The 72089-nt window shown below is 33.7% G+C and overlaps 5 protein-coding genes, 1 long non-coding RNA gene and 1 pseudogene across 12 annotated transcripts; 5 read left to right on the forward strand and 2 right to left on the reverse strand.

The window, feature by feature from the left end:
- Positions 1 to 2849: 2849 nt before the first annotated feature.
- TRM20 (methyl-coenzyme M reductase II subunit gamma, putative (DUF3741)) lies at positions 2850 to 7730 on the forward strand. Its single transcript, XM_078310919.1, has 7 exons — positions 2850 to 2913; positions 3696 to 3751; positions 3895 to 3995; positions 4650 to 4726; positions 4834 to 6342; positions 6579 to 6741; positions 6893 to 7730. The coding sequence occupies exons 3-7, from the start codon at positions 3923 to 3925 to the stop codon at positions 7546 to 7548; spliced, it is 2478 nt and encodes an 825-aa protein (XP_078167045.1). The 5' UTR covers positions 2850 to 2913; positions 3696 to 3751; positions 3895 to 3922; the 3' UTR covers positions 7549 to 7730.
- Positions 7731 to 15936: 8206 nt separating this feature from the next.
- On the forward strand, positions 15937 to 17100 carry LOC144561845 (sialyltransferase-like protein 3). The gene has a single exon (XM_078310946.1). The coding sequence runs from the start codon at positions 15975 to 15977 to the stop codon at positions 17034 to 17036; it is 1062 nt and encodes a 353-aa protein (XP_078167072.1). The 5' UTR covers positions 15937 to 15974; the 3' UTR covers positions 17037 to 17100.
- A 4314-nt stretch (positions 17101 to 21414) lies between these two features.
- Positions 21415 to 24861, forward strand: LOC144562040 (Serinc-domain containing serine and sphingolipid biosynthesis protein). The gene is made up of 13 exons (XM_078311166.1): positions 21415 to 21443; positions 21571 to 21806; positions 22172 to 22248; positions 22368 to 22527; positions 22650 to 22674; positions 22789 to 22878; positions 22986 to 23157; positions 23262 to 23335; positions 23478 to 23547; positions 23644 to 23715; positions 23797 to 23930; positions 24123 to 24196; positions 24551 to 24861. Exons 2-13 carry the CDS (start codon positions 21572 to 21574, stop codon positions 24631 to 24633), a joined length of 1266 nt encoding a protein of 421 aa, XP_078167292.1. The 5' UTR covers positions 21415 to 21443; position 21571; the 3' UTR covers positions 24634 to 24861.
- Positions 24862 to 43271: 18410 nt separating this feature from the next.
- LOC144562470 (Leucine-rich repeat protein kinase family protein) lies at positions 43272 to 48097 on the forward strand. The gene is made up of 4 exons (XM_078311704.1): positions 43272 to 43681; positions 43795 to 43898; positions 44254 to 47146; positions 47544 to 48097. Exons 2-4 carry the CDS (start codon positions 43884 to 43886, stop codon positions 47924 to 47926), a joined length of 3291 nt encoding a protein of 1096 aa, XP_078167830.1. The 5' UTR covers positions 43272 to 43681; positions 43795 to 43883; the 3' UTR covers positions 47927 to 48097.
- A 646-nt stretch (positions 48098 to 48743) lies between these two features.
- LOC144562472 (UDP-glycosyltransferase 92A1-like) lies at positions 48744 to 52934 on the reverse strand. Its single transcript, XM_078311707.1, has 2 exons — positions 51427 to 52934; positions 48744 to 50578 (listed from the first exon to the last, which is right to left on the reverse strand). Exons 1-2 carry the CDS (start codon positions 52848 to 52850, stop codon positions 50566 to 50568), a joined length of 1437 nt encoding a protein of 478 aa, XP_078167833.1. The 5' UTR covers positions 52851 to 52934; the 3' UTR covers positions 48744 to 50565.
- A 12732-nt stretch (positions 52935 to 65666) lies between these two features.
- Positions 65667 to 67367, reverse strand: LOC144562473 (UDP-glycosyltransferase 92A1 pseudogene; annotated as a pseudogene). The gene has a single exon (XR_013514093.1). The product of XR_013514093.1 is annotated as a UDP-glycosyltransferase 92A1 pseudogene (transcript).
- Positions 67368 to 67549: 182 nt separating this feature from the next.
- Positions 67550 to 71224, forward strand: LOC144562476 (uncharacterized). 6 transcript variants are annotated; one of them, XR_013514101.1, is made up of 4 exons: positions 67550 to 68926; positions 69119 to 70515; positions 70713 to 70739; positions 70981 to 71224. It is a non-coding gene; the product is annotated as an uncharacterized LOC144562476 (long non-coding RNA). The 6 variants fall into 6 exon arrangements; XR_013514099.1 differs by having other exon boundaries at positions 69119 to 70739; XR_013514100.1 differs by having other exon boundaries at positions 70713 to 71224.
- Positions 71225 to 72089: the final 865 nt, after the last annotated feature.

Consider the following 72089-nt stretch of genomic DNA (forward strand, 5'->3'; position numbering starts at 1 on the left):
TCACCATTTTGATCACGTCACGTGGAAAAAAAAAAAGTTGATCACGTCACGTGATCAAATCAAGGTATATTTATCACATCACGTCACGACGTGTCACGTATTTTCTTCTCTACACGGGTACTAGTTTACATATACGGGATGTGTCTCTCACCTCTCATTTGATAATCTGTGGCAGTGAATTACTCAATTTACAAAGCAATACATTGATTTCATCCATTAGCTCATTTTAATAGCCCATTGCATGTTTTGTTTTGTTGTTTCTGTTACAGATAATCCTGAAGACCAAATTTAATGAAAATTACATAAATATTGGAAAGAAGATACAAAAGTCCACCGACTTTTAAGTGAATAGATAGCAGTGCAATTACACTTTTTTTACGCCTACGGGCTTCCCCTCGGAAAACAAAAATACACTTTTTTGTCTCTGTATTTTGCTGTATATGCCCCCGAGGAATGTCTATTTCCATATATAGCCTTTATGCTTCATTTTGAAAGTTTTGATACTCTCATTTAGGGGTGGCAATGAGCTGACTCGGTTTAGGTTCTAGTTCAGGTTGAAATTTTGGACCGAGCTACAGCTGGACGATATGGACTTAGGGCATCCGAACTAAAACCTAAGCATGAAATCGTGACAAGCCAGTCCGAACTAGTACCGATGCGGAGAAGAAATGACAAACTCAGATTGCCGGTCTGGTTGAATCTTGTTTAAAGAAGAAAATGAATTATACAAACTTTTTGGATAGAGCTGGACCGAGGTAGACAGTATAAAATGCACATAAATTCATAAATTAATGCATAACCGAGCTAGCTCGCGAGCAAACTAGGATGCAGCTTGAACTCGTTAATTATGGACCGAGCTAGTGGCAAGCTGGCTTGTTAACAGCTCGGTCCAGTAACGAACGAGCTGTTAGTGAACGAGTCATGTACGAGTCACAATCGAACCACGAGCTACGAGCTTTTTTGCCACTCTACTCTCATTTAGCTTGTGAAATAGTACTTATACATTTAATTACACTAGTAGAGAAAAATTATTGTTATATATATTTTTTAAAGTAAAAGTTGAAAATTAAGTAACTCAATTATTTAATATCCACAAGAAATTTCTTCATCAGATTTCGAACCGGCGATAAACTATTATTATATTCAAGACAACGAATTTCTAGAATCATTTTATAACTAATTACATTAACAAAAAATATTTCGACCTGTGTAAGAAAAACAATATTTGGTGGAAAATTTATACATGTTTAGAACTTAATTGGAGAAATTTTTGACACCACAAACTTTTCGTGCCACAATTTTTCATAATTTTTTTTAATATTTTAAATTAAAAAAAATCAAATGACAAACTCAGATCGTAGATCTTGATTCTTGGTCACAAAATATATTCTATGTTAAATTTAGTAGAATATAAATGTATATATGAGACTATAAAATTAATGCACAAAAAAAACAATCCGTGACATTAAGTTGATCTATTTTATTTGGTCATTTCTTGATCTAGTGGTAAATAAACTTGAAAATTATATAATTCTATGAAAAAAATGTCATGTAAAAAAAATAACATTTCAAAATAGATAAATTATAACTAATTATATAACCAAAATTTCATGACACTGAAAATTCAAGTCAAAACCTACAAGAAAGTTAAATTCAATAAAAAAAAAAAAATGTAAGTAACATGCCCTAGCAATATTTGAGAATTTGTTTGAAGCCCACGGGTAGAGGTGTTCATTGGGTCCGGTTTAGTCCGTTTTGAACCGAATCGAATTAGTTTGGATCAAACGGTTCGATTTTCTCAGTTAAATGGTTCGGTTCAGTTTGCTTTTTAAAACCAAATGATAATTTTGGTTCGGTTTGATTTGAAAATTTTCAAAATTAAAATAACCGAATCGACCTAACTTTTATATATTATGAATTTAGTGTGGACCGCTTCAGTTTATTTCTTAATCAATTGCTTTAAATACTTCGGTTTATTTCTTAATATCACATTTCATTTTTAATATACTTCGATTTATTATAAATCAATTGTCTTAAATGAAAAATGAATATATTTCGAATTGAACCAAACAAATTGAAATAAAACTTTGATTCAGTTCGGTTCAATTACAATGCTAAATCGGTTCGATTCTATTTTTAAAATCAAATTATAACTTTGATTTACCTAAACCGAACCGAACCGATCATCACCAGACACCAGGCCATTCCACCAAAAAAAAAAAAAAAGTTTTAGAATCCGTCCAAAAGTGTGAACAGTTCTCTTCTTAATTATAGTTTTAAGGTCGGGGTCCTTTGAGAGGACCGTTATGTAAATTTCATCGTAAAAAGACACTCGATTTTTCTTTCGTTTGTTGTTGTCCTTTTCTCCTGTGAATACCCTTTTATTACTACTGTACTCCCCACGTTCCTGTCCTTTTCTGCCCAGCAAACTCCTCCCACTAATCTTTGTTTCTCTACAGTACTCATTAAACTAATACTTTATAGCGGGTCAACTTATCGATAGTCTTTACTCGCTACACACTTTTTCATATGATAAATGAAGCTCCTTTTCTGCCCAGCAAACTCCTCCCACGAATCCCTGTTTCTCTACAGTACTCATCAAACCGATACATTATAGCGGGTCAACTTATCGATAGTCTTTACTCGCTACATGCTTCATCACATGAGAAATGATACGATAATCGAAACACATCCAGAGATCTCGAAACGGATATATGCTCCTCCCTTTTACGCCCCGTGCGATTTCTCCTCTTCTTCTCTTCTGCCTCCTTTCCTATCACTTTCTTTTCTTCTCCGGAGTGTTGTACAGCGCCTCCGCGTAACCACCGGAGTTGCGCTGTGGGTCCCACACGTAAGAGGCCGTCAGTGGTCCCACTCGCCGCCGATTGAAGCTATGTTTAGCTAATTTATTGGGTAATTAGTGCGTCTTTTAAGATCGCTAGCCTTTTCTGATCGTTTCCTGTTTCGTGCCAAGTTTTCCGAGCTTCATCGCTGCCTTTATTTACTCCATTACTACTTTTGCTTGTTTTGTCCTACTCTTTTGTTCTCTCCGTCATTCGTTTCAGCTCTTTTTCAAAACCCGATATATTCCATTTCATTTGATTCAGATGATTTCTATTTATTTTACGATGCAATTTATTTTTCTATTTTACGATTCCAGCTTTTTTTCTCTCTAGTCCTTATCTACTTGAAAGATTCCTTAGTTACGTGGCTTGATCCGTTTACTTAGCAATATACTATACAAAAATGCGACTGTTCATATCTTTTCTTCTCTTTTGTGGTGAATTTTCTCAGAGAAATGCAGCTTTCTTCTGAAAGATTCCCTTTTGTAAGAGAACAGTACGATTACCTACCGTAATTCCACTATAATTGATTCAACTTTTTGACTGAAAAGTTAGGTTTTCTGATACTGAAAATTTTGTTGTCTTTTCATCTCTGTTTTATTTATTTATTTTATGTCTTAATTTTATTCTGAAGCAAGTGGGACAAAAATTCTCTAATTTGCTGTCAAGAGTACATGTTCGAATCTTTTTTATAATCTCCTCTTTTCCAACTATCATCCCATATTTATTTTATATAGTAATATATTGCCTGAAACAGTTTTATTTTCTAAGGAAAAGTGGAAAGCATATGGCTTCTGGTACAATTTTGTACTACCAAGTTTAATTATTGATGCTTAATGTGTTTGTTTGTAGATTGATGCTCGTCACATCACAATAAATGCACATGCACTTGTTGCTACATCTAATAGGTAATCTTACTTAAAATATTGAGCAGAATTAAATTTAAAATCAAGAAAAGAGAATATGAAATTCTGTTCATCCCAGCTCTTTTCTCTTGAGTAGTCTCTGCTGTTAATTATGACTCAACTCTCTCTTTCTCTCTCACACACAGGTCTAAATGCACATAATTTGTTGAGAGAATGATAAATGTGTTTGATCTGAGTGCTGGAATGGCAGGAACTAAGCTTCTTACCGAAAAAGTTCACAGAGATGGTACTGAATCTGTTCCTTTTCTTTGATTTATTTTTCTAGCTGAAAGAAATCTCCTTGTTAGTAATTTTTTTTTTACAACATGTTATTTTCTTTAAATAAATTGTTTTTGGAAGATGAAATTTCTGGCATTTTATTTATCATCCATCTATTATTGGTCATAATGAAAATTACTTTCTTGATTTTTATGTTACTCTGTTTTGAGTCCCTCTCTAGTTAGTTGCCTTGTGCAACTTTTATTTAAAAAATATAGAATTCAATATTCTATATATGGTCTTATTTCTTTTTCTTTGCCTTTTATATTGATATGAGCTAACAGTAAAATATTTTATGATATTGACCCAACTAATCATGACAAAATTTGGGCTCTTCAGTTGCACTTTTGTTGTGTTCCTCCCCCGTGGTCCAGTTCCTTGTTGGAATGGTGCTCCAATTATTGCTTCCTGTCAATTTCTCATTTCTTTATGATTAAAAAGTGTATCAAACTATGAAAAGCACTCTTATTATTAATTTTGTAACTTGAGTAAAGCTTTGAAATATTTTTGTATTTTTTTGTCTTATTTTATTTTCCCTTTTTAATTACAGAACTGTCTCCCTGATGCAATTTCTTTTATTTTTTTATTTTACTGAGTTAAATAATGAATTCTTTTTTTCCAGATTCTCCTGTTAGAAAAATCCGTGCAGATGTGAAGAAATCTCCTGCAATAACCCCAAATCTTCCAGAAGACTGTTTAGTAAGTGTTCTTCACTGTTATCAATTTGTATGATACCAAGATTAAAACCACAACTCCGGTTATAGTTTTGAAATCTAACATGAAAGTTATCCTAATTTTCGCTTCAGGTGTTGAGTGATCTAATTCGAAATTCGCCAAAAAGGCACAAGGGCACTCCGATGAAAGCATTGTTAGACAAGGAAATGTCAAAAGAAATTGAACCAAAACGGAAACAAACTAGTGTAGTTGCCAAGTTAATGGGTCTGGAGGACCCAAATCCATCAATCCAGTGCACTGCTAACCCTTCCCCTCCTAGACGAAACTCAACTGACAATTGCACAAATACCCACAAGACCCAGGGACCAAACCGTAAAAGCCCATTGGCAAGACACGCTCGCCACTCATTTGATGAAATTCTCGAGTACAAGGATGTGTACGAGGTGCAATGCCAGGGAGTTCCTAATGGTAAAATTCTGGATAGTGGGAGAGACATTCGTATGGACTTGGTCCGCAGGAAGTTCACAGAGGCAAAACGGCTCGCAACTGACGAGCGGCTCCTACACTCTCATGAATTTCACAATGTTCTAGATGTGTTAAATTCTAACAGAGATTTATTTCTGAAATGTCTAGAAGAACCCAAGTCTCTCTTTTCCATTCCTCCACCACCTCAGACTAAACGAATCACGGTTTTAAAACCTGTCAAGTCTTTTGAAAATAGCATGACTGTGTCGAAGCAAATTAAAAGGCAGGAGCTGGTAGATCACAATCCTAACAGGAGGTTAGATAATTTCTCTCAACCAACCCGTATTGTGGTGCTCAAACCTAGTCCTAACCCTATAAGGACTGACGAGGTGGGGTCTGCAAGGAATAGCTGGCATAGGCGTGATGAGTCGTTGATCTCTTCCATATGCTCTAATGGGTATAGAGGTGATGATAGTTCTCTGTATGACCAATCTGATAATGGTTATTTAGAGGAAGATGCCACCGGAACCGGTGGTTTTAGTGAATCAGAGGCTGCAAGTCCACTTTCACACAAGTCATGGGGTTATGCTACTGGGATAAAGCTCGGTAGCCCCTTTTCAGCTTCATCTTTTAGTCAGGATATGTACTCTCCAGAATCTTCTGTGATTAAAGAAGCAAAAAAACGGCTGTCAGAGAGGTGGGCCATGGTCACGTCAGATGATGTTAATACTGTACCAGTAACAGTTCCGAGAAGCTCGAGTACTCTAGGAGAGATGCTTGCCACTCAAGAGTTGAAAAAAGAGAAAGAAATAATTGCACAAGAGAGGTCTTTGTCTATTGATAGAGAGAGAGATGATGTATCATCCACGGGTCTGTCAAGGTCCAAATCATTACCAGTTTCTTCTTCATTGTTTAAAAATTTGAATTTGAATTCGAGTTCAAAACCTATTGAGGTTGACAAAGGGAATAACAATAAGGGGAAGTCATTCTTTAAAGGAAAGGTTTCAAACTTTTTCTTTAATAGGAGTAAGAAGCCTGGGAAAGTAAAGGTGGGTACTGGTTCCGAAGTGCTGGATCATACAGATCCATTGTCGATTACAAGTACTCATACTTCTAGTGTGTCAAATGTTGAGATTGAGGAAGAATGTGGTACATCAATTGGTGCTCTATTTAAGGTGATTTCTGAATTTTCTGTAATGCATTTGGACCGGTACTGCCCCTGTAATATTTGTACTGTTACCAACCAGTATCAACTTGTAGAGGATCGACACCAACTATTAATGGAGATTACTCTTCATAATATTAATTGGCAGATCCTATACTGGTACCACTATATGCTTGTCTGCTGATGCAATTCCTAAATACTGATTTTATAACGTAAATCCCATTTTTTTTCTTTTTATTTTGTCAGCATGGTCTCTCAATCGAAAATCCTCACACAAATGAAAGCCTTGAGAAATTGTTGAGGCCAACACGAGACCAGCCAAGCCCCACATCAGTACTTGATGTAACATTTGATGAGACCAGTGGTACGGAGCCTGACTCATTTCATCCCTCAAGTACTAGCTATCAGCGTAAGTATCTAAAAAGAAACGAAAAGTATCAGGCTTATACCATCCTATTATTATTGCAATTCTTATGCTTGTTAGGAAGAATTTTGTGTAATTTTTCAGAAACTTGAAGAAACATTATGTTATTTGTTGAACATTTTGTTTTATTTCGCAGAACCACCGTTATCAAGATCTTCAGCAATTGAATCAGTAGCTCGTACATTATCATGGGACGAGAAATGCTCGACAACTCCAAATAAAGCACCGGATTTTCTCAGAACCATTTCCATAGTCAATAAGGAAGAGCAAGAACTCTATTCTTTTGTAGAGAAGCTGCTAGCAAGCTCTGGATTTGACACACCAAGAACCTACACTATTCTCTCCAGATGGCATTCCCTCGATTCGCCTCTAAATCCTACCTTGTTAGATAAGGTTTTAGACCCAAAAGAAGAAGCTGCTAAGTGTAGAGAGCGGAGGTCAAATCAGAGGCTACTATTTGATTGTGTAAACATGGCATTATTACAAATAGGCAACTATGTTTTAAAGAATTCATATCCATGGTCAAACCATCACAAAGTTTTACAGGATGGTCTTTTGATCAGTGAAGTTTGGAGGCTTGTAAGGGATTTCTTTTGTAATGAGGGAAAGTTTGTGCTAGAGGAGAGAGAAAATCCAAACCTAATAGTGGAGAGGGTAGTGAAGAAAGAAATTGGAGAAAGGAATTGGACCGAGTCTATGCAAATTGAGGTAGATGAGATCAGTAAAGAAATTGGTGGGTTTGTGTTGGATGACTTGGTTGGAGAGACATTAGCTGAATTTGCTATTTTGTAATTTTTTTTGGTGTTACTTGTTGAGAAAAATAGGTCCTTACTGCAAGGATTTGATCTATTTATCGTGTGGTATTTGGGTGAATTTATCATTTTCTGTGATTGTATAGGGAATTGTCTTTAACAACATCAATTTACAAAGCCTAATATGTTGAAATAAATGTCAACAGATTGCTGTTTTTTTTTTTTTTTTCCCATTTTGCTTTCAAGCCTTTAGGGAAAATAAAACAAATGGAAGGCCATGTGCTTCTCTCTCTCTCTCTCTCTCTAGAAGGGTACAATAATACAGTCCACCTTTCTAGTTTCCAGGTGACCATCTTTCAATAAATATTCTTCCTTTCAGTTGAATATTTCTAGTAAAATATACTATTTGCATGTGGAATGCTTAGAAACATTCTTTGGATTCAAGCATCCTCTGTTATTATTAAAATACATTTGTGTGGCTAATGTACTTTAGGTGACTTTTTAATTAAGGACTGGTTGTACCTTTCTCAGTTAATAAATTATGGTTAGGTAAATCTAGTCAGAACTTGTATTTTACCAAGTTGCAACTATGGGTGCAAACGGGTCGGATATTATTCAACTATATCCGAATCCGTATTCGAAAATTAGATACGGATATCCGATATCCGAATACTATATAGTTTAATATATATTATGAAAAAATTATGTTATTCACTATCATAAAAAGCAGATATTCGTATTCGTATTTATTTTTTGTATCCGTATCTGTCTAATATTTGATCCATAAAATAAAAACAGATACGGATATAATTTTACCACTATCCGATCCGTTTGCACCACGTAGTTGCAACTATCATAAGGGAACAATATATTGTGAGCTGTATAGACATCTATATGTCGGTGGGACAATGCTACAGAGATCTACGCTCCATAAATATAGCTTGGGTCCATAATGGTTTTGTTTTAGAATGGACCCATTTAAAATTGGACCACAGATAAAATTTGTCACGTTGCTACTTGCTTGGTAATTTGCCAACCAAGATATATTACCAATTTAGTACATTTTTGCCATCGAATCTTCGTCAACTAGGAAATTGAATAGGACGATCGATTTTAAGGGATACTGACAAGAAATTTTAAAACCCCAATTTTTTAAAAATAAATAAATTAATGGTTTGGTACATTTCATAGCACCACTCTAGATCGGTTTTAATGATTTTAAAATTAGGGAGAATTTCATATATACCACTTAAAAATAGTGAAATTTCGTATTTACCATCCAAATTTCTATCATTACTTATTTACCATCTAAAAATCTAATAACTCACATGTTTATCCAATACAACCTTAGTATATATCAAATACACCTAAAACTCAAATTAATTATATTTAATATTTTTAAAATAACAATTAATCAAGAATTAACTTAGCTCCATCTCTTTTTCTCCTTACACCCTTTGAGTTTTCATAAGCTAAAAGATCCACACTATTTTTAACTGAGCTAGTAACAAACCACATATTCTCAAACTACTTTTATAACGGGTTGCGGTATCAGCGTTGATTTCAGTACAAGTTGTTTTGTTGGAAAAAGTGTAGTAGTTTCCTTCTTTTTAGATGATCAAGCTGGAGGTGGAATACTAATCCCGAGCCTGCTATCCTTCTCTCTAAGTTTCAGCGGGAGAGATGAGATGAGGAGAGAGTTTTAGCATGAATGAGAAAGTTATGTCAAAAAATGCGAGAGGAAAATATGTGCGCAGAAGAGGAACAAGTAAAGAAGGAGAAGAGACTAAATAACTTATTAATTATATTTTATATAATATTAAACTTAATTAATCTCTTTTTTTACTAATTGGATAAATATGTGAGTTATTAATTTTTTAGATGGTAAATACATAATTATAGAAATTTGGATGGTAAATACGTAATTTCTCCCTTAAAATTAAACTCATCAATTTGTACATTTAAATATTGAAAGAAAATTCAAAATAGAAAAAAGTTTCGAATTTTTTAAAGAGAAGGGTTCAAATGCCTCCATTTTTTGTGCCTCCATCATGCCTTCATTTTTAAAAACTTTAATAACTCAAAATTTAAATCTTAAAATTCAAAATAAAACCGTTGGATATGAACTACATCATTTTATCTATGCACGTGTAGAAAATTCAGGCATTTCAACTTTGTTTTAGTTGTCATCTTGAGTTTGCAAAAATATATACTAATGTGGATAAGTTTTAGACGTTGATTTTTCATCTTATTGATTCATATAAAATTAAAATCAAAATGTGATATTTTTTTATGGACACATAGATAGAGAAAATAACATAGATCACATCTAACAGTTTTATTTTGACGTTTAAGTTTTAAACTTTGAGTTATTTAAGCTTTTAAAAATAGAGGCATGATGAAGGCACAAAAATGGAGGCATTTGAACCCTCCTCTTTTTTAAATCACACAACTTATTTTTTTTATTCTTTCAAAAGTAGACTACAAAATGGTCATTATCATGCAAGCAACGCATGTCAGGCGCATTTTCTAAATTATCAACACGCAGTGAGGAGCTCATCATTATTGTCACTTCGACTTGCCTATGCACAAATTTTCTACGAGCTTTGATCGTGGGTTTGTGGTAAATATTGAATTGCCAAACGGTGAACTTTTAAGGCATGTTCGACTGTTACTGTGTCTGTGAAAAAAAATAATAATAATTCATGTATATTGAATTTTTTTCTCACACGCATAGTGTTTCGGCTATTTAAATTGGATTCGAAATCAAGTTCATTCTCGTTCCTACATGGCAGTTGAACAGGCACTCAGTGTGTCATATCGTGTTTACGCGGGCTCAGATATGTTGTATTTCTTATGGTTTATGAGGTCCCTTTTAAAATTTGTGTCAGGTTAAGAAAACGGTATGTCCGCACTAATTCTAATGAACAGTGAATTTACAGTACCGTTGGTGATCTGAATTCAAGAAGAACACAGTGCGAGCCGTACACTGGCTACAAGCCCAAAACTGCAGCACTTTTATATATGAAGGATTAAAGCTCTCACGAGTCCGTCCCCCAGGTACCTCAGGTGCAATTGAAAAAAATGAACGATTGGATTAATCTGAGTTAGACCAAATTCAATCCTGTGCCCAAGACTGTAGGATTTGATTAGAGATTCATGCCATGTGAAATGAACGGTACGGATTTACCACTTGCATCTCAGTTACCTGAGGTGATACGGATTCAGCTCTCATAAGTTCCTACAAAAAAAAGAATGCAGCAATATTTTCTTTCAATAACAGAACTTGTACAGTTGTATGTATTGGGTTGTTTGGGCCCATAAAATTCTTTTTGGCCCAGTAAAATCCAAACTTGGTTTGTGTTCGTCATTAGTATTGGGTTGCTTCGGCCTATTTGGTTTTTCAAATCGCTTGTAATATTTTCTTTCAATAACTTCTCATTTCCCTTCGTAATGTTTTTTTTTGGGTTGCGAGGCTTGTAGGCAGCGTAGTGATAAGATATTCGAATTATATTTGGACTATATCTGAATAATTCTTTTTTAGGGTGATGCTGAACGAACGCCGAATTATTTGGTTGACCGAACTTTGACCGAATTAAACCCGAATAATTCGCGAATTTTACGAACTTTTTCCGAATTTTACAAATTATTCACGGATTTTTCTCTAATTTTTCCAAGAACAAATTTTTTTTTTGGTTTTTTTTTTGCTCCCTTGCAGGACTGAGATTTCTAATCCGGATAATTCCGAATCATTCCCGAATTATACCCGAATCACAAATTTTTGATCTCGCCGAACCGAACCCGAATAATTCATTTGTCACTATGGTAGGCAGAATGGCAGATACTTCTTTGATAGTAAAATTTAATTTTTACAAAATAAATCCTGTAAAAGTTGATCAACATAATCACATTTTTTTTTACTATACAATGAAAAAGGTATTGTATAACCAATTGATTCAAAGGTCTTCATTTTTTGTGGCTCCACTATGTCTCTATTTTTCAAAACTTTAAAAACTCAAAATTTAAAATTTAAAAGTCAACATAAAACCATTGGATATGATCTACATCATTTTATTTATTCACATGTAAAAAATTATGGCATTTCAATTTTGTTTTGGTTGTCATCAAGAGCTTGTAAAAAATGTACTAATATGAATAATTTCTAGATGTTGATTTTTCAACTTATTAATTGACATAAAAACAAAATTGAAATGTGACATTTTTTTATGAATACATAAAGAAAATATCACAGATCACATCAAATAGTTTTATTTTGACACTTAAATTTTAAATTTTGAGTTTTTAAAGTTTTGAAAAATAGAAACATAGACAAAAAAAAATAGAACATATAAACTCTCCTTTTGTTTGAATTGTTCACCGATTATTAAACATACAAATGGTGTTAATCGACATATCTTAAACTTGTTTTATTCTTCCATGCACCAATTTCAACCTCTGGATCGAGAGGATCTTTAATTGTTCCTTCCGCAATTGTAATTAGCCAATTAACTATATTTCTTTATAATTTATAGTGTGACTAGGCCAACTTGGACTTGGTTATGTCACCGTATATACTGATTTGTTGGTATGTTAGGTTATTTTAGTGCGTTTATCTTTCTTTTATCATCTCTGTACTTTAATTTTTTTTTGCTTGAAAGAAATGGAGACACGTCATGTATCGATATCATTGTTTTCAGCACACAGAAGAAAAAAAAAACATGTTACGTATCATAATTGATAACAGCAGGAAATCCATCTCCTTTTTCAAATCCAAGTCCTATTTTGTTTCGTTTTTCTAAGTAAAAATTGGAGATCAAATTATACGTTTGGATGACACAGAAATAGGAGTTAGGCTGGGGTGCTATGGATAGCATAGTGGCCTCTATGCTACGACTCAATATTCGAGTTTTCAAAATCCAAACGGTCGATCCGAACCGTTCATCTTATTCTCCATATTAATATTTGCTTGGAGACCAAATTTTATAATTTTCTGAATTTTTTTACTATTTATTAAGCCATTTTGAAAATCGCTAATCCAACGGTTTTACTGTTTTGTGCAGCCACCGTTGGATCAACAATTTTGTAAAATACTTAATAAATAGTAAAAAAATTCAGAAAAATATAAAATTTGGTCACCAAGCAGATATTAATATGGAGAATAAGATGAACGGTTCGGATCGACCGTTTGGATTTTGAAAACTCGAATATTGAGCCGTAGCATAGAGGCCACTATGCTATCCATAGCACCCCATCCTAACTCCAGAAATAGCACTAACTAGGAATAGCTGCTATTTCTACTATTTCACATTTGGGTGAAAAAAATGTTATTCTCAATACAAGGAATAGCTCGGATTAGCTGCTTTTTTTTCTTTCTTTTTTTTAAAAAAAAAGGCCTAAGCCCGGTTCCATTCTACTGAAACAGTTAAATAATACATCACAGTTTAGAAGCAAATATAACTCGTCAAAAACTAGAGACTCAACTCTGCCATACCATCTAAGACATCTAAAAAACTCAAGCTAACATCCAACAAAAGCAGTCCTTGCTATTGTGCATCACTAGACAAGCAAAATGAACTTTGAGAACAACAAAACTCAAAGTGAGTGTGTTGGAAAGTTTATCTATTACTCTTTGTCTACCACTAACGTTAGCCCTCTAGTGAGGCCTGTATCTTCACTGCTCACTCCCCTCGGCTGGCAGCTGATAAGGAACAAGCTGATCATCGTCAGGATACCAGATCCGAAGTGGAATTGCGTCAATATCGCCTGCATCAGGCATCTATTGCTCAGTTGCGCCTTCGACCTTTTTCTTCTTATCCTTCTTAGAATGACCTGTCCAATAAACAACCAATGACATAGTAAGTAAAATAAGAGTTCGAGTTGTTTTAGGTTGTGTATTTTGAAAACAAATCTCATTGCGGTGTTTTCATATAGTTCAACACGTAGCACAAAAAACTATCAAAAAGGCTGTTCTTTGTACAAGGGGTAGTGTTTTAGCAAAAATGAGTATATCTTGCATAGTTCTCCAAGATTGGAAAACTTGTTGATTTTTACCCATCCAAAACCATATTTGTTTTGCCATTGTACAATATATGAACAAATGGTTGACTGATTCCTCTCTGTCACAGAACACACATGTGAGCGAACCTGTCCACCCTTTCTTACTCAAGTTTGTCTTGGATAGTATTTTATTTTTCAAAGCAAGCCAAATGAAAATTCTGATTTTTGAGAGAATAGGAAGGGACCAAATAAGCAAAGGGTTATCTACAACAATCCCTCCAAAATTAAGAAAATTATATAAAGATTTCACAAAAAAGGTTCATGTTGACTCTCATCTCCAAGAAAGTTTGTCAGTAAAGTGAGTAAAAGAAATCTGACTGAGTATGCTGAGGATGTGATTCCATTCCTGGAGGAGTATTCCTGTAAGGATTCTACTAAAAAATACATTTTGCCCCTGTGAATTGACTACATCAGCAATAGTGATATCTTTAGAGAAACAAATTTCATAAAGTTGAGGATAACTAGATGCTAATGGGCAGGAGTTTATCCAAATGTCCTCCCAAAATCTCACTTGAGAGTTGTATCCAGGGACATATTGTACACTACATTGACCAATGGTATCTAAGGAAAGAATGTCAGACCAAAATGAAGATATAGGAGTAGAAGAGTTATAACTAGAGTAAAGGTAGGTGATCAAAGTTTTCCAACTGGAATGATAGTTGGGGTCCTTATACTTAATCCACCACAACTCGGGTTAGCTGCTATTCCGCTATTTCTATAAAATGTTGGGTTAGCAGCTATTCTGAATTTGAGATTAGCGAGCTATTCCGAGCTATTCTTTGTTTCATCCAAACACACCAATATTCACATAAAATTTTCTATTTAGATATTAAATATGTTACATCTCATATTAAAAATTAGTTTTCAATAATCTGTTGCAAAGACACATTGTTCCCATATGAAAAATTATGAGTTCAAAATTTATAAATTAGAGAAATTCTCTGTATTAATTCAAAGATATTTGAAATGTATTGGGTGGCTTGACCCTCAAACTTCAACCCATATTTCAAAATAAAAAAAATAGTTTCCATATATCTTTTCATTTTTCTGGAAAAATAAAAAGAAATGATTTTCCTGCTTTTCCATCAAATATAAGTTTTCTTGAATTCCATTTAGGTTATCTTGCATTATTAGCTAATAATAAAATAAAGGCGGCTCCTTGCTTCCAAAATGAATAGTGTCCAGAAGTAAAAGAAAGATTATCAATCATACAATATAATATTTTTTTTAAACCCTGGCAGTGGCCAGAATTTTTGAGACAGGTCTTAACTAGGGGTTAACTAACTGGACCACCCATGAATGAATGAGAACTGGATCACATGCGTCGATCCTCTGTGAACAAAAAATTTATGCCTCTAAAATCACTGACACGTGAGTTTGAAATGGATTTTAATATTTAAATATTGAATATAATTTTGTTTTAAAATTCACTCTGGATCTACGTATCAATGACTTTAGAAGCATAAATTTCCTACCCACGGAGGACATGAGATTCAGTTCCGGATGAATGCATTACAATATATAATCAACAAATAATGACCTTCTAGAAATTTTCTATCCTCGGAGAACAGGAAATTCAGTTCCGGATGGATGCATTACGATATATAATCAACAATAATGACTTTCTTTAATCCAAAAAAAAAAAACTTATCCTAGGAAGGTTTCTACAGGGGAATCCCAGCCCTCAAATTTGAAAAAAAAAAATTCCCTGGTGGAGACTTGGTGATTTAATTTTATCACCAACATCTGATAAGTAATAACATTATGCCATTTTCATTTTTTTTGTACGGTTTTCTGTGACGACTCATATTGTAATTTTTCTAAAACAATCCTACAAAACATAGTGACAAATGAATTATTCGGGTTCAGTTCAGCGAGGTTAAAAATCAGTCATTCGGGAATAATTCGAGTATAATTCGGGAATGATTCAAAATTATCCGGATCATAAATCTCAATTCTCTAAGAGAGCAACAAAAAAAAAGTTCTTGGAAAAATTCGCGAATAATTCATAAAATTCTGGAAAATTTTGTAAAATTTGCTAATTATTCGAGTTTAATTCGGTTAAAGTTCGGTCAACCGAATAATTCGGCGTTCGGTTCAGCATCACCCAAAAAATGAATTATTCAAGTATAATTCGCGAATCTTGTGACTATGCTACAAAAGCATATTTAAAGCAGTTTGGCAAGTTGCTACACATAGAGCAACATAGATACGACCACACTAGATGAGATATAGGTTTCTTTTTCAAGGTTCCACACCTAGTTTACTAATGGCGTTGTAGTCGCCACTGGACCCACTCAACTGGTGGAGGGAGATCCAAATATTCAATTAGACGCAGCCTTTATTATCCTAGAGCAATTTCTGAATCAAATGAAATTTTATTTTATTTTCAAATTAAGCAGCCTCATCATGAAACCCTTGCTAAGGCCTTCTCTCATTGTTCTCCTTTTCTTTGTCTTGTGTGTTTTGTTATCATACTCCAGCCTCCGTACCAAATGTGCGACGACATGCGTTCGTCGGGCTTTGGCTAACAATGATGACTTCAATTCAACACTCATGCAACTAGCGGCGGTTGATATCGGAGCTGCCAATGTAAGACGAGATGCAGAGCAACTAATCCAGAGCCAATTCTCAAGCGGACCGGTGAAATACCAACCGATGGCGCTCCAGTTTCTCCGTGCCTGGCTCGATAACAATTGTTTTGAACCTAGTATTATATCACAGCTTGTTAATCAAGTCAAGAAACCGATTGATCGGCATAACGGTAACACCAATTCCAAAGAACTCTACTCCAGCTGTGCTGTCGTAGGAAATAGCGGAATTCTCTTGAACTCAGATAACGGAAAGTTAATCGACAGTCACGAGTTTGTGATACGTATCAACAATGCACCGACTGATCGCTATGCTCAACATGTCGGGTCCAAGACCAGTCTTTCCTTCATAAATAGCAACGTGTTCGATCAATGCATAGTCTTTGATCAATGCTATTGCCACAAAACCGGTGGTCATGTGCCAGTCGTAATGTACATATGCCAGCCAAAACATTTCGCTGACTATGCGGTATGTAAGAACTCATCAGGAACAGTACCATTGATGATCACAGACCCTCGATTCGACATGCTTTGTGCGAGGCTTGTGAAATACTATTCCCTGAAGCAGTTTGTCGATGAAACAAGAAGAAACCCCGAAGAGTGGGGTGATTTTCATGATCGGGAGATGTTTCACTACTCGTCGGGGATGCAAGCCGTGGTGCTTGCATTGGGAATTTGCCGACGGGTGAACTTGTTTGGATTTGGAAAGCAAGAGGGAGCTCACCACCATTACCATACAGGACAGAGGGCAGAGCTTGATCTGCATGACTATGCGGCCGAGTATGCATTTTACGATGATTTGGTCAAGCGGCCGGAGATGGTGCCTTTCGTGAATGCGGTCCCCGGGTTCCGGCTACCGAAGGTTGTAGTCTACCACTAGGGGAAGCAGGAAAATAAATTGTTTTCCATTTTTGTGTGTTATATACATAGAGAGGAATTGTTTTTTGGTTTAGTTAGTAAATGGCATAGGGAAAAAGTTCCTTTTGATCTTTGGTTAATTAGCTACATGGCTAGGATTATCTTTAATATTGAATTAATTATTTTTTTAATATATTATCATAAGAAATATAGCCATATGACTGTGTGATTTCAATATTAAAGAATTCACTTATGACAATTAAATTGTTTTTATAAATACATAACTAGTTTCTTTTAACATTTATGAATGTTCTATACTCTTATATATATATAGAGAGAGAGAGATGGACTTGGGTGACACGCGGAGCACCACGCGTTTGTACTTCACGCCATATTTTCATTTTGAAAGTCCAAACAACCGATCCGAACTGTTAGATGTGATCTCCATATTGAAATGTGCTTGGAGACCAAATTTTACATTTTTTGAAATTTTTTTACTATTTATTAAGCCACTTTGAAAATCTGAAAATCCGGGTGAATAGTAAAAACAGTAAAAAATTTTGGACCACCGGATCAGCGATTTTCAAAGTGGCTTAATAAATAGTAAAAAAATTTTAAAAAATGTAAAATTTGGTCTCCAAGCACATTTCAATATGGAGATCGTGTTGTGCGGTTCGGATCGGTTGTTTGAATTTTCAAAATGGCTAAAATGTACCATGGAGCACCAAACGTGTATATATATATAGAGAGAGAGAGAGAGAGAGATGGCTTAAAATGAGCCATGGAGTAAAACAAGTTTTTACTCCATGAAACTATATTTTCATTTTGAAAATCCAAACAGCTGATCCGAACCGCTCAACACGATCTCCATATTGAAATGTGCTTGGAGACCAAATTTTACACTTTTTTGAATTTTTTTTATTATTTATAAAGCCACTTTGAAAATCACAGATCTGGCGGTTCAGAAATATTTACTGTTCACAGTAAACACAACAATTTTCAAAGTGGCTTAATAAATAGTAAAAAAATTCCAAAAAATGTAAAATTCAGTCTCCAAGCACATTTCAATATAGAGATCACATTTAATGGTTCGGATCGGTTGTTTGGACTTTCAAAATGAAAATATGGCGTGGAGTACAAACACGTTTTACTCCATGGCTCACCCAAGTCAACCTCTATATAATATATATATATAGAGAGAGAGAGAGAGAGAGAGTGACTAATGTGCATTCGTATGCATATGGCCCGATATGCATACCGTCCAAATTTGAAATTTCAAAATCCAAAAAGTCGATCCGAACCGTTCATCTTGTTCTCCATATTAATATGTGCTTGGAGACCAAATTTTACATTTTTTCTGAATTTTTTTACTATTTATTAAGCCACTTTGAAAATTGTTGATCCAACAGTGACTTAACAAAACAGTAAAATCAGCAGCCACCGTTGGATCAGCAATTTTCAAAGTGGCTTAATAAATAGTAAAAAAATTCAGAAAAATGTAAAATTTGGTCTCCAAGCACATATTAATATGGAGAACAAGATGAACGGTTTGGATCGACATTTTGAATTTTCAAATTTGAACCGTATGCATATCGGACCATATGCATACGAATGCACATTAGTCACTCTCTCTCTCTTTATATATATATATAGGGTCCGGCTAATTTGCTGCCGGCCCTTTTTTGTTTTTCTGATGTCCAAACAACAAATCTAAACCGTTAGATGTTTAATCTATATTATAATCTACTTGAAGACCAAATTTTATATTTTTTGGAATTTTTTTACTATTTATTAAGCTGGTTTGAAAACCGCTGATTTCAATGCTGCAGAAATTTACTGAAATCAACGGTTTTCAAACCAGCTTAATAAATAGTAAAAAAATTCCAAAAAATGTAAAATTTGGTCTCCAAGTAGATTATAATATAGATTAAACATCTAACGGTTTAGATTTGTTGTTTGGACATCAAAAAAACAAAAAAGGGCCGGCAACACCGCGGCAGAAATGCTGCCGGCAGCAAATTAGCTGGACCCTATATATATATATATATATATATATATATATATATATATAATATGAATAGAAAACATTAAGTCTATCTCTAATATAGGATATAAACTTTGAGCCCGATCTGTCTATGTTTGTTAGACACTTTTTATTTCCGTACATCTCAATTTAATACGAAACAATTTCATAATTTTCATAGATAAAAAATTTCCCAAAAATATTGGTCATAGAAGATACCATTTTGTTGAATGGGAGTCGTCTATCTCTATTCTCTAGTCAAATAGTCATCGCCTCGTTAGGTCCAATATGGTTTGGTAGATATCGTAGAGTGGACGATTTGTTTTTCCATATTCTTTTCCCACAAACCATATTTTTCTTTGGCCTCCCTTTGCCATCGTTATTAACAAATTAAAAATTAAAAAAATATTTTATCAAGATTTAAAATTTGTGATTCAGATGTAGTAAATTTTATTAATAAGATTTAAGTATAATTTAGGGTTATTTTAACATCCATCCAACTTTTATGACAGATACATTTGAAATAATATTATTTAAATTTAAAAATAAAAAATTAGATATATTTATAATTATTTAGATATGACATCCATCAATTTTGAGTCAATTTGAAAGAAATTTAATCTATCAAATAATTTTGCATTTTTAACAATAGAGAGATTTTTTTTAAGAACTAGTATTTCGGTTTAGTGACAAAAACATATGGTCTCCATTTAGGAGGCTATGGATTCGAAATCCGGATGAGAGAAATTATTTATTGTAATAACAAGAGTATAGTATTTTTAATAAATTTATGATGAATGATTAATAAAATTTAAATTGATTCAACTTAATACATTTCTTATCTAAATAACTGAGAACATATATGTAGTTTAATTTATTTTTATTTAAATAGTATTTTTTTTTAAATATATGTACCATAATGTTGGATATACCACTAAAGTTGAATTTATCGTCAATTTTCCTATAATTTATGTTAATGACTTAGTAATTAACTTTATATATATGACTTAGAAATTAGTTTTTTTTTCAATTACAAAATTTTTTTTGGTCCTCTTCATAAAAATTAAAATTATACTACACTAGGTTTAATTTTAAATTTCTAACTTGGTCCCTGTATATCTCCAGTTAATAAAAAAAATGGAGGGCTTCAACCATAATAGTTCATGGTCCTTCTTTTCAAATTTCAATATACCATAGAATCAGGTTTCCATAACCTAACCTTGTCATCTAGCTGCTCTACACGAAAAACGACTAGAAAAAAAGTTTCAATTGTTTCACAACTTATATATCTGGCAGTTTGCGAAAAGTCCCAAATGTTTAGTGTCTCAAGAAACTCTACGAGGCTCCTATTGCATGGATCTAATTTTATAAGGCAAAAGGAACAAGCATGAATTATTTTAGGTCTTTCTTGGGGTGAAGATTTTGACAGAGTACTTTTGACTTTATGCAACGCACAGACTATAGAATCAAAACAACCGTGTATGGTTAGTGCGCTGCATGAAGCCATAATTGTTCTGTTAAAATCTTTACCCGTTTCTTTTGAGCAGCAGTTTAATTGCTTGTCATCGAAATTATGTGACGCGCCCGCTCGCTCTCCAACGGTCAAAAATGCAAGTTCTCTTCTTTCCCACATTTTGGAGCACCATGCCTTTTAAGAAGTTTGTGGACCTGGTGTACCATTAACTATCTATGGCATGCTACTATGCTAGAGAAAAGTTGGGAATTAAAAAAACTTTCCAACTCGTAAAGAGTCCAGTTAGTATGATACTAGGTTTAAAATTTATTAGATAGACATTAAACGACTAATTAATTCAAACTGATTTACTTTTGAAAAATAAATGTATTAAAATTAACTTAAAAACTCTCACATTTGATTGTTTGACTTGAAACTAAAATTCAAAAAATTATAATTTTGACATCTAAACACAATACTTATGAAGTAGATCGGTTTGAACGGTTTGAATTCACTATTTGAAATAGATTTGATAGGTTTTGAAGTTGGTGTTATATAGACTAAAATGACACTGATATTATACTAAAATTTAATAAAATTTAAGAACTTAAATATTTTTGTTTCTTAGATGTACGAAGAATGAAAAAAATATATATATATTATCAACTAGTCTTGCATGATTTTAAGAAAGCGTTGAGAATGAAAATTTGTAAATCAACCTATTAACAAAGCAACTGCATTTCCTCACGTTTTTATTGGTGTGCCAGATCCATCTAAAAGCTTTCTCAGTTTAATATCTAAGCACTCTATCTGTGGGGTCCACTGGTACCATCAATGGGGAATATTAAATTTATCAGAGCCTATGTTAACATGCTGTTAAATTAGGTACATGCAAATAGACCAGTTTATACTGTGCATAGACAAAGAAGCTGCATCTTGCTCTGCTTGAGAAAGTAAGCTCTTATCACCAATTCATCTTCTTTCATCTAAGCTGCATTGTATGAAACTTCATCATTGCACCTGTTGAATTGGGTTGGATAGCAGAACAATTTATCTTACATTTGCATGTTGTATGTGTAGTATGAGAATATCATCTGAAGAAATTGAAGATTGGCAGTCTGGAAACAATGTCAGAAACGGAGAGATCGCTAAATTGGAAGTATTAAACACACATAAGCAATCAGATGATATGTATATACATGGAAGGAAGCAATCTTTGAGAGCACGATACGTGTATGGGTTTATATTCTTTGCGACAAACTTACTGGCATGGTTTTTCAGAGATTATGGTGCTAAGTTTCTCAAACCACTTCAGAGTAAGTATATATATTTCCAAGTATCTCTGCAAACACAAGATTGTACAATTGTGCTTTCTAATGGCAAGTTGAAATACCAGCATGATAACAAAGCAAATTTATCTAAATGAGCCTCTGTAGTTCGGGATTATATTGTGCAAAATTGTATCAGTTAGGACTTAATTTTGCCTCATGTACAATTTAGTTTCAAGTCAGACTAAATTTTAGAATTAATTACATGCGAGCCAATCAATAAAAAAGATAACTAAAAGAAAATATGCAAACTGGTACCTGAGCTGATGGTACCAAATTCCGTTACTGACATCATTCCTTCTGTAGTAGTTCATTATATATTCTGTATTTCAACTTCTTCTATTAATCTTCAGATCTGAGAACATGCAAAATTGACCAGGACGAATGTTTTCATGCGGGAGGTGTACTTCATGTGAGCTTAGGGTGCTTCGTATCCTTTCAAATTTTAAACCTGTATAGAATTGTCCCACTCAGAACAGAAAAAAAAAAATCAGAGTTTTATCTATTACTCATAAATAAGTGGATTGGAAACTTTAACTAAATTATCAGATATTTTTCTTCGTCATGTTCGTTACAACATCTGGAGCACAAAAGCTTCATGGATTTCAAAATACTTGGCATTCTAGATGGTGGATTCTGAAATTTATTTTGTATTTTGTATCACTTGTAGTTCCATTCGTTATACCCGAATCCTTCATTCTACTTTATGGTATGTAGAATTTCCCATATTTAAATTTTGATTGACAGAAGAAAATTAAGCACTTAACTAAAAAGCTCTGATGAATCAGCATCTTTATAATTAATATGATTTCTCATCGTTCGATTGTGTAGGTGAAGTTGCTCACATTGGTGCAGGGTAATTGCAATTTTCTTTGGATTTAACATATTAGTATTCACCATATACTGACTGGTACAAGTACTGTGGTACTGGTACCAATATTCTGAAACCCAAGCTGTGAACTCTCTGTAGGATATTTCTTGTCCTTCAGTTAATAAGCATGCTAGAGTTTATAGCTTGGTGCAACTCCAATTGGATGCCACATCCACAATCAAATAAATGGTACATATAATTGCTTTTTAATATTAGCAATTTAGCATTCGATCTCTTGTAATTATAATTGTACCTTCGCACATACTAATTAACGATAATTTCCATATATGGAGCAGTGATTTCTTAGGGTTAATTTTGTCAACTATCTCCTTCATCACTTCGTATGGTGGTATAATCATGATGTACTTCATGTATGCTTCAAATTCAACATGTTTGTTCAATATTTTTACCATTACATGGACTGCTATTTTGGTTAAGGTGATGATGGGAGTATCGCTCCACTCAAAAGTATGTCTTTCCTAAAACTTCATGTTTGCAATGATCAAAAGATTTTTTTGTTTTAGTTTCCAGTCTTTTTTCTTTTCTCTTGTATGAAATATTTTTCTCTGTAGGTTAACGAAGGGCTTCTTTCTTCTAGTATAATGGGCTTATACATTGTTTTTCTTTGCTGGTCTGTTATTCAAAGGTTTGAATTGCTTTCAAAATATATCAATAAATATATATTTGCAAATATACTATCATTTTAAATTTTCTGCCAATAATATTGTAGAGTTTTGGCACTTTCTTTTACATTTGTTCTTCAGAGTGAATTTCTTCTTAATTTGTAGCGAGCCCCAGACTGGAAATTGTCGATCGCAATTAAGATCAAACAAAGACATTGATTGGAGTACAATAGTGGTAAGAAAAAAGTACTTAATTTGTTCTCCTTTTATTTTTGTTATGGAACCTATACAACATAAAAGTTCTATTTTTTGTGATACTTTCATTTTGTAGGGATTTTTAATAGCCATTTGTTCAATTGTCATGGCAACCTTTTCCACTGGAATTGATACAAGATCCTTTCAGGTATCAAGGTCTTAAATAAGAAAAAAATAATTAGGACAACTCGACATTCCCGTAAAACAAAATCTGCTTATGGTTTTTCAGTTCAAAAAAGATCGAGTTCAACTAGAAGACGACATACCGTACAATTACAGTATCTTCCATTTTGTATTTGCCATGGGATCGATGTACTTTGCCATGCTTTTTATTAGCTGGGATCTCAACCATCCTACTAAAGAGTAAGTTTCGTACGTTTACACACTAATGTACCGATTAGATCAGGCACAGTTATTAGCATTTACCAGAACAGTAATCGAAAGTTTCTGGTATATATGGACGATTAAAATCACTCAACAGATGAAGAAAGAAAACTATATATATATGTATACTTATCATTTGACTTATAAATTTGTATGATTTATGTTGTGAAGATGGAGCATAGATGTTGGGTGGGCAAGTACCTGGATCAAGATTATCAATGAATGGTTCGCTGCTAGCATCTATTGTAAGAAGCTCATCTTAATTTTAATTATATTTCTCCATAAATATTATTTTCATCGCCGAAAAATATACCCAGTTGATCAATACAAGTTTTTTCCTAAAAAGAAAAATGTCCCTATAATAAATCGAAATCACAGCATTTGCATGTACAGCAGTTCATTTATGAATTTTTACAGTGTGTTCATCAGCTACTGTTTCAGTCTGCTCAAATAAAAAAAAATCACAAATACAAAGTCTGTAATGAAATTTTTGTTGGGTCCAGAGCATACTGGTACAAGATGTCAAAACCTATTAGGCTATTAGCATGATTAATTGATTGCTATAATTGTTGATGGTGTCATTAATATATCTTTTGTAGTGTGGAAATTATTATCTCCTGTTCTGTTGAAGAAAGTTGAAAATCATGAAGAATCTGACGAACAAATTCAGTTGTCAGTATAGATCTCTTAATGTTTTTTTTTTTTCCTCCTTCTGTGACTATACAATTTTAAGGTAGACAGTTGATCATTTTTTTTTTCTTTAGTGAAATATTAAGCCCATAAAACCCGCCATTTAAATTGATGTAAGTCCACTTAGTTATTATTTATTTATAAACGATGATTATTCTTTCTATTGTAAAATATTAAGGCCATGAAATCCATCATGTTAAATTTGTGGAAGTTCATTATTTGTTATTCGTTTCATCACACTTATTTTTGTTTTTTAAGAACCATGAATTTAAATTGACAAGTAAGCCCGCTAATGTAGAAACTCATCAAGGCCTACTAAATGTAAATTATAGGCCCGTTTTAGGCCTATGTGGCATTTTTAGGCCCATTAACACGAAATTAAAAGGAAAAGAAAGTTATATACTTGTATGTTTGCTATCTTGTTTCTTTACATAGTTGAAATTTGAGAACAAATCTGCACCTTCCCACAAATATACTTTCAACGCGTATTGGCAAAAAAAAGTTAAACAGAGATGGCTTAAGCTTGAAATCCTCACGAGCTGGACCAAGTTAGCTTGTGAGCTGACGAGCTGGTTCGTAGGTTTGGTTAGATCTTGTTTTAAAAAAAAAAATTTTACAAATTTTTTGGATCGAGCTAAACCGAGATGGACCAAGGACTATATAAAATGCACACACATTCATACAAATTCACAAATTGATGCCTAACCGAGGTAGCCCGCAAGCTGGCGATCAAGCTAAGCTCTAACTTGAACTCGTTAATTCTGAGCCGAGCTAGTAGCGAGCTAGCTCGTTAACAGCTCACTCCAATAATAAACGAGCTATTAGCAAGTGAATCAGATGCGAGTCACAATCGAACCACAAGCTACGAGGTTTTTTGCCACCCCTACTCTCTGTGTAAATGTTAAATACTTCTTCATTATTACAGATTAGAAGCCTCCTCTACTATTTTAATTATGAGAAAATAAAATATGAATGGAGGTTCGTATTAGTAGTTGAGGTTAGGCATACTAGACAAGACAAGACAACCAAAGAAACCCTAATTACTAGCAGCGACGTTAGATCCAGAATATCAAATTTTAGTCAAAGAAAAAAATGTTAAAATACAGCATTTTACATGTTATATATATATATAATCTGTATGACTTCCTTCCAAGTCTTTGAGCTCTCACATGCTCATGTGCCATTGTGCTTTTAAAACTGTACCGAACCGGAAACATTTCTCTTGTTTCTTGCGTTGACCCCCTCGCTTTGTGCACCTATTTTTTTTTCGTACAAATCCGCGTTAATTTGCACCATTAATTAGGGGTGCAAACGGATCGGATAGTGGTAAAACTATAATTGTATCCGCTTTTAATTTTCAGATACATATCGGATATCGGATATCCGTAGATATATACATAAATATTTTCATAATCTATGATAAACTATATGGTATAAAACCATATCCATATCTGTATCTGCACGGAAATTCGAATATCGGATATCCGTATTTAATTTTCGAATACGGATACAGATACGGTCGGATAATATCCGACCCGTTTGCACCCTACCTGTTATCCTTCTTTATTCTCTCTCTCTCTCTCTCTTCCATTTTTATCGCTGACAGATGGCGATGTGGGACCCACCATTGAGTTCAGATCCAACCAGGTTAGCTAACCACGAGGCACAAAATGTAACCATTGATCTTTCATGGTGCGCTCGTTGGTATAAAATTGAAATTCGTGCTTCATTTGGAGGTCTATTGATTATTTATATATATAGTTCAGAGAAAAATAAGCATAGGCAATTAGACTGTTAGTTATTCGGTTATTTATATATATAGTTCATATCAGATGTCTATTGATTTTTAATTCTATAGGTATGAATTTATGATGTAGCACTAAGATTAATTTCTTAATATTTTTAATTCTGTTAGGTGCTTCTGTTTTACTACGATTATTTTGATGATTGTTATTATTATAATTGTAACAATTATATATATTATCTTGCTCTTGCAAAATGTAATTTTAAATATGTGCATGCAAGGCATATGCAGTATGCAGTTGTATATGCAAATTTATGCGTGTATTCATATCAAAGATTATTCTTTTTTTTGTTAATTTTACTATTGTATTAATAAAAATAATACAATGACAATTATTTTTTAAACTAAAAAAGCCCATCATAATAGTAGTCTAAAGTAATTAAATTTATAGTTCACAATATAAAAAAATTAAAATATTATATGCAAATTCTAAAAATCAAATATTTATGTGAGAATAGTCTAGAATTTTCAAGATATCATTTTATTCAAAGAAAAATAATTATACGTTGAAAATGAATAAAAAGTAATCTTTACACAAGATCTGTATATCATATTGAAAATATATGTATGCAAATATTACTAGAATTTGGTTTCGTTTGTTGAGCAGGAAACAATAAGTACAAATTCATTAGAGTGAGGCTATGTTACTTTGCAATGCGCGCGCGGATCGATCGTTTCATATATTGGATTCATATTTCTGTCTTCAAAGTCTAAATAGTCGATCTGAACCACTCAACATTATTATCATATGAAAATATACTTGAAGACCAAATTATATATTTTTTTTAACTTTTTTTTACTATTTTTTAGACAATTAGAAAATCACTTGATCTAAAAATTATGGACCATCCGAAAGTAGTAATTTTCTACCTACCAAAAAAAATAGTAAAAAAATTTCAAAATGTATAAATTTTGGTCTTCAAGTATATTTTCATATAGTAATAATGTTGAACGGTTCGAATTGACTATAAACTTTAAAAACAAAAATATAAATCCAATATACATAACAATCCACACATTACCAAAGTACCATAGCCTCGCTCTTTGTATGGTTTAATATAAAATATGAACACGTTCATCATCTTTTCTTTAATCAGATTCTTAGTAGGGGGCGGTTAATAATTGCATCCAGCTTTGTTTCTTTATTTTTTTAACTTCGAGGAAGTGGATACATAGCTGGCATGTGACAAACGGATAGCATAATGTTGTTTCTTGTTATGATTTTTTTGCTACGTTCAACTTTTCAAATGGTTTTAATTATTTAATATAAATATTATTAAATTAAAATTAAAAATAGTTGACATGTTTTTAATTATTCGGATAGAGGATGTGTATCAGATCGAGTCAATTTGAAATTTAATTAATCCTAAATTTTTATTTATACCATATTAAAAAAAAACCCTCAAATTATGAAAATTTTGAAAAATACCGGGACCTTCAAATTTTGAAAAATTCTTAGAGGGATGCAAATTAGTTTGGAGGCCCCTTAAAAATCTAAATATGATATTATGCATTTTTGAATTTTTGGAGCCGGTGCAGATTGACTTGAATGTCATGATATTTTTCAAAATCCCCCCAAAACATAGCTTTTTGATTTTTTTTTTTAATATAGTATAAATAAAAATTTCTGCATCTACTCTTAAAAAACTTAAATTGTTTGATAGAACCTAATATTTTTCAATTTCGCTCAAAATTATTTTACAAATAATAAACACATTTACACTTTTATTTTCTAATTTTAAGTAATAATTAATTTTATAAATATTAAATTAGTGTTGTAAAAAATATTCGTTTAGGCCGATTAATTAGCAAATTAGTCGTAGATAGTGACCAAACCGTCATAAATTTTCTCGACTGATCAGCCAATTATTCCCAATTATCGCCGATTATTTTCGATTAATCACTTGACGATATCCTGTCCGTCCGACGAGCGCATAGCGATATTTACAACACTCTATTAAATACATGCATGCATGTACTTCATTTTCCCTATTTGCTTTTGATATCCCCACGTGGCCAACCAATTATGCATCCATCAAAGTGTTAAGAAACATCACATCTTCACACTGTTAGTGGGCAAAAGCACACAACTAAGCAATAATGCTGTAATTGAATGGATAATTCTAACACGTAACAGAAATGATAATGAAACTAACAACTTAAACCATATTCCCATTTCTTTCAAGATAAGAGTTGATCAGATCAGGCCAAAGTTTGCTTTCATGTGTAGATGTACACTTCCTAAACTTTAGGTATGGATGCTTGGAAATACCAACCAAGCATTATAAATATGAGTTGTTGTATATGATTCAGGATCTAAGTTAGATTTAATTTAATAACCAATTGGTACTCAAGGATTTTTTTTAAGTGGTTAGGCAACCTAATAACGAGTGGTTTCAATCAAACAATATTTGTTCACAAAAAGATAACACAAGATAGTAAATTATGATTTTTTTTTTTTGTTCAATCATGTCTATAGATGAAAGAGATTGATACACTGAAATAATTTTCTTTCTTCTATTTAATTTGATTATTTTGTTCAACTACAACTATACATTAATTATATATTAATTATTTGCTCCATTCTTTATTCTTCACCAGATAATAAAAGCCTACATTAATCAAACAAAATACATTATTTTAGAGGCATTAATTTGTATCGCTCTTTATGGAACTGTTTTTTTATTCACTCTTTTGAATGTATAAAAAATAGAGGTTATTTTAGAATAGGAGTTATTTGAAATAACAATGTGTATTCAAATAATATTTTATTTTGCTATTTGGAATAGCTAAAATAGCTGCTATCATTTATTCCATATGTTGGAATAACTACTATTCGGAAGTATGAAAAGAGAGAAAAAATGCTTCTTTCTCAGATTTTCGCTAGCACTATCAAAATGACAAAAGTAACACCACTTATGTTATCTCACTTGCTTATCTTTCCTCTTAATAAGAATCTTGTTAACACTATTCTTTCTCGGTTACAGCTATTCATTATTCCAAATGTACAATCCAGACAATATTTTTACTAATCCAAATAGCACAATTTTCTAATATGAAAATCACTATTTTTTTTCTATATTTTCATATATTAATATTAAATTTCGCTATTCTATCTATTCTAGCTCTCATCTAGACATACCCTAAAAACTTTTAAAAAATTTAGGTTTTAAATCAGGACCGTCCGATTCAAATTTGCGACAATCCATTTCGATGTGGAGCGCACACATCTCGAGCAACAGATTCGAATTCCGAGAAAATTCCGAGCGACGGATTCAAATCGGACGATCCCAATCCAAAACTCAAAAATTGAATTACTTTAGGGGATCCGGACCCACATTTTGCGCGGTTAGAGTCAAATATAGACTACAAATACTCCGGATCCACAAAAAATAAACGGTTAAAACGATGATTTTTCTTGGTGTTATAAAAGAAGAATTACATTTTTTTTTTAGTAAAGAAAAATTACATTAGGTTTGTAAAGAAAAAGTAAATAATGAAAATGAAATGTGGAGAAAAAGAGGTCTCAGTTGTCAGTTGTCACACTACCTAGCCCTAATTCCGCATGGAAGCCTAATCTAATAACCTACTCTCACGTGCTAGTTTTAATACCACTTTCATGCTCCATAATTATATATCAATATCTAATCTAACGGTGGAATCAAAAACAATGAAAAGTTGTTATCTGCTGGTGGCCGTTAAGGATCTCCCAATTCCTCTCTTCATACGAGTGCGTATCCTATGAGATATCTCATATTTTGCGTGACCGACGTGTCCGGTGTCTATTCGGGGATACCGTAGGGGCCAGTTTTATTTGAGCTTTGAGATTTGTGCATAACATATTTGAACGGTTGAGATTTTCCAAAAAGTCATGAAAAATATGAAATATCTCATAGGATGTGAATTCTGTTCTTACTGGGTTGATATCTTATGTATTTATCTAGTTATTAATTATCATTTTTTTAGAGAAAAAAATAGAGATCAAGAATTTCCAATTCCAATATTCATAAAAAGATTATCCATTCGGATATTGAACCTGCAACTTTTATTAAGAGAGCGTTATTTTTAGCTACTAAATCAACCGAAATTTTTATTTATACCATATTAAAAAAAAGAACAAAAAACCATGATTTGTACGGAGATTTCTAAAAACACCCAGGCCGCAGAATGGTTTGATTGCCTCATTCTTGGAGGACCGCAAATTGGTTTGGAAACCCCTCAAAAATCTAAAAATACATTGTGCTATTTAATATATTTAGGTTTTTGAGGAGCTTTCAAACAAATCTACGGAACCTCAAAATTAAAATGAGGCCGTCAAACTATTCTGCGGTCTAGGTATTTTTGGAAATCCCCATAATTTAAGGTGTTTTGATTTTTTTTTTTAATATGAAAGAAATACAAATTTCGACTAGAAAAAATTGATTCTTATGATTACATATTATTCTGGCAAGATACTGAGATGTAACTAAAATAACATATGTGTGTAAATATAAATAATAATATTATTTTATCTTATATTGTAAATGACATGTTTCAACGTAGTTGTATGACAATTAATTTTATATGTGTTAGAGCATCTAAATCCATTAACTCAAATTAATTTTTAAATAACTGTTAATCACTTTTTAGAAATAAAGATTTCTAAAGTTTGTAACTTTCACATTTTTAAAATTAATTTTAGAGTTTCTATTAAGTCACGTCAGCAACAAATTAAAAATGATAAATAATTGAGCCAATCAATTGACTAGTATGGAGTTTATAAATAATATTTTAATAAGAAACTTTATGCATAATTTCTAAATAAGAAACTCTTTCATAAAATTAAAAACTGCCACATCATATTAGAAATTTTAATAATATCAGAGATATAAATGCTCTGTATTTAGTTTAGATAAGTCATACAGAGTATATCACGCGCGCAAATATGTCCACACAATATCTTCATGAGATATCCATATCCAATTGATGTTGAATATGATGAGAAAAGAAAGAAACCAAAAAAGTAAAGTTTGAAGAAAAGGAACGTTGAAAGGAAAATAATTCTACTTAGTAATATTTACTCAAAAAGTTAATACAAATAGCCATACAAAATCTGCTTTTGAATGAGAATAATTACTAAAAATGTATAAACTATTTCACTTAAAATGACTTACCATCACAAACTTTCTAAGAATTTTTATTGTTTTTTCAAGATAAAATGTCCAAATTATGAAGACCTATCATAAACACAAGACACCTTATTAAATAGCTTTTCTTGTAAGAATAATTAAGTTTAGAACATAGAAAAAAAATAAAGAAATCATTAATTAGGAACAAAGGTGGTATGAAATCATATTTCTGGTTCCACAGTTCAAACAGTCGATTCAACTCATTCAATCTAATCTCCATATAAAATGTACTTGAAGACCACATTTTACAATTTTTTTACTGTTTCTTTAATGGATAGAAAATCACTAGATCTAAAGATTTTGGACCATTCAAAAATAATTATTTTCTACGTATCTAAAAGTTTAGTAGATAATTAAAAAATGGAATATTTGATAGATATTTGTATGAAGATCATGTTGAGAAGTTTAAATTGAATTTTAAAAATAAATATAAATTCTTAGCACATACTGATGTGCACTTCACTCGACCAACAAAAAATATTTATATATATATTTTTTATTTTATTTTGAAATACGGATTGTGGGTCAAGCCACCCAATATATTTCAAACACATGTGTATTAATAAAGAGAATTTCTCTACTTTGTAAATTTCAAACTCATAATTTCGCGCATGAGAGCTATGGATCGTTATCACTACACCAATAACATGTTCACATTTTATTTTAATCTTATTAGTAGATATCTCTAAAACATCAATAAGTGGGCGGTGTTGCGTTCCCTGCCCGGACGAACAAATTAACTTTAAATAAAATAGAATTGAGCAAAAGGTGAAGAAGGGTAAAAAGTAGAGAGAGAGAGAGAGAGAGATAGAAAGGGTGCTTAGTAGTAGTGGACAACTTGATTTGGTAATGGAAATTGGAAAGTGGGAAGTGGTGGCAACCTTTTCAAACTCCTAATCACCTCCTCACTCCTCACTGCCTCACTCCGAGTTTGGAGCGTGCCCGTGATGTTGTTATCACACCAACGCATCATATCTATAGATTCCGATTTCTTCCGTTTCTTGCAAGGCTTGTCATCACCTTACCTTACCTTACCTTACCTTACCTTACCATTATATATTTGGATGTTTATCTTCTACCTTTGTTGTTATATATGATATGATATATATATATATATATATTCCTTTAACAAACTTATTTATTTTTAATAAAATTAAATTGTTAAAAACAAGATGGATTTTTTTTTTTTATATGATTGCGTATTTTCGGAGACCGAATCAATGGTTTGATATCAGCAATTACTGGAAGATGCGATATATCTTGACCACAGAAAATCGCAGAACTACTGAAACTAGTATAAGGTGTGAAATCTATCGGATTGAATTCAAACATTTGAACCAATCTACTTTACGAGTGATGTGTGTATATGCAAAAATTTCAAAATTATTTAGTACAAAGTGAAGCGGTAAAAAAATGAAGGTTGGTGAGCTATTTTGATGCACTCATTTTTAATTATTTTTTGACCACTTAGACTTTGTACTAAATGAATTTGAAAATTTGAACATTTTGTATATACACGCATCACTCTAAAATATATCAGTTTCATCGTTTGAAATCAATTCAATAGATTTTGGAGTTATGCTCACCAAGACTTCTTGATGAGTACAGTGCACGCTAGCTTCACTCAAAAATAATCATTGATCTTGTTTAATATAAAATAATTAAAATTTTCAATATATAAATATGATCTTTACCATTGATCTTGTCTAATATCACATGGAGGCTTTGTTTAAACAAATTACAAAATTTAGAACAATATCAACGGTTCACTTTTGTGTTTTCAAATCATAGTATTTAATTATTGATATAATAAAAAGTGTTATTATGGCCGTATGGCGTGTCCCCGGAAATATTGTAAGTGGATCCCTCTTCCCTGATTTATGAATACTAAATTAAAAATTTAGCTGTTAATCTTCTTTGAACACGTGTTATGGAGTGGAAAAAACGTGTCGTGCCGTATTGTGTTGTGATTAACACGCTGTGACTTTGGCTTTGTGTTGTATTGTGTCGTGCTCAAGTTAATTTTTCACGTGTTGTGTCGTACCGTGACTAAAATGTGAAGGAATGATCACGGCACGCGAATGGTTCACGCCACGTGAGTCACGCCATGTCCAAACGTGCCTCGCGTGACCATTTGATCATAATTTAAGTTATCTTTCACGTGATGTGTTGTAGTGTGCTAAAGTTTTAAAAGATAATCACAGCACACAAATAGTCATAGCACGAAACACGTAACTGACATGCATGTACCATGCCGTTATGTACCATAACCGTACCGTTCCATGACGGAAACAGCTCTGCCGTGCAATTTTTTCTACTCTAACGTGTTACGCACTATGTAAAAGTCGGATGAAACTGACCCCAGCTGTTGGGCTCTCTCCCTGTTCAATTCCAATCTAAATTGTGCATGTAGCATGCGTCAGAATTCTTGAGGAATTTAGTTTCAAATCTATTAAAATTATTTTAAACGATAAATTTAAATAGGTTTTATAGAGTTATATATTTATATTAGGGGCGAAGTCACACGTTTAGGGCGTGTCGGCAGACGGACGGGAATAGGAATAGGAATGGGATTGCAAAATTTTTGAACTAAATTTTACTGTTCATGTGGGAAAAAAAAAATTAGTCTGAGTGAATTTTTTTTCCCCACATGAACAGTAAAATCCGAACACGCCCTTAAGAAATTAAATGTGGGTAAATTATATAAAAAAATTGTACGGTAAATAGTTATTGTACCTGTAGCATTTTACTTTAAACTTTATAGAAAATTATATATGATTCCAAAAAATAAAAAAAATACAAGGGATCAATTGACCTCATAGCTTCTTACTCTATCCGCCCTCTATTCGCCCCTGTTTACACAAAAATTATATATTTTCGAATTAAATTAGTATAAAATCATGTTCAAAAAATAAATGTATGGAGAATAAATTATAGTTATTTTTTAAACAACTTTATTTTATATTAAATTAATTTATAATTTATAAAATAATGTTTATATAAACACATCATTCCTAAAGTAGATCTGTTTCAACAATTTAGATTTGTTGTTTATAAGGACGAATCCACTAAAATTGATTTTCTATAAAGTTTAGAGTAAAATCATTTGAGTATTGTAAAATTGACTCCCTTGACATGAAAATTTTACATGATTAATCATTATTGTGTGTTTGATCTCATGATTTGAAAGTCTGACTTCGTCTCTATTTGTTTGAAGAAAATAAACCTGCTGCAATTCCGAAAGCAGTGTATAGTAATATTGAAATTCCTGCAATCCGAATTCAGCCGTCGAATTTTTTTTCGAGAACACATCTTGAAATTAATAGCTGGACTTTCCTTGCACGCATCTCGAAACAGTTCGACAGTTGGATTCGGATTGCAGGGATTTCAGTGTTACTGTTCACTGGTATTGGATTCAGATCCTTATTTGAAAACAATTCAATTAATTTTTGAAATTAAACTTGCTAAAAATTTGGTTAACTTTTATATCCGACAATAGTTGATGAACCCTCTATCATTGTCGTTCATTAAAATTTGAAAACAGTGTTTATTGGTTGCATTGCGAATAATTGTGTATTAAATTAAAAGCATAAATCTTATTCAAGGAAATCAAATCAGACATCAAATCGAATTACCGAAAGAAAGTTCCCATCTGATGGTAACCATCAGATTACCATCAATCGCTCTTCAAGTCTGCCGACATTGCGACTGTGCGAGAGAAGAAAGAAGAAAAAAAGGAAAGAAAATAAAATAAAAGGTTAAATTTGCTTGCCTAAGGTGGGACCCACCATCTCAGAAAAGACCTCTCTGTGTTTACATTACATCTACTGCCCAACTCATCACAATTTTTGTTCATCTTTCATAATTAAATAAAAAATAATTATAGAAAAAAAGTTGATTGTTTTTTTTACAAAAAAAAAAAATTAATATTCGGCACTCCCCTTCTCAGTTCTCACACGAAAATATAGACCAAAACATAACTAAAATATAAATCTTACCTAAAAAGATTATTAAAAAGGTGTACTAGTACCGTACGAATCGGTATCACCTCAGGTACATGAGGTGCAAGTGCTAAATCCAGGCCGTTATTTTTACTTGGCACGAATTTCAAAGCAGAATCTCTACAGTCTTCATAGGCACTGGAATGAATTTGATCCGGCTTGAATTAATCTGAACTGTCTATTTTTTTAAATTGTACCTCAGGTACCGTGGGGACACGGACTCGTACCGTACACCTCTTTATTTATTTATTTATTTATTTTTACCAAGTGTAGTATATAATTATGTTTTTTTTTTTTTTTTTAAAAGGTGTAATGAAACTATGATGCTACATTGTTTGCCAAGGTCAAATTTTGTCAAGTACCATTTATAAACAAATTAGGCAAAAATGCAAAGATGATATATGCCAACACAAAGCCAATTCAAAAATCGTATTTTCCATCCAAAAGTGATTTAAAAGTTCCAAACTTTTAACATTTTTTCTCGTGAATAACTAAAAAAGATTAAAATGAACCCAAATTGACTTACGTCATATTAAATAATTAATGAAGACCACATACATTTTTTTATATTAGGGGTATCTTTAAAGGCAATTACAAGAAAAATATTAAATAAGTGTTATGAAGTAGTGCTTATGCTTGTAGTAGTACTTTTTAGTGTTTAGATAATTTATGCAATTTAGGAAACTTTAATGGGATAAATCAATGGTGGAGCCACATTCAACCAGATTAGGCGGTTTTATATATAATCAGGTTGTTGTTTATCTCTGAAGAAAATTTGTCTATTTTTGGATAGACTACAGTCTGAATTGGTTAAATCATGACAGTCTGAAACCCGCTAGTTACACCGGTAATTTTTTTTGCTTAACCCTGGAACCCGTTAGTTATACCTAAATTTTAGTTTTCATCTATTTTTGGATAGACTACAGTCTGAATTGGTTAAATCATGACAGTCTGAAACCCGCTAGTTACACCGGTAATTTTTTTTGCCTAACCCTGAAACCCGTTAGTTATACCTAAATTTGAGTTTTCATTGCATGTATTTATTTTGTTTAAAGGACTTTGAATCAAGCCTTATCCAAATCGGACTTAAACATTGATCATCATCAAAATTCACATTGACGGTTCAGATTTTACGAGGTTGTTTTAATTTATACAAAAAAAAAAAATCTTATTCCAGAACAACCAATTTAGTTTTAACGATAAAAAGTAGGGCTAAAATGCCTCACTGGTTTTGTGTCCCATCATACTCCAACATTTTTATCTCTATTTTTAACGTCAGAATAATCGATCTGAACCGTTCAATATGATATTCATATTAAAATATACTTGCATACAACATTTTATATTTTTTTTGCTATCTTTTAAGATAGATACAAAATCACTATTTTTAGAAGATTCTAGATCATTCAAAAATAATTTTTTTTTTATCGCTCTAAACAATTAGTAAAAAAATTAAAAAAAATTATAAAATTTGTTATTCAAGCACATTTTAATATGAACATCATATTGAATATTGAATGGTTTAGATCAATTGTTTTGACTTTAAAAATAGAGAAAATAATATTATAGTACGATAGCACAAAATCAACGAAGCATTTTAGCCCTCCTGAAGATAAAAATTGTTGAAATATCTTTAAACAAAATCCAATTCCAAATAAATCCTTGATGTTGTCATGCTTACAGAGAGTGTAGGTTTGGGGCCTAGTTAAAAATATATTGAGAGGATTGGGAAAGACATGCGTAGTGATTGAAGCTTTTATTTGTGGTGGGGATTATTTGCCTTGTTGTCCTGCCACTTGGGGAAAGTAGTAGTGCCGTGTTTCATCTTTTCTTTTCTCTTTTTTTTTTTTTTTGTGTGATATTTTAAACTTCTCTAAGAAATTTGAGATGTTGTAGTCACTTTGCATGAATAATTCTTTTTGGTGTATTTTTCTCCAATTTTTTTTCTTTGCATAATAGTCAGGGGCGGACTCAGCTTAGTCTAGGGGGTTACTGTTTTCCCCTGAATATTGAAATTTTATACAAATTTATAAGTTCTTATCGACTTTGCTCTCCTTTAAAATTTTATTTGCCCTCCTCTGAATTTTTCGTTTGTAATTAATGTTAAATTTAAGGTCAAAATTATGATAAACTTCTTAAATTCTAATTAGTAATTAGGAATAGAAGTCAGAGTATTGGAAATTAAAAGTTAGATTATTGGAAATTAGAAAATTATTATTTTTTATCTAGTACCCGGTTAACTATTCAAATCTGATTCGTTATTTTGTTGTCCCTCCCTGATGAAAATTCTGGATCTGCTCCTGAAAATAGCAATTAGGCAATTGGGTAAATAAAAAAAACCAAGCACATTAGATGAAAAAAAAATGTTGTATATTAATTGAAAGTAACCAGGCCAGGTAAGAAAACAGTAAGAGTAGTTTTCATCATTGTTTATTTATCAAGAAAAAAAACATTACTTAAATAAATAGATATAATTTTTCAACTTTTTGTAACATCCCGAAAACACAAATCATAATTTATTGATTATTTAGGACTTTTTAGCAATGATAACAATTTTAGATCCTAGCTTCGTTAAGAAAAGTTCTGGTTACAATGATAAAAGATAAGAGGTTGTTAGGTAAAAAAGTTTAAAAGGACAAAATCATTACCCATTGCTCCTTTATTTATATATATATATATATATATATATATATATATATATATATATATATAGCCCCTAATCTGTTTTTATAAGATTAAAAAAAAAGGAAACCGAAATGTTTTTGTTATTATTCATTTTTATAAATGAAGACTCTACCATTTTATTATTAATAGAATGTCCTATATAATCAATAAAGCTAGAGGCATGTTAGTTCTGGAACATGTTTTCTGGGGACCGATCACACATAACATTCCGAATTTTTTATTAATATCATTTCAAAATAATAATAATAATAATAAACCTGAAATTGGAGAATTCAAAAAATACCAAGGTTTCCAATTCAATTTGCAGCCCTATTCTTGTAGGGCGTATATTGAATTAGATGTCTCTCAAAAACCTAAATATCAGCATATTACAATGCATTTTTGGTTTTTTTTTTCCCGTAATTTTTGAATTCTCCATAATTTGTGGATTGTTTTTTTTTTTTTTTTACAGTGGTATTAATAAAAATTTCGACATAAAATTCAATAGGATGTTACCTTGCAATTTTCAAATTAAACATGAGTACAATTCACTTGGGAGCCCTACCGATCTTTAAAAAAAAAATTGGTAGGGCTGCTAAGTCTTTTGGTAAATTTAATTTTAAGATATATCAGATTAACTTCAAACTACGAATTTATACTGTTGAAACTGATCAACTTCACAAGTAATGTATTTATATGTCAAGTTTATAATTTTTTACATAAAGTATAAAGTCAAGCGGTTAAAGAATAATGAAAAATAAATTTATAGATTAATTCGAAAATTTATAAATTTAACATGTAAACGCATTACTATTGAAATTAATTGGTTTCTATATTATAGATTTGTAGTTCGAAAGCAATCCGATAAATCTTAATGCAAATCAAACTGTTCAGATCGAACATCAGACCAATAGCATAAGACCACTCCACTCATTGTTTGAAGGACATTCAACAATTAATACATGCATTTTTACAATTTGGCGTTTCAATTTTTATTTTTTTTATCAACGTGTTATTTTTACTCACCGATCTACTTTATAAATGACGTGTTTACATGAAATTTTTTAATTTTCGAATTAATTTAGTATAAAATCAAGCGGTAAAAATGAAGAAAAATTATAAGTTAAATTTGCTATAATTTTGTTATTATTTTTTTATTGCTTGATTTTATACTAAATTTTACATATAAATACATCATTTACGAAATATATTGATTTCAATAGTTTGAGTTTGTTGTGTGAAACAAATTCAACCAATTTTTGAGCTTAATAATATTTAATGGCGCACCTGTCTTTGTGCTATCAGTACTTCTATTTTTCTATTGCAAATAATCACATCAGTACGCTCAGAATCTTTGTAGCAATTACCAATAATATAAATATTAAGGCTCTCTTCAACATAAAATATTAATTAGACAAAAAGAGGATTCAATGATCCACTTATAAATAGGACATGTGGTCAGGCGATATATATATATATATATATATATATATACTAACAATCCACAAAACTTAATTACAGATTATTATTATTATCATATTCTCTTGCTAATTTGCTATTATTTATATTTTTTACCTCATTAATTAAACTTTGAAAATGAATGAAATTCTTTGTGAGGGTGTCTTCTATTTTGATATTTAAAAAATAATAATGTGCTTGAGGTGATCGTGTTAAAAAAAAAAAAAAAACAGAGTGAGAAATGATAATAGAAACTACACAATGTGATTATTAAAAAAAAAAAAATATGATGCCATTATAATGACCGTCTGAAGCTTTTTATTGTATGTATATGATATGAAAAAAGTGAATTTAAGATGATTATAATATTTTCCTTTAAAGCAATTACGCACCGAAATTTTTATTTATACTATATTTAAAAAAATAACAAAAAACCACTTTTTTTTGGAGAATTTCAAAAATATCCGAGCTGTCAATTCAATTTGCAGCCTCAGTCTTGAATTGGAGGTCCTCAAAAACAAAAAAATATACTGTAATATAATGATATTTAGGTTTTATGAGACCTCCAATTCAATATGCGGCCCCTAAAAAATTTGGCCGCAGATTGAATTGGCGGTTCAGATTTTTTTTTAATTCCCCAATTTCAGGGGTTTTTTTTTAAATGATATTAATAAAAATTTCGGAATCACGCAAGTAGTTTTAAGTCATTAAAATATCTAACAAATATGGGTATCATTGTCATGAATATTATGATCTGGAGATACCAATTTCTTTCCTCATGACAGTCAAAATTTAATGCTGGATTTTTTTTTTTTTTTATATATAAAGTAGCTGTTGCAATTCTTTAACAATCCGTTACGCACTCAAATAAATATCCGTTACGCACTAAAAAATGCGTGAGTTACAACAGAAATTTTTGTCGATTTTGATTCGGATTTGAATATTTTATTTGCTATATCGTAAGATATATTTATATGTTTCTTATAAATTTATTTTATATATATCTAAGAGAGTATAAACATAGATTGAAAGTTACATGTATATGCTTGTTCGTTGATATATTTTTTCATGAATTATCAATATATAATTATTTTAAACAATACGTACAACTCCGATTTTTTTATTTATATAAAAATAAATAAATCAAATTACAAAAAATAACCACTTCGGCGTTGAATTTCGAGATCTACCCAATCCGGTTACTCAGTAACCGGTTTTTTTTTTCCGGTTACCCAATTCCCGGAAATGTGAAATGGGTCCGGTTATTGGTTAGCCGGAAATGAGCAAAATTGGTGTATGGTATATGTCCGGTTAATGGTGCACCGGTTTTGTTTTTTTTTTTTTTTTTAAAAACAGAATTTTTTTATTTTTTTATTTTTTGTATTAAAATATTAGAAATGTTGAATATATTTAATTGAAAATAGATGAAATACAATATAATTTGATTTATTAGAAAGACTGCAACAAATAACCCAGATCAATATTTTCCAGATCGGATTTTTCACGGCTGTAAGAAAAATTAATATATTTCTTTATGTGTTATTGGAAAAAAAATAAAAATGCTTAGATTCCGAGTTATTGATCCCAGTTCAAAAGTCACTTCTAGGTAATCTAGAAAATATTATGATCTTTCTAGTACATTTAATTTATTAAAAGTTGTATCTATTTTGAAAAAAAACAAAAACTTTAATTTATTTAATGATTGTTATTCAAAAATAATTCTCAAAATAGATACAACTTTTAATAAATTAAATGTACTAGAAAGATCATAATATTTTCTAGATTACCTAGAATTGACTTTTGAACTGGGATCAATAACTCAGAATCTAAGCATTTTTTTTTTCCAATAACACATAAAGAAATATATTAATTTCTCTTACAGCTGCGAAAAATCCGATCTGAAAAATATTGATCCGGGTTATTTGTTACAGTCTTTCTAATAAATCAAATTATATTGTATTCCATCTATTTTCAAAGAAATATATGCAACATTTCTAATATTTTAATACAAAAAAAATTTATGTTTAAAAAAAAAATAAAAAAACACAAAACCGGTGCACCATTAACCGGACATATACCATACCAAACATTTTGCTCATTTCAGGTTAACCAATAACCGGACCCATTTCACTAATCCGGGAATTGGGTAACCGGGAAAAAAAAATCCGGTTACTGGGTAACCGGATTGGGTAAATTTCAAATTTCAACGCCGAAGTAGTTATTTTTTGGATATAAATAAAAAAATCGGCGTACAACTTATGCATTACAACATGTGTGTGTTTGTATTCAAATTAGATTATTAAATGTAATACAAAATGATAAAAACTTTCAAAAATTATAAATTAATAATTCATTATTATAGAAGAAGTCTGGACCTTTTTTTTTTAGATTAATATCCTCTGAGGTAACATAATATTTCTGTTTGTATCTGAATCATTTGATCTGAATTTAGGCTTATTCGACCCGACATAAAATGTACGGAGTCTTTCAATATTCGTGCGAATTTTAATCAGATAGTTGAAATCTGAACAAAATAGAGTTAATTTTTCATCCCTATCCATATTAATAGAGTTAGTGCCTCAGTGGTGTGTGTGGTGTACTCACAGTTAGGAGTTGTCAACTTCTCAGTTTATTATTTTATTCATAGTGATAAATGAATTATTTTGTTTGGTTCGGTGGAGTAAAAATTTTGTGATTTGAAAATAATTCGGATATAATTTGAAAATTATTTAAAATTATTCATACTGAAAATCTCAGTCCCAAAAAATAAGTTTAGAAAAAATTCACGAATAATTCATAAAATTTGTAAATTATTCATAAATAATTCTATCAAAATTCGTTCAACTGAATATTCATTGTTCGATTCACCATTACAAAAAAAAAAAAAAAAAAGCAGCAGCATCCGCAAATCTTCTAATTATGGTTCTACCAATTACCAAACGAGTGTGTATCCTCTTAGATATCTCAACATTTGCGTGACCGACGTGTCCGGTGCCTATTCAGGGGTGATGTAGGGGTCAGTATTATGTGTGCTTTGAGATTCGTGCAGAACGTATTTAAATGGTTGGGATTTTCCATAAAGTCACGCAAAGTTTGAGATATCTCAGAGGATACGAATTCTTACCAAACACCCACCCTCCCGCAGCGGGGTAACTATGGTTGTACAGATTTGTGAACACTGCCGCAGAAAATCAGCTACAAAGCGAAAGATCCATCATTAATTAAAGTAAACTAATCTAGTATCCTACTAAGTACTAACGCTGTAGCGCATCCATAAATGTGAATGTGAATTGTGAGCTAGTCTAACAAAAAAAGCAAATCATAGATATGAAACTATTACTCGCCTAAGTTAAAATTAACAACCTTTTTATAATAAATACACGAAAAACAAAAAAAAAGTGGGGGCTACGTGGGCCGTTGGATTGAGACGCAAAAATAAGAGGGAAAGAATGAGATGGAAAGCCCAGACCTGAAAGCGTGCTGCCTGCCATTATAGTTCCCTTCTTTCTCTTCTCTCTCTCTCTCTCTCTCCCTCCCTCTCTCCCTCTCCTTCCGAATTGTTTCTCGTTTCTCAGTTCTCTGACTCTCTTAATTCTTTTTTCCTCTCTCCCACTTTCTACAGTCTTGATTTTGGCGAGGTTGGAAAGATCCAGTAAAACAAACAAGTCGGTGGGAAAAATCTTAAAGGTGACAGCTTTGCAAACTCTTGGGAAGTTCAGAAAAAAAGTAGGCTTCTTTTCTCTGATTCAAACTAAGAAAGGTCACCTGGGAGTCTATTTTGCTGCGAAGTCGGATCTACGGGGATTTGGGTGTGAGTTGGTTTGGAGTGTTGTGTGTTGCTTCGCTCACTGGGTGCTTGATAAGGCTAGCTGTGGCATGATTGGATGTGAAAAGAACAAATGTTAGATAAGAGAATCTAGAGTATAATGCTACAAAGACATGAAGGTAATTCCTTGCTTCTTTGCTTTCCCTTAATTCCTAAAATATAAACTAGGATTGCAAATGTGTTATTATTTTTTTTCTTGAATAATTGAATGAGTTTGGAACTGGAATTCCAGGGAATTGAGTAAAGCTAGCTACTGGAGTAGGATTTCTAGTCAGACTGGAGGTTGCTATTTTTAGATTTTTGCCAATTGATGCTTTATACATGGACGCGACATGGGTTAGTCAATTATTCTGTTTTGTTGGTTTTATTGAGATTTACTTATGCTATAATTTGAAGAAAGTTTTCTTGTATAATCTCTACTAGAAATATACTCTGTAAACTCTAGTCTTTTCCTCTTCCTTGGTATTTTAGAAAATGCCAAACTGTCCCTTTCCAGAGGAGAAGAAGACAATGTAAGAGTTATGGAGGGATAATTTGGTACTTTAAAAGGGTAAATTGGTAATGTGGTATTCTTGTCCATGGGTACAGTACCATTTATATACCAGTTATTTTGGCTTTGGTGGCCACACATGAAAATGAAATTATTTGTTAATTTAATTTCTGATGATTTCTTTCTTAATCCTGTTTCCAGCTGAAACTTATGCTAGGATTGCTACTATTGACCACATGCGAAGCACTAAATCCAGAAGGTCAAAATCTATTAGAACTAAAATCTGGATTTATTGACAGTTTAAACCAGTTATCTAACTGGGAAGCAAACAATCAAACACCTTGCTCATGGAGAGGCGTAAATTGCACCACCGACCGTAATACGTTTGTTTTCTCTCTGGACCTAAACAATTTAAACCTTTCTGGCACCATCTCTCCAATCATTGGTATGCTAATTCAACTGAGCTACCTTGACCTCTCTGGCAATCAACTTTCAGGGAAAATCCCTGGGCAAATTGGTAATTTGGCCAACCTTGAAGTTTTGAACCTGAACAATAACAACTTTGAGGGAGAAATCCCACAAGAAATTGGCAAATTGGTTAATTTGGTGAGATGCAATTTATGCAATAATCGACTTTCCGGACGCATACCTGATGAATTTGGAAACTTGAGTTCCCTTTCTGAATTTGTGGCCTATTCAAATAATTTGTCGGGTGCGCTACCAAGTAGTATTGGGAAACTAAAAAATCTGACCATTTTTCGGGTTGGGCAGAATCTCATTTCTGGATCCTTGCCCGCAGAAATATATGGATGTAAAAAACTTCAAGTTCTCGGTCTTGCTCAAAATTCATTAACTGGTCAGATGCCTAAAGAAATTTTTATGCTAAGTAATTTGCGGGAATTGGTCCTTTGGTCAAATCAGCTTTCTGGAACAATACCATCTGAAATTGGTAGCTGCATGAGTCTGAGAACAATCGCACTTTATGAGAATAACTTGATCGGTACTATACCGGCAACAATCGGGAACCTGATGAATTTGGAAAATTTGTACCTTTATCGGAATGGTTTGAATGGCACAATGCCCATTTCACTGGGGAACCTGAGTATGGCAAAAGAAATAGATTTTTCAGAAAATGAGCTTTTCGGTACCATACCAAGGGAGTTGGGTAGCATCAAGGGTTTGAGGTTGCTGTACCTATTTCAAAACCAACTTACTGGTTCAATACCTATTGAACTATGTAATCTCCGAAACTTGACCAAGTTGGATTTGTCAATCAATAACTTAACTGGTCCTATACCAGTCGGGTTTCAATACCTCACTCAATTGACCCAACTCCAATTGTTTGAAAATTTTCTTACTGGCACAATTCCTCCTAAGCTGGGAGTTTTCAGCCGTTTATGGGTCATGGATTTCTCTAACAATAATTTAGGAGGTCAGATCCCAAGGTACCTATGCAGGCACTCAAATTTGATTTTACTGAACCTTTGGTCAAATAAATTTACGGGTAACATTCCATCTGAAATTTCCTATTGCAAAACTCTAGTACAACTCAGGCTTGGATCAAATAGCCTGACCGGCAGTTTCCCTCTAGATCTCTGCAATCTTGTGAATTTGACCACGATAGAATTGGATCAAAACCGGTTTAGTGGGCCCATAACACCAGATATTAAGAATTGCAAGGGTTTACAACGGCTTAGCATATCCAATAACTTCTTCACCTCTCAATTACCTGGTGAAATTGGTGATCTATCGAGGCTTGTTGTGTTCAATATTTCATCAAACAGGTTTGTTGGTAAAATACCGATTGAAATTTTCAATTGTACAACTTTGCAACGTCTCGATTTGAGTCAAAATCAGTTTGTGGGCCCCTTACCTGACCAAATTGGGACACTAACCCAGTTGGAGCTTCTTCGAATTGCCGACAATGCCTTAACTGGCGCAATACCTCCCATTTTGGGTAAGCTTTCTCGCTTAACTGAATTGCAGGTTGGAGGTAACCATTTCTCAGGTCCGATACCGAAGGAATTGGGCATGTTGTCTAGTCTACAAATTGCCATGAATTTAAGCTTTAACAACCTCTCTGGAAATATACCAGAGGAGATAGGAAACCTTGCCCTGTTAGAGTATCTACTGCTAAACAATAATGGGTTAACAGGTGGGATACCTGCTACATTTGCAAACCTGTCAAGTCTAATGGGCCTAAATGTCTCATACAATGACTTAATGGGCCCTTTACCGCCCCTATCGTTATTTGAACACATGGAAATGAGTAGCTTTATTGGTAATAAGGGGCTTTGTGGGGGTCCCCTCGGGCAATGCAATGAGTCCCCGGATTTGTACACAGCAGGCTCCTCTCGAAGGGCGTCTACTCCCCTGGGCAAGATTATAGCCATCATTTCAGCTGTAATTGGGGGCATTTCCTTGATATTTATTGCAATAATTGTGTATTACATGAGAAAACCTCTTGAATCTGTGGCCCCACTGCAGGAAAAGCAGCTACGGCCTGCCCCCTCTGACATGTGCATGTCACCAAAAGAAGGTTTCACCTTCCAAGACCTAGTTCTTGCAACTGATAATTTTGATGAGAGATTTGTCATTGGCCGAGGTGCATGTGGGACTGTTTACCGGGCCATGATGAAATCGGGCCCGGATGTTGCAGTTAAAAAATTAGCCTCCAATCGAGAAGGAAACAACACAGACAACAGCTTTCAAGCAGAAATTCTGACGCTGGGAAAAATACGGCATCGCAACATTGTAAAACTCTATGGTTTCATCTACCACAAAGGGTCAAACTTGCTTTTATATGAATACATGGCAAAGGGGAGTTTGGGTGAGCTGCTTCATGGGTCAGATTCAGGCACCCTCGAATGGGAGACCCGTTTCAAGATTGCACTCGGTGCTGCTGAGGGGTTATCATACTTACACCATGATTGTAAGCCGAGAATTGTGCATAGGGATATTAAGTCGAACAATATATTGCTTGATGAGAATTTTGAGGCCCATGTGGGGGATTTTGGGCTTGCCAAGGTCATTGATTTGCCACATTCAAAAACAATGTCAGCTGTTGCTGGCTCTTACGGTTATATAGCCCCAGGTTAGTGTATTAGAACATCCTTCTTTTTCATTGTAGTTGTTTTGGTTTACATTTTATTAAAATTGTCAAGTTTGCATGTATTATAGTTATTGAATGATAAATTGTCATATACTTAAGAATACATGTATATATCTTTGGTATGGTAAAAAACAGTGGTTAATTTGATGGATGTCATGATTGGTATTAGACTGTGGGTCCATATAGCCTGGTTTCATATTTTGTGACTTATTCTGAAATGTCATATTTTAATAAGCCCCTTAAATAAACCTATTGCAGTGAGCACTGTAATACAAAACAAGATATTTGCATGGTAATCCATGAAAAAGGTTCTTGTTATCTCCATAAATGATATGTCAATCATTTTGATCTGACATTTGATTTTAATTTTTTGTGACAGAGTATGCATATACAATGAAGGTTACTGAAAAGTGTGACATATACAGTTACGGTGTGGTGCTACTCGAGTTGCTCACTGGTAAAGCACCAGTACAGCCTATAGATCAGGGGGGTGATCTAGTGACATGGGTCCGAAACTTTATTCGGAATAGCAACAATTCACTGAACCCGGAAATTCTTGACAATAAATTGGATCTGTCAGAAGGATTGGTTGTAGAGCACATGATCACCGTTTTAAAAATTGCATTGATGTGCACCAGCATGTCACCATTTGATAGGCCGCAAATGCGACAAGTTGTAGTTATGTTGGTTGAGTCTAGCGAGAGAGCTAGGAGCCATGACTCATCTCCCCCCTCTGAACATTCTTCTTACAAAGAAAACTAGCCCTGATTGTAATTTATTTTCCAACTTTTCACTTTCTTTCTTTTTTTCTTCTTGAATTTATCAAAAGGTGTATTTACCCCCACCTTTTTTTTTTAATCTTTTCTGGACCTTATAACAATAGCTATTCTTTACACTAGCTCATTATAGGATATAGAAATTTTACAAAGTTTACCGGGTATATTTTTTAAGTACATTGTTAGGTACTAGTATGCCCTCGTACTTCTTGTCAATCATTCTTCTCAGTTTTCGCAACAAAGTGACAGTCTTCAATGCTTTCACTGTTATTTCCCTTCTTTTTCTTTGACATTTGCTTCCTTGTGGTATTTTACTTAATTTCCATTTAGTGACCCATAGCTATTTTGAACTCGGCATTAATATTTAACTTAAAAGCTCATCATTTTTGGAGTTTTGACAGATTTTCAGATAGTTGTCTCAGTTCAGTATTTTTGGAATGTGTGTAACAAGTTTGCCTAACAGAGTAATTGGTCATTCTTCTGTTCAAGTAAGATTGATTTGTTCATGCTATGAGTATTGCTTATGCTGCAAATTTTTGTCATGAAAACTAAAAACTGGAAATGCCTTCCAAAGCAGGCCCTGTCCAGAGTTTAAGGCCTTTGAAAAAGGGTATACAATTAGCTTGGCCCATCATAGAGATATATGGTTTTGCAAGAGAGCCCTTTTGCTAAGAACCTCTGACAACAGCACCTTTTTCCTTGGTAACCTGCTTTCATTAGCACAGGCTTCTCCTCAAAAAAAAAAAAAAAAAAACCCTGTTTCCATTACTGAAAGTAAGAGTGCTTACAACCTAAGTATATACAAGTTGATTTCTACATCTTTTTATTCTAATTACAACCATTTCTACATCTTATTCTCATTTCAAACTCTCAGTAACACACTACCTGAAACACAATAGGACCCAAACCTGATAAGAAACTTCTACCAAGCAGGCCCTTGAAAAATATACATATCTTAAAGTCGCACACAAAAAAGGAAAAGTTATCTGTATCAACTTGGAGCTTCTATTCATCTAGCTTTCAGCAATCATATTCCCTTTCCTCTTCTCCCATGTCTCGAGCCAACTTGATGCTGACACGTTCTTCATCACCATCTCATGCAAAGAACAAGGCATGAAACACAAACAATTTCTCAGAAGAGGAAGAGTATACCTTATGCACCTGTTTGTATTGAATAAAGTATAATTCCTTCTTAACACCAAAGAAGCAACTTTTTTTTTTGGGAAAGAAGGCATATAAATGACTGTTTCATTAGAGTGAAACCACCTTAAGTTACATTCGGAAGTTTAGATACTTGCAACAAACAAAAAACCCATCAAAAGCCCTACTTGCCAACAACAGGTCTCCGCACCCACTGCATCCTTGACCTAGCCATTACCATCACAAAATATTCTAATCAACTATTATACTGTCCAATCATAGATGTGGAGTCTCAGTCTCTCAGTATCAGCACAAATCACAGAAAATTAGCTACATACATTGGGAGCTTATATAAACAAAGAACCAAAAAGTAATACTTTATCAAACAACCAGCAATCAGAGATATTCAGTTTTTTATTTATTTTGACAAAACCGATAATGCAAAAAGAATTGACCAGTATCAGGATTATGCCTCCTTAGATCTCCTTATGGCTCCTTTAGCTTCCTTAGTCACTTAATTCTCCCAAATATTGGTTCCATAGTGAGGATTAAGGTCACCTCCTTTAGAATCCTTTTGCCCGAAATCTTAATCCCTTGCCCGTATCTTAAGGCACCTTTATCCATGGATTAAGCCTCCTTAGCCACTACCTACGGATCAAGCCTCCTTAAGACAACCGAACATGATCTCCTTAGCGTGAATTAAAGTTTAATCCTACTATCCTTGCCGAACAGTTTTCAAGTATAGACAAAACATGACATGTTACTCATCAAGTAGTGTTTCTATTTTGCTAATCACCCCAAACTGACAGCTAGTAATTTACATGGAAATGTCATTCATCATTGTACCAGAATAAAGTCCAGAACCAAGCTTGGACAGAAAGCTTGGGCATGAAGGAGAGGAAGCTGGTATAGGGCTACTAATGGACTGGAGGAGCTGATTAAAGGATGACCAAAAATTTCGATTATTTGATTTTCTCAATGTTATCGGAGCTAACTGTGAGATTTAATTAGCACACTGTCAGACAGATGGGGGTTTAAATCCCCAATTTTTGTTTTTTGTTACAGGGGTATAGGCCTAGGGAAAGGGTAGATAAATGTACAGTTCTGTATATATGAGAAAAACTTCAGCTAATTTAACAGGCAGTTGAGGTACTTATTTTCAGAAAACAAAAAAAAAATGTCAGTTGCATCTTGTATAGTTGCAATGTGATTTCAAAAGAAAAAAGGAAGCCAGTCGAAATATTTTAATTTGAACTGTTCAACAAAATAAAAGAGTAGCTAAACGACAAAACTCACACAACTATTTTATCCACAACTGGAGTGGGTTGTTCATCAGAGCCCCATACACTGGAGTTCAATCGACAGCATTGTATTTTGTTGCATCAGCGCCCATGGTGATAGCCTGATGGTGTATTTACTATTGGTCAGGAAGAGGAATGTGGAAAATAGAAGAAAGTAGAGACGTGAATAAGAAGCACATTAGATTTAGAAGGGGCACCTGTCTCAAAAAAAAAAAAAGATGAAATAAGAACAACTTGATTTGGTATAGATCTCCTGCACTACAATTTTTTAGTTCTGATTTCTGTCCCATTTTCTGTTCTTCAGTTCTTCTTCAAGTAGTACAATATGCCAGATCAAACCACCCTTATTCAACTTCTTGGTTTTGATTCCTGTCCCATGTTCTTCTTCTCCACATACCTTCTTGTTCTATTCAACATCTTCACATGGTTCCACTTAATAAAGACTTAACTCAATTGCCGACAACAATAAAAAAAAAAATAACGACTTAACTCCCAAGTTTGAGTTTCTTTGTTAAAATTTAATAATGACATGATCTGGATAAAGAGGAAAAAAAGGGTGGTATATGCCGTTTGGAAATACGGGTGCAGAACCAACCATTATGATTAAGTAATGTACATAATAATAGAAGAAATAGCACTAATTATAACAAACCTCATCTGAGGAACCAAGTTTGGTGGGTTAAAGTAACACTGGATTGGTCAATAAAGGTACGATTCTTTGGTTTTCTTCTTCAGTGTTTAGTTTGGTCAAATATATATTTTTTTCTTATCTTAAACTATCCATTGGTCCTCAGAGAAAAGCTCAATTAAATGCAATCAATTCAGCACTCAACTAGTGAGAATCTGATACAATCCTGGTACTTCCTCTCATTTTAGGGGACAAATATCCAGAAATGTTATTACTGCAAATAAACAAATATCAAGACATGCGACTACATCGACATAAACTCAATATGCTACAAGAATGATCAGCTCATGAACAGTTCTTGCAACAGGGATAAACATTATTCAAATTTAACCCAATAATTGGTAGCTGGAAACCTACACCAGCACTCCAGCCTTCTTCAGGAATTCATTGAGTCCATTAAACGACGAACCACCTTCCTTCAAAGCATTCTCCATCAAATGTTCAATCTCTCTTGCCTTCCTCCTAATATCCTTCCCTTTCTCACTCTCCCCCATCACCATTTCTATCACCTCTTTGACCCGCTCCTTGTCCACATGTGAATACTCATAATTACCTCTTGCCAATTCCACACTAGCACCCCATTTCTCCAACATCATCACATTATAAAATTGCTCTGCTGAGAGAGGCCAACCGATAATTGGTACACCATGTACCAGGGACTCAAGAGTTGAGTTCCATCCGCAATGGCTCAGAAAAGTGCCCGTGGATTTATGTGCTAGTATACTAATTTGTGGAGCCCACCCATGTATGAACAATCCTTTCCCCTCCTGGCTCATCCTCTTCTCAAAACCTTCAGGCAGCCACTCAGGTTTAAATTCTCCTTTTACGTCAAACCCAACAGGTGGTCTGATGACCCACATGAAGGGTCGGCCGGCTGCCTCAAGACCCAGTGCAAGCTCCATCATTTGTTTTGCTTGTATTGTGTTTTGGGACCCAAATGAGACAAACAAAACAGACCCCACCTCGTGAGAATCCAACCAGTTTATGATACTATTATCTCGTTCTACTGATGTTTCGGGGGCACGAAGCAATGGTCCTATGGGCCAAACTGGCATTTTAAAAGTTTTTCTAATCATACCAAGCCCGGTGAATTCAACCTCTTCTACGGTATTGGCAAGCATTGCATCAGTTTTATAACAGAGTAAAATCTGACCTTGAAGAAATTCACCCCATGATTTGGAGACATTATCATCCAACCAGTATTTGGGGAGTTGGGTTTTATGGAGCACAATTTCAGGGTACTCTGGAAGAAAAAACTCGTCTCCTTTCCGAATATTTTTGGGAAGATGAGTGCAAATAGAGAAGAACACGGCCGTACCGAAACTCCCACTTGAGATTAAAATCGAATGAAAGCAATTGTACTTGCGTGCGACATCGACTGACCAGGCAAAGAAAAAGTCAGCGACAATGGAGACAGGTTTGGAGTTAGAAACGATGGAGGCAATGAAGGAGTCGAAGGCGGGGAGGAGGGAGAGGGAAGCATGGTAAAAGGAAATGAACTGGTCAAAGCGGAGAGAGGTAAGGGTTTCGGTGTGTGGAGGGAGGTTGAAGGATTCAGGGGAGAAGGGGAGGGGGTGGAGACGGAGAGGAGAAAGGGGAGGGAGAGAGGAACGGATGGATTCGAGGGTGCGAGGGGTGGAGACGAGGGTGATGGTGAGGTCGGGGTGGCGGTGGTGGAGAACGGAGGCGAGAGAGATGAAGGGGTTGATGTGGCCTTGAGCAAGGAAGGGGAAGAGAACTATGTGTGGGGCTGGGGCTGGTGGTGAGTTATTGGTAGCCATTAGAGGAGATGGTGTTTTTGATCTTGGTCAGAACTCAGAAGTAAGAACAGAGGAGAGTGCATTGAGAAGAGAAATAGAATCTGCTGTCTCCGTCTCTCCTGTCCATACTCTCCACAGGTCACAACGAATTCGTATCCTCTGAGATCCGAATTTTTTATTAATAGAAAATAAATTAATAAAATATCAAAATAGGGAATTGATTTGAAATTTTGTTGATAAATAGATAGAACAGGGGTAATGTTGGACGGGACAAATTATTCCGTCCGGCTTATATTCCTAATTATAATTCTTAATCAACTTAGCGGTAAAAAAGAAGAAGAAGCCGAACAGTAAAGTAAGACCCGTCTGAGCCTTCTCTAGTAAAAAAAAAAAAAAAAAAAAGCCCGGATGGGGAAGTAAGACCGGTCCGAGAAAATTCACATTTATATTTTTTTTTCTATTATATTATTATATTATATTATGTTATGATTTTATATATATTATATTATATTATTATATTACATTATTTTTTGTTTTTTATATTATATTATTATATTAATATACTTATATATATTATATTATGAGATGAGCTACGGTAAGTTGCGAAGTAAACGTGTTTTTACTTTATGCCGTATTTTTATTTTGAAAGTCCAAACGACCGATTCGAACCGTTAGATGTGATCTCCATATTGAAATGTGCCTTGAGACCAAATTTTATATTTTTTGGAATTTTTTTACTATTTATTAAGCAATTTTGAAAACTGCTGTTTTGCTGTGAACAGTAAAAATTTATGGACCATTGGATCAACGATTTTCAAAATTGCTTAATAAATAGTAAACAAATTCCAAAAAATGTAAAATTTGGTCTCCAAGCACATTTCAATATGGAGATCATAATGAGCGGTTCGGATCGGTTGTTTGAATTTTCAAATCACAAAATATGAGTGTGAAATAAAATAGTCACTTTACTTCGCAACTCACCGTAGCCCATCTCATTATATTATTATATTATATTATATTATATTATATTATATTATTTTTTGTTTTTTTATATTATTATATTATATTATATTATGATTTTATATATATATTATATTATATTATTTTTTGTTTTTTATATTATATTATTTTATTAATATACTTATATATAGGGGTGGCAACGAATCGAACCGAATCGAACTTACTCTAGGTTTGAGTTTAGTTTGAATAAGATTCGAACCGAACCTGGTTTGATTTGTTTCGAATCGAATTAACTGCGAACTACACATTTTTCGAATCGAACCCGAATCGAATCACGAACTAAATTATTTTTTAACAGCCCTAGTTATACTGGTAGTTTATACATTAATTTTTTCTTGCGGAACAAAATTCACATGGCTTCCTTTTATCTGTATGAAATGAATATTTTTAAGTTGAAAAATTGTTCATGAAAAAATACATCACAACAAATAATCGTAAAAAGAGGATTAAGTACAAGAACTAAAATATGCAGTAAAACAAGTAATCGTACCTCAAGTGCTCACTCGATCAAACCCTCGATTGGACCATCTAATGAAGTGAGAATCCGCAAGGTAGAGAAGGTGGAGGAGAGACTGTCGAAGAGAGATGAGTGACGGCCAGAGAGACAGCCAATCGCCGAGAGCGTCGGCTAGGTTTTAGAGCGAGAAGTAGAGTGAGTTAGGGAAAGACGGAGAGAGAACTAGGTTATTGAGATTTGAGAGCAATGGAGCGTCGGCTAAGTTAAATTATGACTCTCAATATTGGATTTTAATTTCATAAGGTAAATGAATGGCTAGTGTTATTATGAGATTCGAACCATAAAAGTTCGTGAACCCATTTCGATAGAACCAGGCTAGGTTTGAGTTTGGTTTGAATTAATTTCGAACCGAACCTGGTTTGGTTCGTTTCAATTCAAACCCATTTCGAATCGAATTAAACTCGAATCAAACTCGAATTGAATCACGAACTATGAATTTTTTTTTGGCCAGCCCTACTTGTATATATTATATTATATTATTTTATGTTATTATATTATATTATTTTTGTTTTTTATATTATATTTTATTATATTATATTATATTATTATATTCGATATAAAATAAAAAATAATATAATATAATATAATATAATAATATAATATATATATATATATATATATAAAATCATAACATAATATAATATAATATAAAAAATAAAATAAAATAATATAATATAATATAATAATCATAATCTTATTAAATGTGAAGTTTCTCGAATGTGTCTTACTTCTCCGTCCAGGCTTGCTTTTTTTATTTTTTTTTATTTTTTTAACCAGAGAATGCTCGGACGGGTCTTACTTTATCGTTTGGCGCCTTTTTTTTTTTTAAACCGCTAAGTTGATTAAGGATTATAATTAGGGATATAAGCCGGACGGGATAATTTGTCCCGTCCGTTGGACGGGATAACTAGCCCCGTTCAACTTATTTATCGACAAAATTCCAAATCAATCCCCTATTTCGATATTTTATTAATTTATTTCTATTAATAAAAAATTCAGCCTCTGAGATACCTCAAATTTTCAGTTAAGGATTTTAACCATTCGATTTAAATCCGCACTAATATCAAAGACCCATGTGTTACAGGCGTGGACGAGTGTGTATCCTCTGAGATATCTCAATTTTTGCGTGACCGACGTGTCCGGTGCCTATTCGGGGATAATGCAGGGGACCAATATTATTTGTTCTTTGAGATTCGTGCAAAACTATTTAAACAGTGGACAGATTCTATAAAGTCGGGCAAAGTTTGAGATATCTCAGAGATGCGAATTCGTGGAGCGGATGGGTCCGAATTCACATCCTCTGAGATATCTCTTATTTTGCGTGATCGACGTGTCCGGTGCCTATTCGGGAATGATGTAGGGGCCGGTATTATTTGAGCTTTGAGATTCGCGCAGAATGTATTTTAACGGTTGAGATTATACAAAAAGTCACGCAACATATGAGATATCTCAGAAGAAGCGAATTCGGATGGGTCCGAATTAGATTCGGCCAGAACTAGTGGATTGAATTCGGGTAGGGTACGGGTACCTCGGGTACGGGTAGGGCGGGTAGTCGGGTAGGGCGGGTAGGCGGGTAGGCGGGTACGGGTAGGTCGGGTAGGGTTTTAAAAAAGTGTACCCTACCCGTTTCAAACCCGTGCCCGTCCCGGGTAACGGGTACGGGTACCTCGGGTACGGGTAGTCGGGTAGGGCGGGTAGGGTACGGGTATTTTTATTTATTTATTTATTATTATTTTTTTTAATACTGTTTTTTAGTTTTTTTTTCTGTTTTTAATATTATTTTTTTCGGCGGCAAAATAATTTTGAATTTTGAATTTAAAAAAAACGGGTAAACGGGTAAAGGGTAACGGGGAAACGGGTAAAAGTACACGGGTAAAAGGGTAAAGTAGGTCGGGTAAACGGGTGCGGGTACGGGTAAAACGGGTGCGGGTAGACGGGTTTCGGGTAAGGGTAAAACGGGTACGGGTTGGACGGGTTTTTTCCCGAATCATTGAGTCCGGTTTGTCTCAAACCCGTACCCGTGTACCCGCCTATACCCGGGCACGGGTACGGGTACCTTGGGTAATGGGTACGGGTCGGGTAAAACGGGTCATACCCGTTCGGGTAAAAGCAAACCACTAGCCAGAACACAGCCAGTCAAATGGAGGTCTGGGTTCTCTGCGGCATTTGCGAAAGGGGATTTATGCAGCAAGTTGCTGTATTGTGGTCCTCGCCTGCTGTTGAGTGATGAGAGGATTTTAGTTAAAATTCGGTCCGGCTCAATTACGGAGTGTGAAGTGTGAACAAATCAGTTCCGATCCGGCCTTGATTTGAAAAGAATAAGCTCGAGTTGAGTTCGTCCAATTTATGCTCAACATTCGACCCATCTGGAAAAGGAATCCGTATCATGTTATTCATTTATTCGTTGACTTTGATTGACTCTAAACATGTTGACTTTAGAAAATAGAAAGAGTGGAGAATGGTACAATTGAATATTATCAATTAATAAGTTTTAACTTCAAAAGTGGATTGTTATATAAGAATGAGAGGGTTCAAATGCCTTTAGTTTTGTAATTTTATCATGTCTCTATTTTTAAAAATGTTAATAAATCAAAATTTAAATTTTAAAAATCATAATAAAACTGTTGAATATAATCAACATCATTTTATTTATGCACGTGTAAAAAGTTATGATATTTCAACTTTGTTTTGATTGTCATCAAGAGTTTGTAAAAAACATACTAATACAGATAATTTCTAAACGTTGATTTTTTAAATAATTAATTCACATAAAAACAAAATTAAAATGTAATATATTTTTTAACATTTATGATTTAAATTTTAATTTATTAATATTTTTAAAAATAAAAGCATGAAACCCTCCTCTATAAGAATTAAGTCTTTGTTAGAAAATATTCGAATGTGTGTAAAAAGTTTGCTAAGAACCTCTGACAACAGCACCTTTTTCATTACCACGGGCTTCCCCTCAAAAAAAAAAAAAAACCCCTGTTTTCATTACTGAAAGTAAGAGTGTTTACAACCTAAGTATATACAAGTTGATTTCTACATCTTTTTATTCTAATTACAATCATTTCTACATCTTATTCTAATTACAAACTCTCAGTAACACTCTACCTGAAACACAATAGGACCCAAACCTGATAAGAAACTTCTACCAATCAGGCCCTTGAAAATATACATATCACAGGGTCACACACAAAAAAAGAAAAGTTATCTGTATCAACTTGGAGCATCTATTCATCTAGCTTGCAGCAATCATATGCCCTTTCCTCTTCTCCCATGTCTCGAGCCAACTTGATGCTGCCACGTTCTTCATCACCATCTCATGCAAAGAACAAGGCATGAAACACAGACAATTTCAATAAAGAAGAGCATACCTTATGCACCTGTTTGTATTGAATAGAAGTATAAGTCCTTCTTAACACCAAAGAAGCAACTTTTTTTTGTTTGTTTGTTTGGAAAGAAGGCATATAAATGACCGTTTCATTAGAATGAAACACCTTCAGTTACATTTCGGAAGTTTAGATACTAACAACAAACAAAAAACCATAAAAAGCCTTACTTGGCCAACAACAGGTCTCTGCACCCACTGCATCCTTGACCTAGCCATTACCATCACAAACCATTCTAATGAACTATTATACTGTCGAATCATAGATGTGGAGTTGTTGAGATTTATGTATGTTTATTGCATTAATAGAAACTATAGGGTTATATTGGTAAGAAATGAATTATAGAGAATCTTACTCAGTTTTTTATTTATTTTGACAAAACCGATACTGCAATCAAGAATTGACCAGTATCGGGATTATGCCTCCTTAGATCTCCTTATGGCTCCTTTAGCTTCCTTCCTCACTCAATTCTCCCAAATATCGGTTCCATAGTGAGGATTAAGGTCACCTCCTTTAGAATCCTTTTGCCCGAAATCTTAATCCCTTGCCCGTATCTTAAGGCACCTTTATCCATGGATCAAGCCTCCTTAGCCACTACCTACGGATCAAGCCTCCTTAAGACAACCGAACATGATCTCCTTAGCGTGAATTAAAGTTTAATCCTACTATCCTTGCCGAACAGTTTTCAAGTATAGACAAAACATGACATGTTACTCATCAAGCAGTGTTTCTATTTTGCTAATCACCCCAAACTGACAGCTAGTAATTTACATGGAAATGTCATTCATCATTGTACCAGAATAAAGTCCAGAACCAAGCTTGGACAGAAAGCTTGGGCATGAAGGAGAGGCAGCTGGTATAGGGCTACTAATGGACTGGAGGAGCTGATTAAAGGATGACAAAAAAATTTGGTTATTTGATTTTCTCCATGTTATAGGAGCTAAATGTAAGATTTGATTAGTGCACTGTCAGACAGATGGGGGTTTAAATCCCCAATTTTTGTTTTTTGTTACAGGGGTATAGGCCTAGGGAAAGGGTAGATAAATGTACAGTTCTGTATATATGTGAAAAACTGCAGCTAATTTAACAGGCAGTTGAGGTACTTATTTTCAGAAAACAAAAAAAATGTCAGCTGCGTCTTGTATAGTTGCAACATGATTTCAAAAGAAAAAAGGAAGCCAGTCGAACACAACTATTTTATCCACAACTGGAGTGGGTTGTTCATCAGAGCCCCATACACTGGAGTTCAATCGACAGCGTCCATGGTGATAGCCTGATGGTGTATTACTATTGGTCAGGAAGAGGAATGGGGAAAATAGAAGAAAGTAGAGACGTGAATAAGAAGCACATTAGATTTATTATTTATTTCTATGCAGAACCGTATTGTATATATAAACCCTAAATTGCCATGATCCTCTAGTGAACCCTAATCTGAAATTTAAAGTTACCTTGATCAGTAGCCATGGTCTTCCAGAGATGCACAATCACCGTTAATCACCGGAAGCCCTTAGAATTCCAAGTAATCCCACTTAAGTCCGATGGAGAGAGCAAGAGAGGCGGCAGCGACAATGTTCTCTTCCGCACAAGGAGAGATACCCGATACCCGATTCAAGTTCTGAACTTAAACTCCTCTTCTTAATCACTCTATATTAATCTCTTTTTCAGTTTTCTTTAGAGAGAGAGTAGAGAGAGAAAAATAGAGAGAGGGACAAAGAGGCCTAATTGATTCATCTGATGAATAGGAGCCGTAATAATTTCCATCGGATGAATATGCACTTTTTATTGATATCAAATGAATAAGTGCATTCATCAGGCGCCTCTTTCATATTTATTTATTTAATTAATTAATTAATTAATTAAATCTTATTGGATTCTTACTGGTTCTGAATTCAGAACTTGCCTTATTGGATATTGCCTTATTTACGGAACATTGTCATATTTGATTGTGTTCCCCAGGGACCAATAGCATAATTGTATTATTACCAAACTTTATATAATTTAGACCATCACTAAATCATAAAGTTATTAATACGCGTTCTACACATTAAAGGCCCCACTTCTCATGACACATATTGAACCTGATAAATAATACTTAATTTGATCACTTCATAACGGGTCTAATTTTGACAGTCTATTATTCAATATATATTTATATTACATATAAGCCCGCATATGTTGTAATTAATTGAAATTAATTCCAACAATCTCCCACTTGGGCTATATGTATATCCGAATAATATACATTGATAAAACCGAATTGAGTACTCAAACTGTGCTGTCATAGCTTTTTGTGTCATCAACCAATTCCGTCCATCAATCATATTCACAAGGACTTAAGCAGTATTCATCTCATGAATCGAAACTAAACCAACATAAATCACAGTGTAAACATAATTGAATGACATGAATCATGAAGGGGATGTGTAGTTTGGAAATTACATGCAATGTGATCCACATGCCTATCTCCAATTTGGTCACTTTATCTTAATCTGATTTTGAGGTCAATTATAAATTCAGAGTGCATAATAAACTGAATAACTAAAAACTGAATAACTGAAGTCTGAATAACTGCATGATACATATTAATAACAGAATATCATGTAAAAGTTAACTTCATGATATATGTAAAAGTATATCATATAAAACATAAAACATGATACATAAAATACAAACTCCCACTAAATCTGACAATCCTCTTTAACATAGATACCCATATGAGCGACATGCTCGTGAAACTGTTTGGGTACTAGTCCCTTAGTGGATCTGTCAGCACATAATTTGTATCAATATGCTCAATACTTATAAGTCCACTTTGAACTCTTTCCTTATTCGGCTCCGATCCGGTAACCGATTCATATCCTTATTGGGCTTCTTCTGCGAACTTGTAGTTGCAGTATCTGAATTGACCTTACATTTCTGTTTCCCTTAGCAACAAGTCAAGCTTTATATCTTTTCACATTACCTTCTGAATCCCTCTTGGTCTTAAATATCCATTTTCAACCAACATGCTTCAGACCTTCAGGTAACGGGACGATATCCCAGACTTTGTTGTCATACATTGACTTCATTTCCTCATTCATGGCCTCGATCCATTTCTGAGAATTGACACTTTCCAAAACCTGACGGAGACTGAGAGGGTCATCCTCCATCATGCCAATGTCGAATTCATGTTCTTGAAGAAATGCAACATAATATTTAGATATTGCACTTCTTCTTTCTCTGGTGGACCGTCTTAAAGGCACTGTTTCTTGAAGTTCTTGAGATGGTATAGGTTCCTCTTCAACATCAACATTGTCTTGAACAAAATTCTCTTCCAGTTCTAGATGTTCATTCATTGCAGGTTCATTCATAGTACGATCCTGAACCAATGAGTCTCCAGATATTCTTATTACAATCGGTACCATTGTTGATGCCTCTTGTATAGGAGAATCATGTTTCTCTACAAAGACAATTTGATTTGTAGTTCCCCCTTGAACCATAACATCCTCAAAGAACTTAACTGTATTTGTCTCGAAAATTATTCTGTTAGTGGAATCAGAAACTGGTCCTCTAAAACTTTCAGGAATGGTTTTTTTGCATGACCCGAAGACACAGACCTTTATCCACCGTGCATGTGCAGTTTGTTCCTTTTTCAGAACTAGTCGCAACAGGCATAGTAGGTTTGGCCTCTTGCAATGCTACGTCCAGGTCAAGGCACCCAATGATAATCTCAAGATTATCTTTCCAATCCTTGTAATTTTAACCCGTCAGCATCAGAATGCTATTGATGCCGTCTGTAAGATCAGTAATCTTTGTTGAAAGATATTCATAAAGAACGAATGAAATAACCGAATAGTAATAAAAAATCAAAATAAGGCATATTCCATCAACTAAGTATCCTCGAACAATAAGTGCTCTTTGGAGTCAGTTATTATTCTAAGATAAATAGGTGTAGTAATCGAATATAACAGTCTATTTGATATCAATTAGTCAACCTTCCTTTGGGCCGATTAACTAATTACATCTAAAACTTATTGACTATTACCTATTCATTACCACAAGAATACACATATAACACTTAATTATTGTCTTTCCTTTGGGCCAGTCCAATAACCAAGCATCATATGTATATTTACTGTGTATAAATTGACAAATGATTAACGCCGGTATGAGAGCTTACTTTGGCAAGATGATACCTTTATCAATCATTTTCCAAAATATATCTAAATCTGAAGCCTTCATAATGATTTAATATTTTCCGAAAAACAAATTTATAAAAATTTGACTTAACTGAATTATTACTCTGTTTTGGTTCGCACAGTATACTGTATAACCGAAATACCAAATTTTAGTACACCTTTGTTCTGGCCAAAATTATACCTATTTGTTATGGCCGAAAAATACAAATCAATTTGTAACTATAATTGATTTGACCAAAATAATTCTGCAGCGGAAATACAAATTAATGGCCATTCAAACAAATTAATTTTGGTCAAACTAATCATTATTCAATCATACCAAAACATAGTTTCGGTAAGCCTCAAAATTCATGGTATCAAATAAAATCAAACTATTGACCATGAATTATATGATTCAGAAAATTTCGGCATCAACTGACTGGATTAACGGAGAGTCATATATGTCATAAAATTTCTATATATATAAGTTACTGATTTCCGAAAATCAGAAACAGATACGCCATTAAGGCATCTAATTATAAGTATTGATTACCAAAAATTTCCAAATCATAAATATCCGAAACAAAATCAAAATTTTAATGATTCAACTAGAGCAGTGTTATCAGAACCGGACCGGACCGCTGGTTTAACCGAAAAAAACCGGAACCGGTCACCTGTCCGGTTCGGTTCTGTTTAAAGATCGCTTAAGCATCTAACTCGTTAAAAACCCACTTAACCGGCTGGGGTTTTATAAAACCGCCGATAAAAATCGATGTTAAACCCCGGTTCAATACTGTTTTCATAAATCTAGCCAATATCGCGACTCTCTCAGATCGTAAAATTTTCTTCCTTTATCTCAAATCGCCAAAGATGAAAAGCGCCTGGAAATTGGATCTCCTTCCCCCTACAACCTCCCAATTCTCATTTTGGCCATGTTCTTCAATATTGCTCATCTATTTATGTGTATTTCACGGTGGCACAAGTAGCTTGAAAGTTGAAACGAAATCGCAAAAGAAGTTGTCTACATCCTATATTGTAAGTAATCTCATTCAATTAATAAATTTAAATCTGTAAAGTACGTGAAAAGGTTGAATTATTTAGTAAACTTTATTGAATTGATGCATGCATGTTAAGTGTTTGATGAAATGCTCAAATGAAAATAGAATTTTAGATGAGAGCAATGGGGTTGCCAATGATTGCTCAAATGAAAAACCGAAGTTAAAAAATCAGTAAATTATTGTTTGTTTGCTTGTTTAAGTACTTCTCGATGTTTTTTTTATCTATCTTACTGTTTGGTAGTTCCAAGTTGATACATGAAGCACTAACAATGTCATTTATGTGTAGAAGGATTAAAACAAAGATCAAACATGTGTACTCGAGTTGATCCATTTAAATTTTGCAACTTGGTGGTCTCAACATACATTTCAAACAAAAGGAGAATTGGAATATACTAAATATTGGTACAATAAGCTAACAGCATAAATGAATCCCCTCAATTCGCATTAACACAAGTCAGGTGTCTTATGTAATTATCAGAAAGTATAAAAGAAGAAAAGGTATATATCTGGCGCCAGCATGTACTGTCTTTTGTGTCACATATTTGAATACTGGAAACCAAAGTGGGATGGCAATGGAATAATAGAAGGGTCAGAAGAAGGAAGCTACTGGTAAATAAGGGATGAAGGAAATGAAAAATTGAGGGTTTTCTAGATTTACTGGTAAACGAAACATGTTTCTCAGTTTTTGTGGTAAACGAAACATGATTCCTAATGTTTCTCATTTTTGTGGTAAAAAACATGTTTCTCAGTTTTCCAGATTCCTAATGTGTATGATATTTTGATCTCTGATTTTTGAAATGAATTACAGAGATGACTCTTTATTTTATTTTTCCTTTTTCTGTTTTTTAGCTGTACTGGTAATTTTCTTGGTTGCCTTCTACTGATTTCTGTTAGAAAAGCCAAACTGAGAGGCCTAGATGCAAATATTCCTTTTATGGCTTGGACCCCTTGTCAAGGCTCTTATAGGCACCGGGAAATGGGACCCCTTGTCAGGCCTATATGCATGTTACTAGGAAAAATTTTGTATCCATATAAATTGTTGTTGCTTTAGAGAAAAAAACGACGGTTGGACCGGACGACCCGACGGTTGGACCAACGAACCGTTGACCCGAAGATTTATCGGGTCAATGTCCGGTCCGGTTCTGATAACATTGAACTAGAGTAGGCTCTGATACCACTTGTTGTATTTATTTCTATGCAGAACCGTATTGCATATATAAACCCTAAATTGCCATGATCCTCTAGTGAAACATAATCTGAAATTTAAAGTTACCTTGATCAGTAGCCATGGTCTTCCAGAGATGCACAATCACCGTTAATCACCGGAAGCCCTTAGAATTCCAAGTAATCTCACTCAAGTCCGATGGAGAGAGCAAGAGAGGCGGCAGCGACAATGTTCTCTTCCGCACAAGGAGAGATACCCAATACCCGATTCAAGTTCTGAACTTAAACTCCTCTTCTTAATCACTCTATATTAATCTCTTTTTCAGTTTTCTTTAGAGAGAGAGTAGAGAGAGAAAAATAGAGAGAGGGACAAAGAGGCCTAATTGATTCATCTGATGAATAGGAGCCGTAATAATTTCCATCTGATGAATATGCACTTTTTATTGATATCAAATGAATAAGTGCATTCATCAGGCGCCTCTTTCATATTTATTTATTTAATTAATTAATTAATTAATTAATTAATTAAATCTTATTGGATTCTTACTGGGTCTAAACTCAGAACTTGCCTTATTGGATATTTCCTTATTTACGGAACATTGTCATATTTGATTGTGTTCCCCAGAGACCAATAGCATAATTGTATTATTACCAAACTTTATATAATTTAGACCATCACTAAATCATAAAGTTATTAATACGCGTTCTACACATTAAAGGCCCCACTTCTCATGACACATATTGAACCTGATAAATAATACTTAATTTGATCACTTCATAACGGGTCTAATTTTGACAGTCTATTATTCAATATATATTTATATTACATATAAGCCCGCATATGTTGTAATTAATTGAAATTAATTCCAACACACCTGTCAAAAAAAAAAAAACAAGAAGAAGATGAAATAAGAACTAGAGAGGGAGGACTAAGAACAACTTGATTTGGTATAGATCTCCTGCATTGCAATTTTTTAGTTTTGATTTCTGTCCCATTTTCTGTTCTGCAGTTCTTCTTCAAGTAGTACAATATGCCAGATCAAACCACCCTTATTCAACTTCTTAGTTCTGATTCCTGTCCCATGTTCTTCTTCTTCACATAGCTTCTAGTTCTATTCAACATCTTCACATGGTTCCACTTAATAAAGACTTAACTCAATTGCCGACAACCATAAAAAAAAAAAATAACGACTTAACTCCCAAGTTTGAGTTTCCTTGTTAAAATTTAATAATGACATGATCTGGATAAAGAGAAAAAAAGGGTGGTATATGCCGTTTGGAAATACAGGTGCAGAACCAACCATTATGATTAAGTAATGTACATAATAATAGAAGAAATAGCACTAATTATAACAAACCTCATCTGAGGAACCAAGTTGGTGGGTTGAAGTAACACTGGATTGGTCAATAAAGGTACAATTCTTTGGTTTTCTTCTTCAGTGTTTAGTTTGGTCAAATATTTTTCTTCTTATCTTAAACTATCCCTTGGTCCTCCCAGAAAAGCTCAATTAAATGCAAACATTACAATAAATCGCCAAAAGCAACATTTATTTGAAATCAATTCAGCACTCAACAAGTGAGACTCTGATACAATCCTGGTACTTCCTCTCATTTAGGGGACCAATATCCAGAAATGTTATATAACTGCAAATAAACAAATATCAAGACGTGTGACTACATCGACATAAACTCAATATGCTACAAGAATGATCAGCTCATGAACAGTTCTTGCAACAGGGATAGACATTATTCAAATTTAACCCAATAATTGGTAGCTGGAAACCTACACCAGCACTCCAGCCTTCTTCAGGAATTCATTGAGTCCATTAAACGACGAACCACCTTTCTTCAAAGCATTCTCCATCAAATGTTTAATCTCTCTTGCCTTCCTCCTAATATCCTTCCCTTTCTCACTCTCCCCCATCACCATTTCTATCACCTCTTTGACCCGCTCCTTGTCCACATGTGAATACTCATAATTACCTCTTGCCAGTTCCACACCAGCACCCCATTTCTCCAACATCATCACATTATAAAATTGCTCTGCTGAGAGAGGCCAACCGATAATTGGTACACCATGTACCAGGGACTCAAGAGTGGAGTTCCATCCGCAATGGCTCAGAAAAGTGCCTGTGGATTTATGTGCTAGTATACTGATTTGTGGAGCCCACCCATGTATGAACAATCCTTTCCTCTCCTGTCTCATCCTCTTCTCAAAACCTTCAGGTAGCCACTCAGGTTTAAATTCTTCTTTTACATCAAACCCAACAGGTGGTCTGATGACCCACACGAAGGGTCGACTGGCTGCCTCAAGACCCAGTGCAAGCTCCATCATTTGTTTTGCTTGTATTGTGTTTTGGGACCCAAATGAGACAAACAAAACAGACCCCACCTCGTGAGAATCCAACCAATTTATGATACTATTATCTCGTTCTACTGATGTATTGGGGGCACGAAGCAATGGTCCTATGGGCCAAACTGGCATTTTAAAAGTTTTTCTAAGCATACCAAGCCCAGTGAATTCAACCTCTTCTACGGTGTTGGCAAGCATTGCATCAGTTTTATAACAGTGTAAAGTCTGACCTTGAAAAAATTCAGCCCACAATTCGGAGACATTATCATCAAACCAGTATTTGGGGAGTTGGGTTTTATGGAGCACAACTTCAGGGTACTCAGGAAGAAAAAACTCGTCTCCTTTCCGAATATTTTTGGGAAGATGAGTGGAAATAGAGAAGAACACGGCCGTACCGAAACTCCCACTTGAGATTAAAATCGAATGAAAGCAATTGTACTTGCGTGCGACATCGACTGACCAGGCTAAGAGAAAGCCAGCAACAATGGAGACAGGGTTGGAGTTAGAAACGATGGAGGCAATGAAGGAGTCGAAGGCAGGGAGGAGAGAGAGGGAAGCATGGTTAAAGGAAATGAACTGGTCAAAGCGGAGAGAGGTAAGGGTTTCGGTGTGTGGGGGGAGGTTGAAGGATTCAGGGGAGAAGGGGAGGGGGTGGAAACGGAGAGGAGAAGAGGGAGGGAGAGAGGAACGGATGGATTCGAGGGTGCGAGGGGTGGAGACGAGGGTGATGGTGAGGTTGGGGTGGTGGTGGTGGAGAAAGGAGGCGAGAGAGATGAAGGGATTGATGTGGCCTTGAGCAAGGAAGGGGAAGAGAACTATGTGTGGGGCTGGGGCTGGTGGTGAGTTATTGGTAGCCATTAGAGGAGATGGTGTTGTTGATCTTCTCATATCCGAATTTTTTTATTAATAGGAAATAAATTAATAAAATATCGAAATAAGAAAAGATTTTCATCCACGTAACTTTGTCCACGGACCTTATCTCACGTTATCCAGTCTACCTTTCAAACTACTTTTAACGGTTCTCCCAAACTAACTTTCCGTTTTTTTTAAAAAAAAAAAATCTACAAAATTGAACGGTCTCTTCTTCAATCAATTAGTTTACAAAAGGAAATCTAAAAAAAGAAATCTGATCGGTAGAGATAGCGGAGGAGATCAAGGTGACTACTGCTGCCCCCATCTCTCTCACGCTCTGACCAACGTACACACGAGATCCACACCGTACTCCGTCGTTTCTCTTTTCGCATCGCCCCTTCGCCGTGTCATGCTCTATGCGGTCAGTAGCCGACTCGGTAGCCACGTGGCAGGGCTTCCTGCCGTTCGATTATGCCTTTGTTCCTATCTCAGGCTGTTGATCCAGTGTAGTACGCTTTGAGAAAATAACTTTTACTTAAGACTCTGTGAGGAAGATCATCATCTGCTGATCGATGGTAGCTTTCCTTCCTCACCCGTTCAACTTATTTCTCACCAATTTTGCTCAAGCGAAGAGGTTTCAGAGTTATAAATCTGTGAGTATAATTATTAAATTATATTATGTGAATGCATTGTGAATCTCTTGTGATATCTAAATCTAAATTTTGTAGAAGTTTTACTAGATTTTTGTAGCTAAATTGGAGAAAGTTCTATTCGATTTTGTCTTCTCTCTTGTTGTTCTAAATTAGATCCTAGCACATATTTCCTTGATCAATCGATAATGTTCCTCAATATATAAATGTTTCTGGGAATTTCTTCTCCAATTTTTGTTTTATACAACCATGCATTTCTAAAAGAATGAAAAATGGTTGTAATTGCAATCCCTATGATCGATCCGATCTGTATCAAATACTTAAAAAATACTTGATCAATGCTATAGTTCTTTTTTTTTCGATAAAGCCCTTAGGCGCTTACCTTTCACAGCATTCTTGCAAATAGAGATTACATGAGCTCTGAATAGAAAGGTTTAAAAGTAGAGCATACCCCTATACAAATCTATTTTGCTTCTATTATTCCTAGAGTTCACTGTTATCGAACATTAGCAAAGTGAAACATGTATAAGAGAAATTTCCAGTACGAGCTAAGTTTGCCAGTTGATGAGCTTGCCTGTTCTCCTCTCTTGGGACATATTCACAGTTGAAGCAGGGGCTTTTGTTCATGATTAGCGAGATACGTACCAGTAACTGGTACGCATGCCAGTCCACTGCTTGAACGGTACGGAGCATGTTCTCTGGTTTCAGTGCTTTAGCTAGCAGCTCACAGTCTGAGTAGAAGACGCAGTCTCCTAATTGCAAGTCTTGTGCTGCTTGCATTGCAATTAACAGTGCTTCAGTTTCAGTTTGAAAAGGTGAGTCCGAATTGTTGATGCACTTGAGTTCGTATCTAATCAATTCATCTTGCATCTTGATAACATAGGCCGCCCCTCCCCCTCTGATCTTGTTAGAATGACCCATCCACCAAGCAAAGGTACCTATCTTTCTCTTCCCCTCTTAATTTTTCACTAATTGCATGATTCTTGGCTGTTGAAAATAATGTCAAATTGGTAGCATTTTTTAGGTGACACTGCTGAACCAAGCTGAACGTATCTCAAAGAGTGTTTTCTGACTGACAGGGTCAATTTTCAAAAATCTGAAACACCTTGCTTTCCATATGTGCCAGGTCAGTCCCATGAAGAATGCCAATGCAGATGTGTTTAAGTTTTCCCATAGTGTAATTAGCAATTCTTGTATGGGCATTTGCATCAGTACATCCAATCTTAATCCCAGAGGTGATTGGAACCATGTAGCACGAGCGTGTGGACAGTGAAACAAAACATGAAGAACATCCTCATTAGGAAACTTCTGGATGCCTTGTCTGGTACGCGAGATATGAGGGTATTGTTCTTCTCCTCTCTATTTTAGTCCCTTTTTTGTAGTTGGTTTTTGTTTTTCTTTTTTGCGTTTTCTTCCATCAATCGGTTTTGTAACCCTTAAATGCTGTAGCTCAGAGAAAAAGAATATATAAGTTTGATTCTGTTATTCAGGAGGAGGGGTTAGAAACATTTTTTTTTTTTTTACTATTTTAGAAATTGTGAGATTCTTAAATTTTATAGAAGACAACAGAGAAGAAGGTAAATTGTCTATTAATATTTTCAATTTAGGTTCTGATTGATGATGTTACTCAAGGAAGAAGAATTTTTATGTTGCAATTCTTAGAAAGATAGCTTGCACCCTTGAAAAATGAGAAATTTCATGCACATCATCTGAAATGTGACCTACATGGATACATCCCTCTTGATTAATCTACACTGTAGAGAGTAACTCTGCAATGGAATTTATCAGTATACCCGGGTACAGTGTTACTTGCGAAAGTTCACCGGCAATGTTTGCTGCTATCTTCGGGCCTGCAATCTCCATCAGAGCTTTCAAATTCCATGTGAAGGTATTATTGTCAAACATTTCAGCCACCTTAACTGTTTGGTTTCGCCTAACTGCTGACAGTATTGCCTTCCAGTCTCTAAAGTCTAAACCAAGGTTCGTTATTTGCCGGACATTTGCAGCCATCTCGTAGACTCCATCTCAGGTTTGCAGCCATAATCTCTTTATTTTGCATGATAGCAGCCCATAATTTTGTGCAATTGTAGGTACGGTTTGTATGCCAGAAGGTTGTTGATGGGTAGTATTTCGCAGCCATGGTCTGAATCCATAAGGCCTCATGGCCTCATTGCCTAAGTTTGACAATATAGTTCTTTTATGTAATTCATAATTTTTAACAATTAGTCTTGTGTACTTGATAATTTGACAATAAGATCTATAATATTTTTGTTGTTTAGATTTGGATAAAGCTGAGTTTGGTTAGGCCAACCTCTCAAGCCGGTGGCCGATAACTTAAGGGTCATCCTGATCTTGAATTTTGCTGTTCAGATGCAACAACACTTGACGCATGTGCACCATCCGGTGCACTACTAGTGGCATCCTGATCCTTTAATGGTGGTGCACTAGTTTTACCAGAATGGTAAATGAAGAGATGGATGCCATTTTTATCAGAATGCCTTGGCAAGCGCATCTAAGGATTCGGTAATTAAACTAGTTTTACCAGATTCTTGAACTAGTTTTACGGAATTCTGATAATTATTTTACATGATTCTTCAACTACTTTTATAGGATTCTTGCAATTGTTTAACAAGATTTTTGCAAATATTTTACAGGATTCTTAAATTAGTTTTACTAGATTCTTGAAATTATTTTACTGGATTCTTGCAATTGTTTTATAGGATCTTGAGCTTCCAGTTAGCAATGAGGTATGATTTTTACAATATTTTACATTATGTACTTAATAGTTTTATCGAATGTATTAGTTATTTTACAAGTTTCATGTAATAGTTTTCATTCTTTTTTTTTTTACATATCAAGGATTGAATTTGCAACTTGTTGAGATGGTCTTAAATATACAATATTTTACATGATATACTTAACAGTTTCATGCAACAGTTTTGTAGGATGTATTAGTTATTTTACATGTTTCATTCAATAATTTTATAGGATGTATCAGTTATTTTACAAGTTTAAATACGCCGACTTGAGAGGCCGTTAGAAGGTGGGACCTAGAGTCGTTAAAACAAGTTAAAAGTTAGCGAATAAGGCACTATGTACAAAATACGCTGACTTGTTTGTGAATAGTGAGAGTTTATGATTATGAGTTGTTAATTATTTTTGAACAATGTGATTGTAAATAGTTTATGTAGTGATGTTTTATAGGTTGCATATAATAATTTTACTGTTTACATCTTCTATTTTTGCAGTATGTATATGTCTGTTTTATTGTTTACATCTTCTAATTTTGCAGTATTGAAATTTGCAGTGCACATGTATTTTATTGTTTACATTTTCTAATTTTGAAATTTTGCAGTGCATATACATATTTTTTTACTTTTTATTTTTAATATTTTGGATGTTGTATTTATCAATTGATTTATAGTTCACATATACCAATTTTACAGTATTAGCTTTTTGTAGGTTGTATGTTTTGTTTTTATAGTTTAAGTTGACAGTTTTATAGTATTGAAATTTTGTATTTTTTTTATATTTTGTTTTATCGTTTTCATCTGCTTATTTTTACATTATTGAAATTTTATAGTTTTTACGTTTTGTTTTCATAGTTTAAGTTGACAATTTACAGTATTGAAAATTGATATTTTTTACATTTTATTTTATCGTTTTCATTTTCTAATTTTACATTGTTGCAATTTTATAGTTTTTACGTTTTGTTTTCACAGTTTAAGTTGACAATTTTACAGCATTGAAAATTGATATTTTTAAATTTTATTTAATCTGCTAATTTTACAATTTTGTAATTTTATAGTTTTTACCTTTTGATTTCACAGTTTAAATTGAAATTTTTTTTTTTAACATATTATTTTATCGTTTTCATATGTGAATTTTGCATGTCTATAATTTTATAGTTTGTACATTTTATTTTATAGTTAAAGTGGTCAATTTTACAGTATTCATTATTTTGATGATTTATCTGTGTGTTCATTAAATACTAGAAAAAAGAATAAAAAAATATTAAGAAAATTTAATTTTGTCTTTTCATCACGTTTTTTTGTCAAAATAACTGTTAATAACTTCCTATAACTGCAATTTTGAAA

The sequence above is a fragment of the Carex rostrata genome, chromosome 11, assembly GCF_964058835.1.
Source record: "Carex rostrata chromosome 11, lpCarRost1.2, whole genome shotgun sequence".
Classification (NCBI taxonomy): Eukaryota; Viridiplantae; Streptophyta; class Magnoliopsida; order Poales; family Cyperaceae; genus Carex; species Carex rostrata.

Bases quoted from the DNA above. Each gene is read 5' to 3' on its own strand.
- TRM20 (XM_078310919.1), top strand. From the start codon at position 3,923: ATGATAAATGTGTTTGATCTGAGTGCTGGAATGGCAGGAACTAAGCTT. The intron at 6,343-6,578 runs GTGATTTCTGAA...TTATTTTGTCAG, and splicing joins CAATTGGTGCTCTATTTAAG to CATGGTCTCTCAATCGAAAA. The intron at 6,742-6,892 runs GTAAGTATCTAA...TTTATTTCGCAG, and splicing joins CTCAAGTACTAGCTATCAGC to AACCACCGTTATCAAGATCT.
- LOC144561845 (XM_078310946.1), top strand. From the start codon at position 15,975: ATGAAACCCTTGCTAAGGCCTTCTCTCATTGTTCTCCTTTTCTTTGTC.
- LOC144562472 (XM_078311707.1), bottom strand. From the start codon at position 52,850: ATGGCTACCAATAACTCACCACCAGCCCCAGCCCCACACATAGTTCTC.
- LOC144562470 (XM_078311704.1), top strand. The intron at 47,147-47,543 runs GTTAGTGTATTA...TTTTTGTGACAG, and splicing joins TTACGGTTATATAGCCCCAG to AGTATGCATATACAATGAAG.
- LOC144562040 (XM_078311166.1), top strand. From the start codon at position 21,572: ATGAGAATATCATCTGAAGAAATTGAAGATTGGCAGTCTGGAAACAAT. The intron at 23,336-23,477 runs GTTTGAATTGCT...CTTAATTTGTAG, and splicing joins TGCTGGTCTGTTATTCAAAG to CGAGCCCCAGACTGGAAATT. The intron at 23,716-23,796 runs GTATCAAGGTCT...ATGGTTTTTCAG, and splicing joins TTGATACAAGATCCTTTCAG to TTCAAAAAAGATCGAGTTCA.